Source organism: Oryctolagus cuniculus, chromosome 12 (genome assembly GCF_051225735.1).
Source record: "Oryctolagus cuniculus isolate XC-2025 breed Fujian yellow rabbit chromosome 12, ASM5122573v1, whole genome shotgun sequence".
Lineage (NCBI taxonomy): Eukaryota > Metazoa > Chordata > Mammalia > Lagomorpha > Leporidae > Oryctolagus > Oryctolagus cuniculus.
Genome location: NC_142878.1, coordinates 118,856,069 through 118,928,157, shown reverse-complemented (window position 1 = coordinate 118,928,157; position 72,089 = coordinate 118,856,069). Strand labels below are relative to the sequence as shown.

At 41.9% G+C, this 72,089-nt stretch overlaps 1 protein-coding gene and 1 pseudogene across 4 annotated transcripts; one reads left to right on the top strand and one right to left on the bottom strand.

Annotated features, from left to right (window-relative positions):
* The first annotated feature begins 15,860 nt into the window (after positions 1-15,860).
* LOC127485540 (uncharacterized) lies at positions 15,861-68,043 on the top strand. 4 transcript variants are annotated; one of them, XM_089309600.1, is made up of 5 exons: positions 15,889-16,148; positions 51,611-51,656; positions 59,766-59,892; positions 60,137-60,229; positions 63,515-68,043. In XM_089309600.1, the coding sequence occupies exons 2-5, from the start codon at positions 51,654-51,656 to the stop codon at positions 65,443-65,445; spliced, it is 2,154 nt and encodes a 717-aa protein (XP_089165726.1). In that variant the 5' UTR covers positions 15,889-16,148; positions 51,611-51,653; the 3' UTR covers positions 65,446-68,043. The 4 variants fall into 4 exon arrangements, with proteins under 4 accessions (XP_051684602.2, XP_089165726.1, XP_089165727.1 ...); XM_051828642.3 differs by lacking the exon at positions 51,611-51,656 and having other exon boundaries at positions 15,861-16,148; positions 63,515-67,010; XM_089309601.1 differs by lacking the exon at positions 51,611-51,656 and having other exon boundaries at positions 15,911-16,152; positions 63,515-67,010.
* LOC100343283 (vacuolar protein sorting-associated protein VTA1 homolog pseudogene) lies at positions 41,079-41,718 on the bottom strand (annotated as a pseudogene).
* Positions 68,044-72,089: the final 4,046 nt, after the last annotated feature.

The following is a 72,089-nucleotide window of genomic DNA, read 5'->3' as shown; positions in this document are numbered from 1 at the left end:
CCTTATGATGAAGATCTATTTCTGAAATCACAGCTGATCAATCATGTTCCATCTTCCTCTTGTTGCAAAGTTGTATTTGACCTGGTTTTTCATGCAGACTCATGTCAAGATAGAAACATTTGATGAGAAGATGTCAGTGTAAATATGTTTTTAGTCACATTTGATTAACAATGAAGATTTAGGAGTGGTCTTCAGACTAACTTTATCTGTAGTCCATTGCTAAACTTAGATATATCTGTTCTGTATACAGAAGTCGTCACCCTGAAGTACCTAGCAGGATTATTTTGCTGGGAATTATACTTCTGTAGAAGTATGCCATTCAATAGGCCCAAAGTTCAAAATAAAAGTGTTTAACAAAACCAACAAGATGATAGCAAGTTGAGTTACATCTATGCATATAAGCTATGCAGAAGTTATATGTTAAAACAACAAACAAGGTTACAAGCGAATAGCAGAATACCATAATTAACATCATATAAGTGCACAGGAAATGCTTATTAACCTCAGTGAAAGTTTTCAGGGCCATGAACATGGGCTGGTATTGTGGCCCAGTGGTTCAGCTGTCATCTTTGATGCCTACATCCCATATGAGTGCCAATTTGAGTCACTTCTGATATGACTCCATGTTAATGGACCTGGGAAAGCAGTAGAAGATGATATAAGTGCTTGGACCCCTGTCACCTATGGGGAAGACTCAGATGAAGTTCCTGATTCCTGGCTTCAGCCTTGCCCCATTCCATATATTGCAGCCATTTGTGGAGTATACCATGGATGGAAGACTTCTCTTTCTCTGTCTCTCCCTCTTTGTAATTCTGCCTTTCAAATAAATGAAAAAACAAATCATCAGGGCGCTGGATTCTGTCCCAGTTGCCCCTCTTCCAGGCCAGCTCTCTGCTGTGGCCAGGGAGTGCAGTGGAGGATGGCCCAAGTGCTTGGGCTCTGCACCCCATGGGAGACCAGGAGAAGCACCTGGCTCCTGCCATTGGATCAGCGTAGTGCACCGGCCGCAGTGCGTCGGCTGTGGCAGCCATTGGAGGGTGAACCAACAGCAAAGGAAGACCTTTCTCTCTGTCTCTCTCTCTCCCTGTCCACTCTGCCTGTCAAAAAAAAAAAAAAAAATGAACAGAGATGTGATCTGAAAGAAGGAGTATTACAGTGTGCTAACTACTTACATTAAATATGTATAATGTCTGATCCAAAAAATCTGAAAGTTAAAAATTGAATCCAAGACCGGCTTATATTTTCTAACTGCAATATCTGGTATTTTCAAGTTTTGGGGTTCACTATGAAGTGACAACTCTATTCACTAATTGCAAGGCTAGGAGTTCATGATGCCAGATATTCTGTGCATAATTTTTGTGTCTGCTAATGTTTTCAAGGACATTGTGGTATGATGATAATAGATTCTTCTTTTTTTAAATTTATTCATTTTTACTTGAAAGCCAGAATTACAAAGAGGCAGAGGTAAGAGAGAGAGAAAGATGTCTTCCATCTGCTTGTTCACTCTTCCAAATGGCCACAAAGGTCAGAGCTGGGCTGATCTGAAGCCAGGAGCTTCTTCTGGTTCTCCCACACTGGTGCAGGAGCCCAAGGGCTTGATCCATCTTCCATTGCTTTCCCAGGCCATAGCAGAGAGCCAGATCAGAAGTGGAGCAGTCGGGACCTGAATCATTGCCCATATGGGATGCCAGCACTGCAGGTAGCGACTTTGCTTGCTATGCCACAGTGCCGGCCCTGATAACGGATTCTTACTGAGCTCATACAATAACGTTGCCACAAGAAATCAAAAAAGTTTTGCATTTTAGAGGAATTAAGTAGGTGGAAAGGTAAACATTTCCATCTATTTACAAAACTATGCTAAAGTATAGTAACCGATAGAAATTGTAGAGATCTTCCTGAATCTAGATGAAACACTGAAATGCAGAACCAGAAAAATTTAAATAAAAGCATAGAAATCCATAAATATGATTAATTCAATCTCATGTAACTAATTCTATGTATTTGAAAGGTAGTTACAGAGAGAGACAGAGACACAGAGAGAGAGAGCACTTCCATTTGCTGGTTCACTCCCCAAGTGACTGAAACAGTTGGAGCTGAGCTGATCTGAAGCTAGGATCCAGGAGCTTCTTCTGGGTCTCTCATGTGGATGTAGAGGCCCAAGGACCTGAGCCATCCTCTGTTGCTTTCTCAGGAACATTAATAGGGAGCTGGTTCAACATTGGAGCTCCCAGGACTCAAACTGGTGCCCATAGGGAATGCTGGAGCATCAAGCCAGGGCTTTAACCCACTGTGCCACAGCACTGGCCCCCTACTAGCAGTTTAATGGGGTTTTTAGTTTTTTTCTTTCCCTCAGCATTCTGGAAATTAGTGTCTAAAGTAGCCTAAGATCTGTATTTAAGAATATTTTCTGTTAAACTGATTTCAAGTGTTTTTAGAAGATACAAAATTATGGATGGCACAAGTCTTTAAATATACATGGTTAAAATGAAATTGATTAATTGACATGAGCCATTTACATTCATCCCATAGAGCATGTTACAAAGCAACTAAAGAGGGGGCCAGCATTGTGGCATAGCATGTTAAGCTGCCACCTATGATGCCGGCATCCCATATGGGTTATACTTCAAGTCCTGGTTGCTCCACTCTGATCCAGCTCCCTGCTAATGCACCTGGGAAAGCAGCAGAGGATGGCCAAGTGTTTGGGCTCCTACACCCTTTTGGGAGATATGGGTGATCCTGTCAGACTGCCTGCCTTGCCCATGCAGGAGGTTGAAAGGGCATGGTGCACCATGCCTCCCGGGAGGGACCCCACGGCCTCCCTCCTGGCAGGCAATGGGATCCCTGGGTGCATTTCCCCCAATGACCACCAATCAGCTAAACTGCTCCTGGGTGTGGCCCAGGCCCACCTGGAAATCTACTGTTCAAGCTGAATGGAGAAGCATAGCAGTGCCAATGTCAGCTTCATCCTATAGAATTAGTATTGCCCTGAATTAGTTATGCTCCCGCTGCCTGCCCTTTCAAAAGTATACATGGTTATTAATAAAGAAGATATGATCACCAAAGCCTGGCTCATCCTTGGCCATTGTGTCCCTTTGGGGTGTGAACCAACAGAAGATCTCTCTCCCTCTGTCTTTCCTTCTCTGGAATTCTGCCTCTCAAAGAAATAGATAAATCTTTTTAAAAGGAAAGAAAGAAACGGAATGATTTTACAAACCTATTGTCTCCTTTAGGCCTCTGGGTCTCCTTTTTATCAAGATAACCATCATGACTGATAACAACAAAACAGAACTATCAGATTTTAAGACTTATATAACTTTTAGGAAATTTATATATCAATGGTATATCTATATTAATATAATTTAAAATTGAGCATAATTTCATGACAGTACTTTACATACAATCTAAATTGCATAATCAGCTATTACCTCTACAAGATAGGATATATCCTTTGACACATCAAGGGTTCCTGTTGGAAATCTCAAAATGAAAAAATTTAGAACCTTGATTCTGAAAAATCTGCTAAGGATGACAAAGGGGCTTAAAATATTTGGTAAAAATAAACTCCCTATTAATTTTGAAATAACATCCATCCACTTAGAGTGATCCAACCAGTTATAAACCAGATTTATTCTACCTGATTATTTTATAAATTTGTATAAATTGTAAATCTGATTATTTTTATTTTATAAATTTGATACATCTTAATTAGGTGATCAGTCAGATATTCTGAAATAAGTATACATACAACTCTTTTTTTTAAAGATATATTTATTTGAAAGAGTTACACAGAGAGAGAAGAAAAGACAGAGAGAGAAGTCTTTCACCTGCTGGTTCACTCCCCAATTGACCACAATGACCAGAGCTCTGCTGATTTGAATCCAGGAGCCAAAAGCTTCCTCCCACTTGGATGCAGAGGCCTAAAAACTTGGGCCATCTTCCATTGCTTTCCAAGGCCATTAGCAGGGAGCTGGATCAGAAGTGGAACAGTTGTGACTCAAATCAGCACCATAGGGGATGCTGAGTCACAGATGGCAGTTGTACCTCGTACACCACAACACCATCCCTGTAGGCATTTCTTTAAATAAAGTTCCTAGTCTTGGGTTTAGCTGTTGAGATCCTCTGCATTTTTTTTTCCAGCTGGTACTAAACAATTCAGCTTTTATTAATTTATATCTTGCATCTTAAAAAGGAAACCAACAAAAAACAGATGAGTTAGCAGAGCCAGGAGAGCTCCCTGCACAAATGCAGACAAAGGCAGACAGGATTCAGGAAGCTGGATGAGCACAAGGAGGCAGCACCCTCCGGGAGTGGGCCTGGGTCCAGGGGTGCCTCAGGATCTGGGCCAGGGGCAGCCACTCTGATGGCTGGTATCTCAGAAGCCTGGATATGAAGTCTCGGGCTCCCAAAGACATTGTTACAGGAAACTTCACATCCAGCTTAAGGATGCGTCTGTATGTCTCAGTGTGAGAGACGCTCTCGAAGGGTGGATTTCCCACCAGCAGCTCATAGCAGAGCACCCCAAAGTGTTTTACTGCCATTTTCTGCACAGATTTTTTTTAAAGATTTATTTATTTATGTGAAAGGCAGAGTTATAGAGAGGCAGAAACAGCGAGAGGTCTTCCATCTGCTGGTTCACGCACCAGATGGCTACAATGGCCAAAGCTGAGCTGATTCAAAGCCAAGAGCTTTTGGAGCTTCTTCCAGGTCTCCCATACAGGTGCAGAGGCCCATGTATGTGGGCCATCTTCCTCTACTCTCCCAGGCCATAGCAGAGAGCTGGATAGGAAGTGGAGCACCTGGGACTCAAACCAGTGCCCATATGGGATGCTGGCACTGCAGGTGGCAGCTTTACCCACTATGCCACAGTGCCAGCCTCTCTGCACAGCTTTATTCTGCAGATGCATCACCATTCTATATCAATGAAACCAAGAACACACTACTATTTCTATACCTATAATGAAAGCCAGAGACATTAATAATCTTTCTGCCAGAAAACTTCCAGTCCAAACCAGGAGTAGAGTTATGAATTCAGGCTTAGTGTGGATGGGGCTGGCACTATCGTGTGGAGGGTAAAGCCACCACCTGCTTCACCAGCCTGTGTCCTAGATGGGCACAGGTTCAAGTTTCAGCTGCTCCACATCTGATCCATCTCCATGCTGAGATACCTGGGAAAACAGCAGAGGTTGGCCTAAGTGCTTGGGCCCCTGCACCCACTTGGGAGACTTGGAAGAAACTCCAGGCTCCTGACTTCAGGTCAGCCCAGCTCTGGCTGTTGCAGTCATTTGGGGAATAAACCAGCAGGTGGAAGATATTTTTGCCTCTCTCTCTCTTTGTAACTCTGTTTTGCATGTAAATGAATAAATCTTTATATTAAAAAAAAACCTTAGAGTTGGTCTAGACATAGCATTTTAAGACATGTTGAAAACACTTTGCCAGTGTTTAATGTGCAAAATCACACTCTCCAGTCTTATCTATAGAACAAAGATGAATAGCTAGTTTTCATATGAATGGAACAGAGATATGGACTAGCTACAAAGAAAGTTTGGGTAACACAGATTTCTGTATACCTTTTCCACCTTTCTTGAACCCAGGGAAGGCCCAAAATATGTCTTTAATCAATATTCAGACGATCAACATCCCTCTTTCCTAACTCAAGTCAGTGTGAATTGTGACTCTTAACTTTCTCTTAGACATAGTTATGAGTGAGGGCTTTGAGTTTAGCATTCTGTGCTAAGATACACTGTAGCAATGCTACTCCTTCCAAAGTTTCCTGGGGAGTTACTGCTGCATATTCAGCATGTGATTCTTGTCTGTGAAACTGTTTCCACCCATGATTGTTTCTGGTCTGTAGTTTCTAAAGCAAAGGACGTTTCTTCCAAGGGCCATCTGTATATCTATACCATTATTCACAGGCCATACCAAAGTATCAATGTAAGATATAGCCTGGGGGCCAGCACTGTTGTGTAGTGGGTAAAGCCACTGCCTGAAGTGCTAACATCCCATATGGTCACTGGTTCAAGTCTTGGCTGCTCCACTTCTGACTCAGCTCTCTGCTATGGTCTGGGAAAGCAGTTAAAAGATGATCCAAATCCCTGGGCCCCTACACCTGCTCAGGAGACCCAAAAGAAGCTCTTGGCTTCTGACATTGGATTGGCCCAGCTCCTACCATTGTGGCCATGTGGGGAGTAAAACAGTGGATGGAAGACCTCTCTCTCTCTCTCTCTCTCTCTCTTGCTTTCTCTCCCTCCCTTTGCCTTTCAAATAAATAAATAAATCTTTAAAAAAATTTAGCCTGCTATAGGTTTATTGAATTTCAAATCCCATTTGCAGTTGCCTTAGCACTGTCAGACCAAGTGATTTCATGGGCTTTTTATGGCCTACGCTATGGATGTTCCCTACTCCTGCTAAAGGGACATTTGTGAGATCCAGCCTGCTAGTACACACTTGTTGAATGTCATGATAATTCACATATATGTGTCCCAGAGAGGTCTCATGGCAAGATGAGTGGACCATCTTCTACTGCTTCCCCAGGCAATAGCAGAGAGCTGGATCAGAAGTGGAGCAGCTGGGACTCAAACCTGTGCCCATATGGGATGCTGGCACTGCAGGCAGTGGCTTCACCTGCTATGCCACCGTGCCAGACCACTTTTATATCATTTCTATGACATTTAAATCAATAACATATCCATGTTAATATAACATTTAGCATGATTTTGTATAACAGAACTTTATATAAAATCCAAAGAGACTAAGTAGCTATTACCTCTATAAGATGAGATGCATATCCTTTGACATATCCAAGGGTCCAGCTAGAAATCTCAAGGTCAAAATGCTCAGAACCTTGATCCTGAGAAATCCTATCAAGAATGCAAAAAGGGCTTTCAAATGTTTGGTCAAAACTTCTCTTGTCATGAACTGTATGGAATCCTCTCTGGATTTGGGGGACCAAAAATTGGGAATTTCTTACACCCAGGGGGCTGAAGCTCATGGCTCTAAGGCAATCACCATGCTGAAAAATGACTATATTGACTCCTCAGGTACCCTAGTCTCTACTGTGGACCACATACTGATTGTCAGAGTGCTTTGCTTGCACACTAGAGTTTCTCACCTGATTTCACTCAGATTTAAAAGCTGTAGGAAATCATGGGAGTAGCCATTAGGAGCTTAGGTCTCCAGACATCACCAGTCACTGGGTTCCACATTCCCCTTCCATCCCACAACTAAGTTCAGCTAAGTCAAAGGAAAAGGGTAGCTCTTTGTATTTCCTTTCTGAAAACATCAATGCTGAAAACATTTAAGTGAAGTCTTCTTTAGAAATTTCAAGTTGGATGGGCCAGCTCTGTGGCTCACTTGGTTAATCCTCTGTCTGCGGTGCTGGCAGCCCCTATGGGCACCAGGTTCTAGTCCCAGCTGCTCCCCTTCCAGTCCAGCTCTGCTGTGGCCCAGGAGGGCAGTGGAGGATGGCCCAAGTGCTTGGGCCCCTGAACCCACATGGGAGGCCAGGAAGAAGCACCTGGCTCCTGGCTTCAGATTGGTGCAGCTCCGGCCATTGCAGCCATTTGGGGAGTGAATCAACAGAAGGAAAGCCTTTCTCTCTGTCTATCTCTCTCTCACTGTCTATAACTCTACCTGTCAAATAAAAAAGAAAAGAAAAGAAATTTCAAGTTGGAAAGAACATTTATCCAAGGTCCATGATCTAGATAGCTGATTATTTTTAGCATCTTTGAGCAAGAATTGTTAATGAGGTTTTTTTTTTTTTTTTTTTTTTTTTTTTTTTTTTTTTTTTTTTGACAGGCAGAGTGGATAGTGAGAGAGAGACAGAGAGAAAGGTCTTCCTTTTGCCATTGGTTCACACTCCAATGGCCACCATGGCTGGCGCATTGCGGCCAATGCACCGCACTGATCCAAAGGCAGGAGCCAGGTGCTTCTCCTGGTCTCCCATGGGGTGCAGGGCCCAAGCACTTGGGCCATCCTCCACTGCCTTCCTGGGCCACAGCAGAGAGCTGGCCTGGAAGAGGGGCAACTGGGAAAGAATCCTGCGCCCCTACCGGGACTAGAACCCAGTGTGCCAGCGCCGCTAGGTGGAGGATTAGCCTATTGAGCCATGGCGCTGGCCGTTAATGAGCTTTTAATCTTAAATCACCAAAGTGTTCCAAGTTTCAGTGAAGCACCACAGAATTCAAAGGAAATCTCATCAATCTCTTCCTAGCAGTTTATTTCCTGACAGTCACCTCCCAATAAAAGCAGCCAAAAGAACTTCTAAGATCACAGACACACATTAATGGAGCCACATTCCAAGTCCATGTTTATGGTTGGGGATTGGGGTAGTAATCTTAAATCTCCATGCACAAGTTCACAAAACAAGACAAGCTTTGTGCCAAGAAAGAGGAGACAGAGCATGGAGCCACAGGCAGGCCAGGTTTATTCAGAAGGTTGGTTCACTCCAAGGTGAATGCATGGCAGAGAGTTCCCAGCAAACACAGCAAAGAGAGAACCCCCTGTCTTACAGACTGGTGCTTTATATAGCACAAAGTGGTGGGAAGGAGCTTGGAGGTCTGAGCTAAAGCAGGGCTGCTGAGATAGAGAAGAACTTCGGCTAGATTTAAAGGTCCTTTGAGGTCACAGTGTGAGCTGGGAGGGGTTTGGGCTGAGGCTGGACTCTGAGGCTGAGCGCTGAGATAGCGGGAGACAGCTTGGGAGGAGGGGGGGAGATCTCAGGCTGATAGCAGAGTTTTCACATAGTGTTGTGTCCAAAAGTTGAGGTAGGGCAAGGTTGGTCAAGGTGGGGGTTGGGGGGGGGGAGAGGCTGCATTAGCAAGACAGAGAAACAGGGGACTGCTTGTTGTGTAGGTGAGAGGTCAACATGGACATAAGGATTTTTGTCCTTTCTCCATCACTGTGTATGTGTACGACAAAGTCAGAATAAAGCAGACTTTGGTGGGAAATTTCTGATATAAATTCTGTAATAAAATTTAGCCAATCACAATCTTTTGCAGTTCAGATAGATTTCTGTGGGTGATCCCATGGGACTGCCTGCCCTGCCCATGTGTGAGGTTGAGAGGGCATGGTGGGCTATGCCTCCCAGGAGGGACCCCACAGCCTGGCTGCTGGCAGGTGGCAGGAGCTCCAGGCCCATTTCCTCCATCCCCTTTTCCTGTTGGAAGCCTTGTGGCTGTGCTTTTGTGGTTCATAAACAGAGAGCTGATAAGCAACTCCCAGACGTGGGCTGGTTGCACAAAGGAGCCCAGGGGCCTATGTGTGCTACGTGACCTATAAGTCAATTAGTTAGAGGCCTTTTGGCATGCTGCCCTTCTGCTCTATAGACTTGCTGTTGCCGCCCAAGGTTTTTTCTTCCCCTCTTCCCCTCTAAATTCTGAGCCTGATTGCTAATAAACAGACAGGCTCATCAGGCCTGTCTCCAGTGTTTCTTGTGGAGAGATGCTGTTGCTCTTCCAGCCCAGCAGCTGAGGGTCTCACACAAAGAGACCACAGATGTCAGCCTTTAGATAATGGGATTCATGTTTGGCTGCCTTTCAGCTGGGAACCTGAGGAAATGTCTAGCAAGGGTAAATGCCATAGGAGTTGTCAGAGACCTAGTAGAGAAAATGATGTGCACCACCAAAGGCAAAATCCAGCTCTAATGACAGAACTCCCAATCCCCAATGTGGGGCCACACATTTAGCATCTTTCACATCAGCAAGGAGTACTTACATTTTGCAAGAACTCTCAGTCAAGTCTCAAGCAATGTGCATGCCTATATTTGTTTTAAACAAATATAATTTGTTGGCCATTTGTAGGAAAGACAAGCAGAATATTAGCCACATTAGGCCCTTTATTCACAAGTTCCAACATCATTACTACCACCAATTCAGATTTAAGAAGAGGTCAATTGCTAACCTTGGGTGTGCATCTTGGGGAAGGGGCAAAGGAGATGCTGTGTTTCCTGTCTCTGCTCATTTTCTAGCCTGCAAACCTTTCTTCTTCTCTAGTAGCCCCAGGTAAGAAATCAGCCTGCTTCACTTGCTCATAGGTCGTTCTTGAAAATCCCATGGCCCACTCTCCCTCTGTCAGACCCTCATTCATATCAGACATGTGAGTGAACACATGGGACAGCACCCAACATTGCATATTCGGTTGTCATTATGACCCACAACTTGCATACATTAGCCAGAATCTCATCTGGTGGTCTCTCAGCATCACCCACCCAGGTTGTTGCACTCAACTCAGGCTCATCTACGTTCAGAGGAGCATAACAGGAAGGACATGTAGTCAGGAGGCCACCCTGCCTTGCAGGGCTACCCCTGCCACATCACCTTCTGAAAATATTGTGGCTATGGCAACTTTCCAATCTTGAGGCCAGTACTTCATACTTCCTCTGACTGTAGGTCTATACACATCCCTTGGCCTCATCAGGCACTCCAGGAGCAGACACACTCCATGCATAGTGCAGTGCTGGCCAGGCAGAGGCAGGATTAGCTCAAACCACTGCCACCAGTCATCCCTGATGTGTCAACAGCTGCAGCCAGTACCACGAGGCCACAGCTCACAGCACATCTGTGACCATCCTTCTCTGTGGGCAGATGTGTGATGCGGCAAGCCTCCGAGTCTTCTGCTGGATCCTTTGACCAATGGGCTCTAGAGGGGCAGGGCTTTCCCTCCCCAAATGTTTTCTACACTGTCAAGACAGTGCCTGCCCAACTCTGGTCTTAGGGGATTTGTCATTGTTAGAGCATGCACTCAGGAGGCGGGTGGCTGGGCACTTCTGAAGTGTCAGTAGGATTTCTTTTTCTTTTTTTTTTCTCTTTTTTTTTTCTGCTTTGTAAGGAGGACTCTATGGTTGAGCATGACCAAAGTCCCCTGCCTCAGTTTTCTCACCTTCAAGTACACCCATGACGCGAGAACAGATTCATGAGTCTTCCATTTGCATGATACCTCAAGATTCTGTTCATTCAGCCATTCACATTCACATGTGCCCTGTGATGTGGGGCTATGGGAGGTCTGGTGGCTTGAGAGGTTTATGCTAAGAAGACAAGGCCAGAAAAGAGCCTTCCTATGAAAGAGGGAATCTCAGGGTTAAAAATATTCTGGCTTCAAATGTGGGGAGCTCCCACAGTCCCCTCAGCCAAAGCCAGAGATGATTTTCTCTTCCTTGGTTATGCCTCTCTGCAAAGACATGGGCACTAGGATAGAAGTTGGGAGATCCCAGCCTAGTCCAGGTTAATGATTGGTTTGACAGCTTGCCAGTCAAGATCCATGTGCTGATCCCAGCTTTAGTTACCAAGCTTCTACCTACCATCTGCCTATTTTCATTTCATACAATGTTGTCATTTCTGGGCTCTGCTACCTCTGAGATCTGACTCTTTTTTTTTTAAAAAAAAAGATTTATTTATTTATTTGAAAGTCAGAGTTACACAGAGATAGAAGGAGAGGCAGAGAGAGAAGAGGTCTTCCATACACTGGTTCACTTCACAGTTGGTGGCTGCAATAGGCAGGGCTGCACTGCTTAGAACCCAGGAGTCAGGAGATTCCTCCAGGTCTTCCCATGAGGGTGCAGGGGCCCAAGGGCTTCTGCCATCTGCTTTCCCAGTTTACAGCAGAGAGCTGGATCAGAAGTGGAGCAGCTGGGAATTGAACCAGTGCCCATATGGGATGCTGGCACTGCTGGAGGTGGCTTTACCCTCTACACCACAATGGCAGCCCTGAGATCTGACCTTAACCTGGTGGTTCCTGCCTTATGGGCATGGCATCCACAAATGATGTAGGTGATTGTATTGTGCACCTACAACTTTTGTCACATTGTTTTTAATTATCTATGTCCTTGTCATCCATCTACCAGGACTGAAATTGCCTTTAGGGTAATCATGATATTCACATTATTCATGTTGCATCAATTATACCCCAGGAGAGTACCAGGCATAATGCAGACAAGTCACCCCTGTCTCCATTCATCCTCGGCTCCTCATTCCCACAGTGCTAGGGGCTCTTGCTCTTCTCCTCCTCCTCCACCCTTTCCTCTGCACAGCTACCACCACCATGAGTCCCTCACACACCTTGCTCCTATACTCCCTCTGACCCCATATGCTCTCCAGCTCCAGTGGATCCAAACAGGATGACATATCAAGTGTGGAGGTTTAGTTGTACTCATGAAGCAAAGCTACAGTGCTCCCCTATCACTAAGTGAATTGTGGATGTTGGACTTGAAAGCTCTGATTCTTGTGCTCAGTTCTATGGTCCTAGAACAACTGAGAGTATGGCAGAAATTAAGGAGATGCCTGCCTGCATATCACATTCATTTAGGAGCCACAGAGCTCTGCAGCATTGTTGTTGGAGCCCTTTCCATTTATTCACTGCTCAAACCTGTTGCTTTGTTTTCTGCTTTGTGTCCATCCACTCATATCAGAGTAGCCAGGACAGAGTGAGTTTTTATGAGTCAGGATGGTGAGCCAGTGGCTAGACACCTTACTTGGACTTTATAATGTGCATTTTTGACTATTCCAGGAAATTGGTTTTTTAAAGATTTATTTATTGATTTGAAATAGTTACACAGAGAGAGAAGGAGAGGAAGAAAGAGAGGGAAAAGTCCTCCATCCGTTGGTTCATTCCCAATTGGCTGCAATGGCCAGAGCTGTGTCAATCTGAAGCCAGGAGTCAGGAGCCACTTCCAGGTCTCCCACATGGGTGCAGGGGCCCAAGGCCTTGAGCCATCTTCTACTGCTTTCCCAGGCCATAGCAGAGAGCTGGAACAGAAATGGAGCAGCCAGGACTTGAACTGATGCCCATATGGGATGCTGGCACTGCAGGTGGCAGCTTTACCCAGTATGCCGTAGTGCTGGCCCCTCTCTAGGGAAAATTTTTTTTACTTCTTTCCTGCTTAATTGTGCTTTAGTTACCTAAGGTTGGTGAATATATAAATTGTGAATTAGCGAGGTATTCCAAATTTAGCTTTGAATTATATGATTTTGTGGGTTTTTAACTTAAATTTTTAATAAATATTTACCATTACTACTCTTTTTTAAAAATATTTATTTATTTATTTGAAAATCAGAGTTACACAGAGAGAGGGGAGGCAGAGAGAGTGAGAGAGGGAGAGAGAGAGCTCTTCTATCTGACAGTTCACTCTCCAATTGGCCACAATGGCCAGAGGTGTGCTGATTCAAAACCAGCAGCCAGGAGCTTCCTCCAGGTCTCCCATGTGGGTGCAGGGGACCAAGTATCCTCTACTGCTTTCCCAGGCCATAGTAGAGAGCTGGATTGAAAGTGGAGCAGCCGGGTTTCAAACAGGGGCCAATATGGGATGCTGGCACTTCAGGCCTGGGTGTTAACTTGCTGTGCCAAACTTGCTGCACCACAGCGCATGCTCCTGAATTTTACTTTTTTATTTAGACCTTTCTTATAGACACGGATTATGTCTTCTAGTCTCTAAGTAACTGCATCATAATGAGGACCATTGTAGATTGTAGCAGTTAAAAATATTTGGCTTGATGATCAACATAAGGCTTATAGATAGTAGCTACCCATGAGATTGTGTGCTGGATTTAGGGGAAGTTTATAAGTCAGTTGCAGGTAGCCTTTTATTACTGATGAACATGAATGTACTGAGAACTCCTTGTCCATTAAATAATAAAATCCAAATGAAGATTTACACATGAGTTCCCTCCTGCCTTCATCTACCACTGAAATCCTGTTGTTTCTGCCATTTGGATCTCCCTGTAATCTGTTGCCTCTTCTTCATTCCCACTACCACCATACCTTGGTTCAGGTCCTACTAAATTACCTTTGATATACTTTTTAATTGACATCTCTGCTTTTTGTTTTTCTTACCTTTGTGTCAAAAGCCTCTTAGTTCATCCCAACTTTTTCTGATTGCTCAGGTTCTCTTGCTCCAATATCTAGGAAAATCATGTTGCTGGTAGTTCTTTCAACACACCACACAAAAGAATGCTCAGTAAATGCTTACTAAATAGTGAATGGAATGCCTTACAAAGCTAGGGTGAACATTTAACCTGCTTGGCCCTGGATGGTTTCTGCTTATACATTTCAGCCCTGTGTCATTATTAATATGTCTCTTTTATTATCAAAGTTGTCTCTGAGCAACAAATTATACATTCATCTAATTGTGTCTGTTATCAAATAGATATCTATTTCATTGTCTCTTCAACTAGGTAGTTATTGGGGATCAAAAATTGTATTTGTTTAATTTTTATAGCCTCATTTATTCATTCAACTAACAGAATGACTATCAAGATGCTGAGTTTTAATGTCAAAGCAAACATGTTTCTTGCTCTCCTGAATTTTCAATCTGGCAAGAAAAAGCAGTCTACACAAATAATATTGCCTGATATAATAAACATTAGTGTGAAATGAATGGATACATTTAAGCATTCCTAATCCAGCAATTCTAATCCCATGAATTATAACTGACAGAAGTAATCACAAACAGAACTCCATGTCATCCTGCTTCCATTTATATTTCTACTTAAAATCTTAAAAATCAAACACCACACATATACCTAAGAATGCATAATATTTATGCTATCTTGATATTAAACTTGAGAAAAATAACCATACAGCAATAGCAACTTTGAACCTCCTTTCTTTTTTAGATAAGTTATAATCCTATGTGTTTCTCTACAGTGAGGATTAGGATTGTAGATACTCTTCCTCTCCCTCACTTTTTATTTTAGAGATGAGAAATCTGGGGTTTTAGAAACTGAGCCCCAAGGTAAAATAAATATTTCCTTTTTTAAAGAAGATTTTTTTAATTTGAAAGGCTGAGTTACAGAGAGGCAGAGGCAGAGAGAGAGAGAAGTCTTCCATCCACTTGTTCACTCCCCAAATGGCTGCAATAGCCATAGTTAAGCTGATCCAAAGCCAGGAGCCAGGAAATTCTGGGTCTCTGATGTGGATGCAGGGTCCCAGGCATTTGGGCCATCTTCTACTGCTTTCCCAGGCTAGAGCAGAAAGCTGGATTGGAAGTGGAGCAGCAGGGACTTGAACCAGCCCCTATAAAGAATGTCGGTGCTGAAGGCAGAGGCTTAGCCCACTATGCCACAGTGCTGGTCCTGAAAGATATCTTAAACCAGTATTTCACTTTGGTTGGCCTTTAACCTGGACTTTTTTTACCATAGTTCCATGGGCAAATTTAATTCTAATCTTTTTCCACCTCAGCTTTCTCTTTGTAAATCGAGAATACTGTCTCCAGAATTAACCTGAGGTATAATTGATACAAAGTAAGTCATTTACTCTGTTAATCTGGCCCCTAGAAGATACTTGGCAATGTTAGTCCTGTATCCAGTTCTCTTTTTTTCTTTCTTTTTCTTTTTTTTTTTTTTGTACTTGGTGAATTAGAGGGTGGTGTAAAATACTTTGAAAAGAACCACAAATAAAAGACACAAGTAAAAATTGTATTCTCAAATCTAGATGTTAAACTGTGCCATGTACACCTGTGCTGAGAGTTACATTGAAATCCTTGTCATGGGTTACTTGAGAGAAGCTGTGCAGGAATAAAGCAGCAGGGGATTTTTCTGAGAAACAGCATGTGTGAGGGAACTGGGATTTGGGACTCAACAGCAGTGGCTGTCACTTCTTAAGATTTTGTTCAAGAAAGGAAGAACAGCACCTGACCCTTGAGATCTGGGGTGGGAAGGAAGGGAAGGAGGGATGGAAACAAAAGCAAGTGCCCTCTGGTTCCCAGCCTGTCTCCACCCACCCCACACTGAAGTCCTAGGAGAGGGCCAGTAAGTCTACCCAGGAATGCCCTGACCTGGACTCCATTTCCCAGAGTCACCCGGTGCTCTAACGTTTTCCTGCTCTAAGCGCCTGTGCGTGTGCATGTGGGAGAACGTACGCATGCGCGTGCCTTTCCCTGTGGCCCGGGGGCTGAGAACAGAGGAAGTTCATTTACTGATCAGAGTGTGCCCTGAGAGGCCGCACTGCTCCTTCTCCCACATTCACTGGGGAGTCTTGCTCTGCAAGTGCAATTGCAGGCGGTTCGGGAGCACACACCCCAGACCTGCCGCCCGCTGCTTCTGTGCCTCTGCATCTGCCACCGTGGGCCCCAAGTTCCAGCGACTTCTCCTGTCCCACACTTTCTGCTTTGCTCTCCAGGTGTCCTGAAGAAAGGGGACGTGCTCCCGAGAGTTTCCACGGCAAGTATGGAGAACAGGAAGGGGCATCTATGCGTGTGTGGGAGAGGGTGGGTGCGATGGCAGGTAGCGGCTCCCAGACATTGATCACTTGATTCTCAGTGATCCTGGGAGCTTCTCCAGCAGAGTCAAGGCTGGAACCCAGGTGTTGTGTCTCCCACTGCCGTTTCCCAGTCTCCCGATGCACGGCCAGTCCCACGGGCTGCCTCACTCAAATTCTCCTTAAAGTACACTGGACGAGGAATGGCACAAGCAGGGCAGTTGAGAGCACACTGAAGGAAGGAGTCCCATTCCCTATATTTAAATAAGCCCAGTTCCCACTTTGGGTGGGTCAGAGAATGCCTTGTGGCTGGCCTCCGGCTATATCCCCTGGTAGTTCCAGCTGGGCAGGGCTCAGCGGCCCTCAGCCGGAGCCCAAGGCAGTGGGGAGGTGGAAATGGAAGATCAGAGTAGGATCTGGCTCCTGGCCCCCATGCTGGACCCCGCGGACACATTTGACAGCCAGGGCACTATGTGTTTGGGTGACTTTCCCAGCAACATGTGAAGCTTGTGCAGTAGCTTTGTGGACTGATCTCTCCTCTGTGTTTAATTAACAGACTCTTTTTCAATCTGGAGCTTGAGGCCATGGAAACATAGCTGATTTATTTTCCTGCTTTTCGATTTCTGTCTTCAACCCTTCTTTCTCCTCATGTTATTAGGGATGCTGCCAATCCCTTTCGAAAGTGAGAAGTGAACTGAAATTAATGCAAGTCTACCATGTGAGTTAATAATGAGCTACTTCAATCTGGATTTTCATAGTGGAGAGCTATGAAAACATAAATACAGAAAAGTATCAATTTTTCTTGTCTAGTTCTTTACAGTCACTCAATGCTCCACCAAGCTGATTATCTTACAGTCCATATGGTTTTAATTAAGAGGGCCAGTTACTTTTTTTTTTTTTTAATTTGACAGGCAGAGTTAGAGAGGAAGGTCTTCCTTCCGTTGGTTAACCCCCCAAATGGCCACTATGGTTGGTGTGCTGTGCTGATCCGAAGCCAGGAGCCAGGTGCTTCCTCTTCATCTCCTACGTGGGTGCAGGGGCCCAAGCACTTGGGCCACAGCAGAGAGCTGGACTGGAAGAGGAGCAAATGGGACAGAATCCGGTGCGCATATGGGATGCTGGCGCTGCAGGCAGAGGATTAACCAAGTGAGCCACAGCGCTGGCTGGTTACTTTAAAAAAAAAATATTTATTTATTTAAAAGGCAGAGTTACAGAGAGGCAAAGACAGAGAGAGAGAGAGAGAGAGAGAGAGAGAGAGAGATCTCCCATCTGCTGGTTCACTCCCCAGATGGTCACAATGGCCATAACTACATGGATCTGAAGCCAGAAGCCAGGACCTTCTTCCAGGTCTCCCACACAGGTACAGGGGACCAAGCACTTGGGCCATCTTCCACTGCTTTCCCAGGCCATAGCAGAGAGCTGGATCAAAAGTGGAGCAGCCAGGTCTTGAACCAGCACCCATATGGTTTTACCTGCTCAGCCACAACACCAGCTTCAAGTTACTTTTCTTATTCTGGGTTCTGTGTTTAACCCCATTACATTTTCAACACGGGAGGATATTAGTGATAGATTTTCAAAATGACTGGTCTGTGGAAGCCTTTGTACAAGGTGTTAATGTGAAGATGGGTAAGGAAGAAAAGAGAAAATGTGCCCCTCTCCCCCCACAGAGATGCCCACACAGTACGGTAAAAGATGTGGCTTTGGGCTGGCACTGTGGCTCAGTAGGTTAATCCTCTGCCTGTGGTGCCAGCATCCCATATGGGCACTGGTTCAAGTCTCAGCTGCTCCTCTGATCCAGCTCTCTGCTATGGCCTGGGAAGGAAGTAGAAGATGCCCCAAGTGCTTGGGCCTCTGCACCCATGTGGGAGACCCAGAAGAAGCTCCTGGCTCCTGGCTTTAGATCAGTGCAGCTCTTCTGGCCATTTTGGCCAACTGGGGAGTGAAGCAGCAAAAGGAAGACCTTTCTCTCTGTCTATCCATCTCACTATCTGTGATTCTACCTCTCAAATAAATAAATAAAACATCTTTTAAAGAAAGAGTAATGTGGCCCTGAAAACTATTGCTATAGACTAACTTTCAGTATAATGAAGTTTTCACTTGATTAACTGAGTGATTCATAGATTCTGTTAGAGTCCTGTTGTCACCAGATTAATAATCTGTGAAACTCTTTAGCAGAGTAAGGTTATCTAGGAAGTAAAAATAGAAAGGGAATCCTGGATAGAGGTTGCTAGGGTGACAGCATTCTTCCTCTCAAACCCAGTGTGTTTTTGACCTTTTCTCCCATGTACTCCCTATCACAGTGCTTGCGAGTGGACAAGCAGTTTTGTGTTTCTGCTGAAAAGAGCTGCTTCACACCCAGGAAACAACTGTAAGACACTTTCTCAGCAACTATGTTGTGTGTACATTAATACGAACTTGAAAACAGCCAAGAACAGGATTCCTGGACTACTCAGGCTAACTCACTGTCCTTGGCACATCATTCCCTGCTCTGCAATAAGTTTCAGGCAAGTTCTTTAAAATTTTTAGGAGAGACATATTTCATATGAGAGACATAATCTGGTAATGTAGCAGTGATGTCTTTAAGAAAAGGTGCCATGTAAGGAAGCAGTCTGATGTGTCCATTCATCTTCCCATTAATAACTCTCATTGATGTCTAGCACAGGGTGGCAGAAGCAATCCTGCTTCTGAATTGCATCAATCCAGGAGGATTCATCTACAGTTTATCTGAGCTTTCTTTGTATGAGGGAATAACCAAAATACTACATTGTATAGGGTTTTTTAATTCATTTTATTTACTTGAAAGGCAGATTTACAGAGAGATGGAGAGACAGAGAGAGGTCTTCCATCCATTGGTTCACTCCTCAAATGGCCACAATGACTTGGGCTGGGCCAGGCTAAAATGAGAAGCTAGGAGCTTCTTCTGGTTCTCACACTTGACTTCAGGGGCCCAAACACTTGGGCCATCATCCTTTGCTTTCCCAGGTGAATTAGGGAGCTATATTGGAAATGAAGCAGGCCGGCACCATGGCTCAATAGGCTAATCCCCCACCTTGTGGCACTGGCACACCAGGTTCTAGTCCCGGGGACAGAATCCGGTGCCCCTCTTCCAGTCCAGCTCTCTGCTGTGGCCTGGGAGTGCAGTGGAAGATGGCCCAGGTCCTTGGGCCCTGCACCCACATTGGAGACCAGGAGAAGCACCTGGCTCCTGCCTTTGGATCAGTGCGGTGTGCCAGCTGCAGCGTGCCGGCAGTGGCGGCCATTGGAGGGTGAACCAATGGCAAAAAGGAAGACCTTTCTTTCTGTCTCTCTTTCACTGTCCACTCTGCCTGTCAAAAAAAAAAAAAAAAAAAAAAAAAAGGAAATGAATCAGCCAGGTTTTGAACCAGTGCCCATGTGGGGTACTGGCATTGCCAGGGTCTGATTAACCTACTACACCAGTCCCATGTGCATTTTCAAAGGGGGGGGAAGGGTTAAATTTTTTCTAATATGACTCTCAAAATAAACATTATAATTTGTGGTAGATGATGATTTTGGTTATATTTTGAGTTTCATTAAATTTCTGTATTTTTGAAGTTAATGAGTACTAGTAGTTATCTTATTTTTTAAAAGATTTATTTATTTTACTTGAAAGTGAGAGTTACACACAGAGAGGAGGAGAGGCAGAGAGAGATAAGTCTTCATCTGCTGGTTCACTCCCCAATTGGCTTCAGTGGTCAGAGCTGTGCCGATCCAAAGCCAGGAGCCAGGAGCTTCTTCTGTGTAGTAGTTATCTTATGTTATCCTTGCTTTGGCTAAATGAACTCTCTCCCATCCCTCAGTTAAAATGCTTTTTAAAATAGGTTTATTTTGAGGGCATGGCAGGTGAGGCTGCCACCTACAGTGCTGGCATCCTGTATGGGTGCTGGTTTGAGATCCAGCTTCCTGCTGTCACCTGGGAAAGCAGTGGAAGATAGCCCAAGTTCTTGAGTTCTGCCCTGCATGGGAGATCTGACAGAAGCTTCTGGCTCCTGGCTTCAGATAGATCCAGCTCTGGCCATTGCAGCCATTTTCAGAGTGAATCAGTGCATGGAAGACTTCTCTCTGTGCCCTGCCTCTCTGTAACTGCCTTTTAAATAAATAAATAAATTTTTACATGCTACACCATGGAGCTGGCCCCAAGACCTAACAGGTTTTCTGGGTGCTTATCCTGGGGTTGGTTCACTTTGAGCACTAAGCACAGTTATTCTGTGTGACTGAATATTTCATGTTCCTTCTTATGGAAAAGTTTTTCTCATGTTCTGAGTGATTGGGCTACATGCGCCCATAGTGGAAACTAAAACTTAATTTGGCATTTGAACACCCAGAGTGCTGTTTCCTATACTCTTCTGAATTTAATCAGAAAATGTGTTTTGAAACATTTGGTTTATGGGTAGGCAGGGCAGTTTTCCTGGATCCCTGTGAGAATTGATGAACTGATGGTGTTTTTCTACCCCACATTATATTCTGAAATTTACTTCCTTTTATTTTCTTAAAATAACTATATTTGTAATTTGCTCCCCCCTTCTGAAATGTTTGTGCTTCTGTCCTCCTTATAACCACGGACATGAGTAGCCCTTTTCCTTCTCTTTATGATACTAGAAGAACAATGGAACATTGCAGCTCTCTCCCCTGGCAGCACATCTCCCTCAGTACATCTCTTTGAGTTAGACCCTGGGTTAACTTGGCTGCACAAAAGGCATATATCTAAACCCAGTGTACCTATTGAATTAAAGTCATCATAAAGTCAATATGCCTTGTAAACCTCTCATCTCTTGTTTTGAAATGCGTTGTGAATGTGTCTTTTATGTCAGTGTCTGTAAGCCAAAGACTTCCCACTTAAGGCAGAAGGCTGCTGAGGGACAGCACAACTGTAGCTTTGCTCTGTTACTTTACTGTGGACACTCTCTCACCCTTTCTCTTTATTTTATTAAGATTTAAAAATTTTATTTTAAAGGCAGAGTTACAGAGAAAGAGGCAGAGACAGAAGGATGGGGATCTTGCATCTGCTGGTTCACTCAAGAGACTGCAATGAATAATGCTGGCCCAGCCTGGAAGTCCAACCCAGTGTCCCACATTGGTGCAAGGACCCAAGTACTTGTGCCATCTTTTTCTGCTTCCCCAATTGTGTTAGCAGGGAGCTGGATCAGAAGTGCAACAGCTGTGACTCAAACTGGCACTCATGGGGCTGGCATTGTGGCACAATGGGGAAAGCCACCATCTGCAATGCCAGCTTCCCACATGGACAGTAGTTCATGTCCCAGTTGCTCCACTTCTAAACTAGCTCCCTGCTGATGGCCTGAGAAAAACAGCAGAGGATGAGTCAAGTGTTTGGGCCATTGTAACCCATGTGTGAGACCCAGATGAAGTGCCTGGCTCCTGGTTTCTGTGTGGCTCAGCCCTGGCCATTGCAGCCATGTCAGATGGCAGATCTCTCTCTCTTTTAGCATTTATTTATTTATTTGCAAGGCAGAGATAGAGAAAGGAAGAGAATGAGAAAGATTTTCCATCTGCTTATCTACTCCCTAGATGGCTACAATGACCAGAACTGGGCCAGGCCCAAGCCAGGCACCAAAAGCTTCATTCAAGTCTCCCACTTGGGTGGCAAGGACCCAGGTATTGGGCCATCTTCTACTTTTCCAGAGACATTAGAAGAGAGCTGGATCAGAAGTGGAGCAGCCAGGACATGAACTGGTGCCTATATGGGATACCAGCATTGCAGGCAGCAGCTTTACCTGCTAATCCACAATGCCATCCCATCTGACTCTCCCTCCTCTCTATAACTCTGACATTTTTTTAAGATTTATTTTATTTATTTGACAGAGTTACTGATAGAGATAGAGACAGATAGAGAGGTCTTCAGTCTGCTGGTTCACTTCCCAAATGGCCGCAGTGGCCAGATCTGAGCTGATCTGAAGCCAGGAGCCAGTAGCTCCTTCCAGATCTCCATGTAGATATATGGCCAGGGACTTGGGCCATACTGTGCCACTTTCCCAAGCACATTAGCAGGCAGCTGGATTGGAAGTGGAGCAGCCAAGACCTGAACCAGGGACCATATGGGATGCAGCCCAGGGCCTCAATCAGCTGTGCCACAGCGCTGGTCCCCAAAACTCTGAGTTTCAAATAAATCAATCTTTTTTAAAGGGTGGACACACATATTGGATCCCAGCATTTTATTTTGTGGTGGCTTAATCCACTGTGCAACAAAGCCAGCCCCACCCTTTATCCTTCTGATGACTTCTGTGTCAAGATCCTGGTGATATCTGCTGAACAACTGTTGGTATTATGTTAGCCTCTTCTGTTTTATTTTGGTTCTTGTTTGTTGAGTTTATTTTGGCTGCCACTTTCGGGTAGCAAGCTGTGATGTCATCAGTGGCTAAAGCTGCCATGTGTTAAGCTGGCGCTGATTCTACCTTTCCATTTCTTCAAGTAGAAGTGGAAAATGAAATCCTCTCAAAACTAACATGCTACAAAGTAACAACTGGAAATCAAGCTTCCTTTCTTCTCACGTAACTGACCCAACTGGTCTCTGTGTTTCTCATTTTAGCCCTAAACTATACCAGATTCCTAGAGCAGAAGGAAGCTTATTTTTCAAGGCAGAATTCATAGATGTGGTTGTCCATTCACCTCTGAGAATTAAAGCCATCACTCTGCTTTTTGACTGGTTTTCAGTCTGTGGTGGTGCCATCTCTCACAGGAAGACAGATTCCTCACATAAGAATACACCTAGGTGGAGAAAACTTCAAGGAGTGGGTTTTCGAAAGTGAAATGGAATTCTGGCCTGGACATCCTTGAGATCGTGATCAGCAGAGTGGGGAAAATCTTTGCTATGTCCATTCACATCCTTTCCTTTTTGTTCATTGTATTCCTCCCTTACATAGTGCTCTGTGCTCTCCTTCTGTTGCACACACACAAGGTGTGTCTGTGATTGAGGCTGTTTGTGTACTGCTGCAGTATCTGGAGTTGCCTTTGTCTCCCTCTCTAACCAGAAACTCAGATGCAGAGTGAGAAGGGGACTGTCACCCTGCCACACAGGGTTTGGGCACGTTGCTCCTTTACTTTTCTTCAGTGCAGGAGCAGCCTTAAACAGAGCTGTACTGGGTAGTATTATTTCTTTTGGATTTGAGTGCTTGGATAGAAAAAGAAATACATATTTATTTCTTATAGAACAGATTGAGGAGGCACTACATAAAGTCAGCAGCAACTTTCTTGTCTCCTGTTACAAGTCAAGATGAATCAGAATATTTAGGGCCATTTGTTAAATTTTTTAAAAAATTAAAAATATTTATTTATTTTTTGACAGGCAAAATGGACAGTGAGAGAGAGAGAGAGAGACAGAGAGAAAGGTCTTCCTTTTTCTGCTGGTTCACCCCACAATGGCTACTGTAGCCAGCGCACCTCGCTGATCCAAAGCCAGGAGCCAGGTGCTTCTCCTGGTCTCCCATGCAGGTGCAGGGCCCAAGGACTTGGGCCATCCTCCACTGCACTCCTGGACCACAGCAGAGAGCTGGACTGGAAGAGGAGCAACCAGGACAGAATCTAGTGTCCTGACTGGGACTAGAACCTGGGGTGCCAGCACCGCAGGCAGAGGATTAGCCTATTGAGCCACGGTGCCAGCCAATATTTATTTGAAAGGCAGAGTTACAAAGAGAGAGAGATATGTAAATCATTTATCCACTGTTTCACACCCCTAATGGCCACAGCAGCTGGGGTTGGAACTGGATTAAAGTCAGGAGCCAGTATCTTCTTCCACATTTCCCATGTGGGAGTAGGAGCACAAGCACCATTCTTTGCAGCTTTCCTAGGCACAAGAAGGAGCTGGATCAGAAGTAGAGCTGCTGTGGCCTGGGAATACAGTGGAGGATGGCCCAAGTCCTTAGGCCCTGCACCTGCATGGGAGACCAGGAGAAGAACTTGGCTCCTGCCTTCGGATCAGCATGGTGTGCCAGCTGCAGCAACCATTGGGAGGGTGAACCAACCGAAAAGGAGGACCTTTCTCTCTGTCTCTCTCTCACTGTCCACTCTGCCTGTCAAAAAAAAAAAAAAAAAAAAAAAAAAAAAGAAGAAAAAGAAAAAGAAGTAGAGCAGGTGGGACATGAACTCATGCACAATATAGAATACCAACATCACAGGCAACAGCTTTCCCACTATGCTATACCATCTATTTTTAAAATTTTTATTTATTTGATTTGATTTGATTTGATTTAGAGAGATGCAGAGGCAGGGAGAGAGGGAGAAAGGTCTTCCATCTTCTGGTTTACTCCCCAGATGGCTGCAATGGCTGGAGCTACCCCGAACTGAAGCCAAGAGCTTGGAGCCTCTTCTAGTTATTCCACATGTGTGCACAGGCCCAAGGACTTGGGTCATCTTCTACTGCTTCCCCAGTAGAAGAGCGCTGGATCAGAAATGGAGCAGCCGAGACTCAAAGCAGTGCCCATAAGGGATGTCAGCAATGCAGGCAGCTGCTTTTCCTGCTAGGGCACAGTACCAGTGCCTCTATTGTCTGTTTTATGGAAATATATATTTATGGGATATTAGAAGGCCATTCAGGCACTCCCTACAAAACATTTTGAAATAATGATTGACAGTCTACAAGACTGTTTCCAAAGGGAGAGAGCTGCAGGGACAGAGAGGCAGTGATAATGAAATGGTTTGAGGAACAAGGGAAAATGGGAAGGCCAGAAGAAATCTTGAAAATTATTGCAAAGGATAAATAGGACACAAGTCATTTGTGCAGATTGCCAAAATTAACCATTTCTATTTTAGGGTTTTCCTTTTTTTAATTTAAATTAGAGATAATTTCTAACATAATTTGTGATATACTTGACTCCCTTTTCAGTTTTTTTCTTACACATAAGATGTGCTTATAAGATGAAGAGGAGCTGGTACCTATATGGGCAGCAGTTCTAGCCTCAGCTGCTCCTCTTCTGATCTGGCTCTCAGCTATGGCCTGGGAAAACAGTAGAAGATGGCACAAATGCTTAGGCCCTTGTACCCAAGGGGGGACAGAAAAGAAGCTCTTGGCTTCAGATCAGTGCAGCTTCATCTGTTATAGCCATTTGCGGAGTGAACCAGCAGATAGAAGACCTTTATCTCTGTCTCTTCCTCTCACTGTCTATAATTTGACCTCTCAAATAAATAAATAAAATCTTAAAAAATAAGATATAGAGAAGCACTGTAATTAAATGCAATAGTACACTCCTAAATATGCAGTTAACATTAATTTTCTTTTAACATTTATTTAATGAATATAAATTTCCAAAGTACAGCTTATGGATTACATGGCTTCCCCCCCATAACTTCCCTCCCAACTGCAACCTTCCCCTCTGCCGCTGCCTCTACCCTTCCATTCACATCAAGATTCGTTTTCAATTCTCTTTATATACAGAAGATCAATTTAGTATATATTAACTAAAGATTTCATCAGTTTGCACCCACACAGAAACACAAAGTGAAATATACTGTTTGAGTACTAGTTACAGCATTAAATCACAATGTACAGCACATTAAAGACAGAGATCCTACATGAGGAGTTAAGTGCACAGTGACTCCTGTTGTTGACTTAACAAATTGACACTCTTGTTTATGGCATCAGTAATCACCCTAGGCTCTTGTCATGAGTTGTCAAGGCTATGGAAGCCTTTTGAGTTCGCCAACTTTGATCATATTTAGATAAGGTCGTAGTCAAAGTGGAAGTTCTCTCCTCCCTTCAGAGAAAGGTAACTACTTCTTTGATGATCTGTTCTTTCCACTGGGATCTCACTCGCAGAGATCTTTCATTTAGGTTGTTGTTTTTTTTTTTTTTTTTTTTTTGCCAGAGTGTCTTGGCTTTCCATGCCTGAAATACTCTCATGGGCTTTTTAGCCAGATCTGAATGCCTTAAGGGCTGATTCTGAGGCCAGAATGCTGTTTAGGACATCTGCCATTCTATGAGTCTGCTGTGTATCCCGCTTCTCATGTTGAATCATTCTCTCCCTTTTTTTTATTCTATCAGTTAGTATTTTCAGACACTAGTCTTGTTTATGTGATCCCTTTGACTCTTAGTCCTATCATTATGATCCATTGTGAACAGAAATTGATCACTTGGACTAGTGAGAAGGCATTGGTATATGCCACCTTGATTGGATTGAATTGGAATCCCCTGTTATGTTTCTAACTCTACCATTTGGGGCAAGTCCAATTGAGCATGTCCCAAATTGTACATCTCTTCCCTCTCTTATTCCCACTCTTACATTTAACAGGAATCACTTTTCAATAAGTTTCAACACTTAAGAATAACTGTGTATTAATTATAGAATTCAACCAATAGTGTTAAATAGAACAAAAAAAAACTAAAAGGGATAAAGTATTAAGTTGTTCATCAACAGTCAGGGAAAAGGCTGATGAAGTCACTGTTTCTCATAGTGTCCATTTCACTTCAACAGGTTTCCTTTTTGGTGCTCAGTTACTTGTCACTGATCAGGGAGAACCTATGGTATTTGTCCCTTTGGGACTGGCTTATATCACTCAGCATGATGTTTTCCAGATTCCTCCATTTTGTTGCAAATGACCAGATTTCATTGTTTTTTTTTTTTTTTATTTGGTGAATATAAATTTCGAAAGTACAGTTTATGGATTACAATGGCTCCCCCCCATAATTTCCCTCCCACTCACACCCCTCCCATCTCCCACTCCCTCTACCATTCCATTCACATCAAGATTCATTTTCAATTATCTTTATATACAGATCGATTTAGTATATATTAAGTAAAGATTTCATCAGTTTGCACCCACACAGAAAGACAAAGTGTCAAATACTGTTTCAGTACTAGTTATAGCATTACTTCATATTGGACAACACACTAAGGACAGATCCCACATGAGAAGTAAGTACACAGTGACTCCTGTTGTTGACTTAACAAATTTTACACTCTTGTTTATAGCATCAGTAATCTCCCTAGGCTCTAGTCATGAGTTGCCAAGGCTATGGAAGCCTTTTGAGTTCGCCGACTTCAATATTATTCTGCCAGGGTCATAGTCATACCTTCAGAGAAAGGTACCTCCTTCTTTGATGGCCCCGTTCTTTCCATTGGGATCTCACTCACAGAGATCTTTCATTTAGGTCTTTTTTTTTTTTTTTCCAGGGTGTCTTGGCTTTCCATGCCTGAAATACTCTCATGGGCTCTTCAGCCAGATCCAAATGCCTTTAGGGCTGATTCTGAGGCCAGAGTGCTGTTTAGGACATCTGCCAGTCTATGAGTCTGCTGTGTATCCCGCTTCCCATGATGGATCGTTCTCTCCCTTTTTGATTATATCAGCTAGTATTAGCAGACACTAGTCTTGTTTGTGTGATCCCTTTGAATCTTAGACCTATCAGTGTGATCAATTGTGAACCAAAATTGATCACTTGGACTAGTGAGATGGCATTGGTACATGCCACCTTGATGGGATTGTATTGGGATCCTCTGGCACGATTCTAACTCCACCATTTGGGGCAAGTCAGATTAAGCATGTCTCAAATTGTACATCTCCACCTCTCTTATTCCCACTGTTATATTTAACAGGGGTTGCTTTTCAGTTAAAATTTAAACACCTAAGAAAAATTGTGTGTTAATCACAGAGTTCAACCAATGGTACTAGAACAAAACAAAGAGAAAATGTTAAAATGGATAAAGTATTACATTGTACATCAACACTCAGGACAAGAGCTGATCAAGTCACTGTTTCTCATAGTGTCCACTTCACTTCAACAAGTTTCCCCTTTGGTGCTCAGTTAGTTGTCACCGATAAGGGAGAACATATGATATTTGTTACATTGGGACTGGCTTAATTCACTCAGCATAATGTTTTCCAGATTCCTCCATCTTGTTGTAAATGACCGGATTTCATTGTTTTTGACTTCTGTATAGTATTCTATAGAGAACATGTCCCATAATTTCTTTATCCAGTCTACTGGTGATGGACATTTGGGTTGATTCCAGGTCTTAGCTATTGTGAATTGAGCTGCAATAAACATTAATGTGCAGACAGCTTGTTTGTTTGCCAATTTCATTTCCTTTGGGTAAATTCCAAGGAGTGGTATGGCTGGGTTGAATGGTAGGGTTTTATTCAGGTTTCTGAGGAAACCTGACTGACTTCCATAGTGGCTTGACCAGTTTGTATTCCCACCAACAGTGGGTTAGTGTCCCTTTTTCCCTACATCCTCTCCAGCATTTATTGTTGGTAGATTTCTGAATGTGAGCCATTCTCACCAGAGTGAGGTGAAATATCATTGTGGTTTTGATTTGCATTTCCCTGATTGCCAGTGATCTTGAACATTTTTTCATGTGTCTGTTGGCCATTTGGTTTTCCTCTTTTGAAAAATGTCTATTGAGGTCCTTGTCCCATCTCTTAAGTGGGTTGTTTGTTTTGATTTTGTGGAGTTTCTTGATTTCTTTGTAGATTCTGTTATCAACCCTTTATCTGTTGCATAGTTTGCAAATATGTTTTCCCATTCAGTTGGTTGTCTCTTTACTCTCCTGTCTGTTTCTTTTGCAGTACAGAAACTTCTCAATTTGATGCAATCCCAAATGTTACCTTTCGCTTTGACTGCCTGTGCTTCTGGGGTATTTTCCAAGAAGTCTTTGCCAGTACCTATAGCTTGCAGAGTTTCTCCAATGCTGTGTAATAATTTGATGGTGTCGGGTCATAGATTTAAGTCTTTAATCCATGTTGAGTGGATTTTTGTGTAAGGTGAAAGGTAGGGGTCTTGCTTCATGATTCTGCACATGGAAATCCATTTTTCCCAGCACCATCTATTGAATAGACAGTCCTTACTCCAAGGATTGTTTTTGGAATCTTGATCAAATATAAATTGGCTGTAGATGTTTGGATTGATTTCTGGTGTTTCTATTCTTTTCCATGGTCTATCCATCTGTTTCTGTACCAGTACCATGATGTTTTGATAACAACTGCCCTGTAGTATGTCCTGAAATCTGGTATTGAGATGCCTCCGGTTTTGTTTTTGTTGTACAAGATTGCTTTAGCTATTCGAGGTCTCTTTTGCCTCCATATGAATTTCAGCATCATTCTTTCTAGATCTGCGAAGAATGTCTTTGGTATCTTGATTGGTATTGCATTGAATCTATAAATTGCTTTTGAGAGAATGGACATTTTGATGATATTGATTCTTCCAATCCATGAGCATGGAAGATTTTTCCATTTTTTGGTATCCTCTTCTATTTCTTTCTTTAAGGTTTTGTAATTACATCGTTAAGATCCTTAACATCTTTGGTTAAGTTTATTCCAAGGTATTTGATTGTTTTTGTAGCTATTGTGAATGGGATTGATCTTAGAAGTTCTTCTCAGCCATGGCATTGTCTGTGTATACAAAGGCTGTTGATTTTTGTGCATTGATTTTGTATCCTGCTACTTTGCCAAGCTCTTTTGTGAGTTCTAATAGTCTCTTAGTAGAGTTCTTGGGATCCCCTAAATAAAGAATCATATCATACACAAAGAGGATAGTTTGAGTTCTTCCTTCCCAATTTGTATCCCTTTAATTTCTTTTTCTTGGCTAATAGCTCTGGCTAAAACTTCCAGAACTATAGTGAATAGCAGTGATGAGAGTGGGCCTCCCTGTCTGGTACCAGATCTCAATGGAAATGCTTCCAACTTTTCCCCATTCAATAGGATGTTGGCCGTGGGTTTTTCAAAAATTGCTTGGATTGTATTGAGGAATGTTCCTTCTATACCCAATTTGCTTAGAGTTTTCATCATGAAAGGGTGTTGTATTTTATCAAATGCTTTCTCTGCGTCTATTGAGATAATCATATGGTTTTTCTTCTGCAGTCTGTTAATGTGGTGTATCACATTGATTGTTTTGCGCACATTGAACCGTCCCTGCATACCAGGGATAAATCCCACTTGGTCAGGGTGGATGATCTTTCTGATGTGTTGTTGTATTCTATTGGCCAGAATTTTATTGAGTATTTTTGCATCTATGTTCATCAGGGATATTGGTCTGTAATTCTCTTTCAGTGCTGCATCTTTTTCCAGCTTAGGAATTAAGGTGATGCTGGCTTCATAGAAAGAATTTGGGAGGACTCCCTCTTTTTCGATTGTTCTGAATATTTTGAGAAGAATTGGAGTCAGTTCTTCTTTAAATGTCTGGTAGAATTCAGCAGTGAATCCATCTGGTCCTGGGCTTTTCTTTGTTGGGAGGGCCTTTATTACTGTTTCAATTTCTGTCTCAGTTATGGGTCTGGTTAGGTTTTCGATGTCTTCCTGGTTCAGTTTAGGTAGATTGCATGTGTCCAGGAATCTATCCATTTCTGATAGGTTGCTGGCATACAAGTCCTTGTAGTAATTTCTGATGATTCTTTTTATTTCTGTGGTGTCTGTTATCACGTTTCCTTTTTCATCTCTGATTTTATTGATTTGGGTCTTTTCTCTTCTTTTTTTAGTTAGTTGGGCCATTGGGGCATCAATTTTATTTTTTCAAAAAACCAGCTCCTCGTTTGGCTAGTTTTTTGTAATTTTTTTTATTCAATCCTGTTGATTTCTTCTCTCATTTTAATTATTTCTCTTCTACTAGATTTGGGTCTGGTTTGCTGCAGATTTTCTAGATGCTTGAGATGAATTGAAAGCTCCTCTATTTGGTGCCTTTCCAATTTCTTGATGTAGGCACCTATTGATATAATCTTTCCTCGTAACACTGCTTTTGCTGCATCCCATAAGTTTTGGTATGTTGTGCTGTTATCCTCATCTACTTCCAGAAAATTTTTGATTTCTCTTTTGATTTCTTCTATGTCCCATGGTTCATTCAGGAGCATGTTGTTCAATCTCCATGTGTTTGCGTATGCTCTAGGGATTCCTGAGTTGCTAATTTCCAACTTCATTCCATTGTGGTCTGAGAAGCTGCATGGTATGATTCTAATTCTTTTGAATTTGCTGAGACTTGTTTTATGGCCTAGTATGTGGTCAATCCTAGAGAAGCTTCCATGTATTGCTGAGAAGAATGTAAATGCTTTTTTTGTAGGATGAAAAGTTCTGTAGATATTTGTTAGATCCATTTGGGCTATAGTGCCGTTTAAATCTACTGTCTCCTTGTTGATTCTGTCCTGTTGATCTGTCTATTTCTGAGTGGAGTGTTGAAGTCCCCCAGTACTATTGTATTGGGGTCTAAGTCTCCCTTTAAGTACCTTAACAAATCTTTTAAATAAACTGATGCCCTGTAATTAGGTGCATATACATTGATAATCATTATATCTTCCTGTTGAATTGATCCCTTAATCATTATATAGTGTCCCTCTTTGTCTCTCCTAACAGTTTTTTGGTAAAGTTTATGTTGTCCGATATTAAGATGGCTATGCCTGCTCTTTTTTCATTTCTGTTGGCATGGTATATCTGTTTCCAGCCTTTCTCTTTCAGTCTGTATGCATCTTTGTTGGAAAGATGTGTTTCTTGTAAGCAGCAAATAGATGGGTTTTATTCCTTAACCCAATTAGCTAATTGGTGTCTTTTAACTGGACAGTTCAGGCTATTAACGTTCAACGTGACTATTGATAAGTGGTAACTTTGCCCTGCCATTTTCCCGAAGATATTTTCTAATATATGCTTTGATTTCCCTGTGATCTTTTGCTGTGAGGTTTCCTTCCTTTACCTTCTTTCATATTGATGTCCATGTTTCTGTGTTTCTGTGTGCAACACATCTTTAAGCATCTTTTGCAGGGCCGGACGAGTGGTGGCAAAGTCTTTCAATGTCTGTTTGCTGTGAAAGGTCTTTATTTCACCTTCATTCACAAATGAGAGCTTTGCAGGGTATAATAATCTGGGCTGGCAGTTTTTCTCTCTTAGTACCTTGGCTATGTCTCGCCATTCCCTTCTAGCTTGTAGGGTTTCTGATGAGAAGTCTGCTGTGAGTCTAATTGGAGATCCTCTGAAAGTAATCTGACGTTTCTCTCTTGCACATTTTAGGATCTTTTCTTTATGTTTCACTGTGGAGAGTTTAATTACAACGTGTCGTGGTGAGGATATCTTTGGTCATGTTTATTAGGGGTTCTATGAGCTTCCTGTACTAGGATGTCTCTGTCCTTCTCCAAACCTGGGAAATTTTCTGCTAGTATCTCACTAAAAAGGCATTCTAATCCCTTCTCCCTCTCCATGCCTTCAGGAACTCCTAGAACCCAAATGTTGGGTTTTTTAATAGTATCCTGAAGATTCCCCACAATATTTTTTAGGTTTCTAATTTCCTCTTCTTTTCTTTGGTTTGACTGTCTACTTTCCTGTTCTCTGTCTTCTAAGTCTGATATTCTCTCTTCTGCTTCACCCATTCTGTTTTTAAGGCTCTCTAATGCATTTGTCATTTGATCTATTGAATTCTTCATTTCATTTTGATTTCTCTTCACTATCACAAGTTCATGTTCTACTAATTGCTTCATTTCATTTTGATTTTTCCTTAAGATTTCATTTTCATGAGAGAGATTTTCTACCCTGTCCAGTAAGGATTTCTGTAGTTCAAGAATTTGTTTTTGAGAACTTCTAAGTGTTCTTATCATATATTTTTGGAAATCCGTATCTTGCATTTCTTCTATCTCATCACCTTTATAATCTTGGCTTGGGGTGTCTTGTTCATTTGGGGGCATCATAGTGTCTTCCTTGTTCTTGTTACCTCAGTTTTTGCATTTGTTGTTTGGCATATTGGAGATATTATTTGGTTTCTTCACTGTGGTGTTTTTTCTTGTTATACTATGACTCTAGATTAAGTGGATTGTCTGCTTTTGATGGATCCTTAGAGGCTTGTGATGGGTGTGGCCTGAGAGCTCTGTTTGGTTCCTCATGGTTAAGGGTGTGCCAAAGGTGACACTCCCAGGTTAGGCATAGTAAATCTCTCTCTCTTTTTTCTTTCTTTTTTGTTGATTCAAAAGGGAAGTAATTCTGCACAGCTGAATGGAATGGAGGTGGTTAGCAGGCAAATGATATACCCACAGGAGCCAGAGATCAGAATCTCTTTCCCAAGGACCACATAGGGAATCTGTCCTGCCCTCAGTGTGTGCTCAAACTCTCCTGCAATCTCCCACTGGGTTGCCAAGGTTACCAAACTGCAGCATCTCTGGAGAGCACTCACGTGAACTCCACGAGTTCTCTCCCCCACCTTCTCTTCCCTCACAGTTTCATTTCAGTAGCACCACACATTCACCAGGTTCTAATCTCCTGTTATTTCACTACCCCCAGAGTCAGGTTTTTCTGCTAGGCTCAGGGCCAGTGCAGACCTGAGGTTGCCCTGCTTATGACGTATGTCCAAGATGGCACCTGCTCTTTGTCTTGCTCACCTTTGAGAGCTGAGCGGAGAGAGAGAAACTCGTGTCCGTATTGGTCACTTTTTTTTCTCTCTCTCTCTCTCATTTCCCCATGGGGTTTCAGGCCTCATTCCCTCTAGTCTCTACTTTCTGCTTGCCTGCCGGTGTCTCGGGCTATTGAGGTTGGGCTCACCACGTGTTCCAGCACTGGTGTGTTGACTCTGCTGCTGGTGTCCTGAACTGTGGACTCCAATGCTCTCCACACAGGTCCACTGTGAATCACTAGTTCCGGAAGAGTTTCCTCTGCTGTTTCTTCCCCTATTCTTCCTTGAACCTGCAGTATCTCCACTTTTATGAAACTGTCTCTCCCCGGACTATCAGTGTGCTCCCTTCCTATTCCACCATCTTGCCGCTCTCCCCTATTTTTATTTTTGACAGGCAGAGTGGACAGTGAGAGAGAGAGACAGAGAGAAAGGTCTTCCTTTTGCCGTTGGTTCACCCTCCAATGGCTGCCAAGGCCGGCGCCCTGTGGCTGGCACACTGTGCTGATCCAAAGGCAGGAGCCAAGTGCTTCCCCTGGTCTCCCATGGGGTGCAGGGCCCAAGCACTTGGGCCATCCTCCACTGCACTCCCGGGCCATAGCAGAGAGCTGGCCTGGAAGAGGAGCAACCGGGACAGAATCTGGCACCCCAAACGGGACTAGAACCCAGTGTGCCGGTGCCCCAAGGCAGAGGGTTAGCCTATTGAGCCATGGCGCCTGACTGGATTTCATTGTTTTTGACTGCTGTATAGTATTCTATAGAGTACATATCCCATAATTTCTTTAGTCTACTGTTGATGGGTATGTGGGTTGATTCCAGGTCTTAGCTATTGTGAATTGAGCTGCAATAAACATTAAGGTACAGACCACTTTTTTGTTTGCCAATTTAATTTCCTTTGGGTAAATTCCAAGGAGTGGGATGGCTGGGTTGAATGGTAGGGTTATATTCAGGTTTCTGAGGAATCTCCAGACTGACTTCCATAGTGGCTTGACCAGTTTGCATTCCCACCAACAGTGGGTTAGTGTCCCTTTTTCCCTACATCCTCTCCAGCATCTATTGTTGGTAGATTTCTGTATGTGAGCCATTCTAACCAGGGTGAAGTGAAACCTCATTGTGATTTTGATTTGCATTTCCCTGATTGCTAGTGAGCTTGAAAATTTTTTCATCTGTTTGTTTGCCATTTGGTTTTCCTCTTTTGAAAAAATGTCTATTGAGGTCCTTGGCCCATCTCCTAAGTGGGTTGTTTGTGTAGTTGTTGTGGAGTTTCTTGATCTCTTTGTAGATTCTGTTATTAACCCTTTATCTGTTGCATAGTTTGCAAATATTTTTTCCCATTCTGTCAGTTGCCTCTTCACTTTCCTGTCTGTTTCTTTTGCAGTACAGAAACTTCTCAATTTGATGCAATCCCAAGTTTTAATTTTGGTTTTGACTGCCTGTGCTTCTGGGGTATTTTCCAAGAAGTCCTTGCCTGCGCTTATATCTTGCAGGGTTTCTCCAATGCTCTCTAATAATTTGATGGTGTCAGGTCATAGATTTAGGTCTTTAATCCATGTTGAGTGGATTTTTGTGTAAGGTGTAAGGTAGGGGTCTTGCTTCATGCTTCTGCACGTGGAAATCCATTTATCCCAGCACCATTTATTGAATAGACTGTTCTTGCTCCAGGAATTGGTTTTAGATCCTTGATCAAATATAAGTTGGCTGTAGATGTTTGGGCTGATTTCAGATATTTCTATTCTGTTCCATTGGTCTATCCATCTGTTTCTGTACCAGTACCATGCTGTTTTGATAACAACTGCCCTGTAGTATGTCCTGAATTGGATTAATGTGTCTCTTGCTTAGAGCAGAATTTTTATGACTGAATTTGAGATAATTAAAAATAAGTTTCATAATTGAAACATTGACCATTTTTACTGCTGCAGCCTCCCCCTCACTCTGTATCTGCAGATAGTCCACATGAAGGTACACAGAAAGAGAGGCCTGCATATCTGGAGTAATGCAAATATGCCCTTTGCTGAAACCAGTGGATCAATCCACTGGAGTTTTTTGTGATTCAGTTTGCATTTTTCTGTAGAGTGAAATATAGTGATTTGGGTAAAGTATCTTGTCTTATAGTAGATGATTCCAGTTGTCTTTCTTATCCATCTACCTGGATCACAGGTGATTCCCAAGACAGGTGTTGGGCTCTATGGAAAAAAAAAAAAAAAAAAAAGTAGCCTCTTCAGAGTTGATGTATTTCTCCTGGAAAATTGGAGAAATGTTTTGTAAGAAGCAGTTCATGGAGGATGTATATTTCCTTAGAAATGAGATTGAAGTAATTCCCTTTACTTGCCCCTCCCTGAGCTAGCTCCTGAGGTTGATTGATCAGGGCAAGAATGCTAATATTTATAGGCCAATTATGAATGATGCATGTTTGTCTTACACATGAGATGTCTACAGATCTGTTTCTCAAGGCCTTTAAGATAAAATAAGAAAATTTTGCAACAAAAGAGAAGGTTTTCATTGCCTGTTGCCTTGGTCTAGGATCTGTGCATTTATTACCCACTTAGTTCTCTGACTCCTATTGTGAGCACCTCCTAATGGTACTTTTTTGGCCATTCCTGTGTCCAGATTGCTTAATGGGTGGCAATCTTTGACCAGACTTCCAGTCTGATAACTCAGCCCAAATTGGAGTTGACTAGTTTGTGTAGCCACTTCAGGATTAAGGCGGTCCAAAACTGCCAGTGCCCAATGACTGGGCTGCCTTTAGGCTCACTCAAGAGATAAGACTCTGGGCACAGGTCCCAAATGGCTTTGCTTGATCCTCTTCCCTTGATCTCTCTGGTGACCAGGCTGATTCTCAGGTAGGCAGGGAACTTGTTGGCTCACAGAAGTCTCCAGATTTCTGTTTTGCATTTATCTGCAAAATATTTGAAAGTTTTCTCTTGGATCTCTAAAGTCCTGAGTAGAGAGTTTTATTTTGTATTGAGATGTGTCTTTGTAAAGACAGGTGTCACTGAAGACTGTGTATCCTCAGAATTAACTGAACTCTCCCAGGCCTGCATGGAGTTCCAGGATCCTGGCTTCAGGCTGAACATTGCCTGCTGTTGTGAGCATTTGGCGATGTACCAGAAAGTGGAAGAAATGTCTCTCGCTCTCCCTCTCCCTCTGCCTTTCAAATAAAATGAAAAACAGATAAAAATTGAAAAAAATGTGTTTTGCCTTGTGTCCTAAGGAAAAAGTAATTACTGTTGTTATAGGTAGAACTCATTTGTACACTTCACAAATACTCATCAATCTCAGGTTAATGGCTTGGTGATCACTGCTGGCTGTGCTGCCTACTCAGCTCCCATTCTGTAATGCATCCCCTTCTTCATCTGCAGTTCACTTTGGGTGCTCATAAAACACCAAACTGCCTCCTGACTTTGCATTCCTGTGTTCTTTATACATAGCTTGGCCATAATCTCATTTTCTTTAGCAGCATGCTAATTTTTATGAGTGCTTCACAGGCAAAGAATAATGTGGACATTGATTTTCTCTGAGCTTTTTCCCTAAGTTGTTTATTTTATGCAATTGATTCTGGGTGATGTGTAGAACTTTGCTGGATTAGAAGTTGTGGTGCAGAATTTGATATTAGAGAAAGAAGTCTGTCACTGCCACTTGCACTGTGCCCCACCCTGCAACCTATGCCTGCCTTTGGATTCTGTTTTTATAGAGTGTTGGAATGAGGCAGTAGTGATTCAATAAAGGAATAAATTTTCAATTGTTAAACATTTCTATTTTTATTAATACAAAGAGATCAGATTGCATAAGAATGTAATTCCATAAGAACATAACCATACTTCTCTATTTCCTCCTCCTTTCTTCCTTTCTCTTTTTAAGGATTTAATAAGCTGGGTTTTTTCCCTAACCTAGTCTTTACCCCTTCATCTCCAGCCTTCCTATTTGTTCCTACTTTACAATCTAGTGCTTTAAGCTTTTTCCCCCTTCTTTCATGCATGTTTTTGCCTACTCCTACCCCAATTCCAAAGAAGGAAAAATGAATAAAAATCATGACATATTGATTCAAAGACAGGAATCCTATCCAGAAATACAGAAAAAAAGTTACCTCCTTTTCTTTTTATTAATAGTTTATTTACTGATTTACCTTTCTGGAAGAGGCAGCTAGAAGTTCTCCGAGGTCTGTCCTTAGAATGTGAGGAGAGCCAGAGATATTGGATAGACTCTTTACAGTCTGTTTGTTTTATTGTGAGAGATATTGTTCCACTTGCCTGTGGCAGAAAAAAATGAAATTTCAATGATTTTTTTCTGTATTACTAATTTTTATGATGAGTCTCTTCTTTGTCAATGGATAGAGACCTGTCAAGTTTACCATGAACAAAAAATTTCACAGACACAACTGCTTCCAGAGAAGGTGCATGCCCCTCCATTCCCACGTGGCCTTCTCTGAGATCTCCAGGTGGCTTCTCTTGGTCTCCTGAAAGCAAAGAGAAGATTCAACCACAGAAAATGTTCACTACAACTGTGGTGTTGTTTCTTGGAAGTTCCTGTCCAAAAAGTAATCATTTAAGAACACCAGGGGCATTTTATTAGTTTCACAGGATTCTCGTCTTCCTGGATTCAGTGAAGAGGAAAAATAACCAAAGTTGAAGCATGATTCTAGGCAAAGCACAATTATTTATCTGCATAACAAAAATCCTCATATTTTTTCTGCACATGGTTAGTCTTACATGGATTAGAAAGAAAAAATACTATTTAATGTCTTAGAACTCTCTAATGTTAAAAAGTACAAGAATTAAAAATTGATATTTTGTGCTCTTATAAAGCTCCAAAAGCATTAACATTGTGCATTTCTGGGTGATTTGAAAATTCTAAATTTGAAATCAATTGCATTGACTGGCTTTGCAGAGTAGGAAGAAAATAATTGGCTTATTAATTATTTATATAGAGAGACTATGAAAGAAGCTATTCATTGGTACCAATTGTCTATGATAAGCTTTAATGTTTATGAAACCATGACTCATTTTATTTTATGAGCTATGTCCACTTGAAGTTGTGAAAGAAAACATGCAGTAGTGTTTGCAATTCACTTTAAAAGATTTTTTGAAAGACTTTATTTATTGATTTGAGAGGTAGAGTTATAGACAGTGAGAGGTAGGACAGAGAGAAAGGTCTTCCATCCATTGGTTCACTCCCCAAATGGCTGCAACAGCCAGAGCTGCTCAATCCAAAGCCAGGAGCCAGGTGCTTTTTTCCAGTCTCCCATGGGTGCAGGGGCCCAAGCACTTGGGCCATCTTATACTGCTTTTCCAGGCCATAGCAGAGAGCTGGATTGAAAGAGGTGTGGCTGGGACTGGGACTGGGGCCTATATGGGATGCCGGTGCTGCAGGTGGAGGATTAACCTCCTGCGCCATGGCACCAGCCCCACCATTCTCTTGAAAACAGAAACATTTATTCCTGAGTATTTTACTTTTCATATATTTAGGAGAAGATGATGTCTAATTTCTTTTGGAGTTCTCTTTTATCCTTTGATTATTTTCTATGACTAGTTTCTTAAAAGGACCTGCATTGTTAACATCTACAGTTAGGCCAATGAAGTCCTGACAGGGCACATATGTCCCTAGCATTAGAGGAGTGCTCATCATTCTCATATTGTGTTCTGTTGCTGTTCAGCCTGTGACAATGAGACACGTAAAGGAAAAACCAGAAATTCAGCATGAGGTTACCCCACAAGGAATCTTATTTGTGTCTGAATAAATTTTCTAGCCAGGTGTTTTTAATTTGCTAAATATTCTCCTAATTTGTATTTACTTAAAGACTATTAACTTAGTACCACAATTTTTGTTAAAATAAGGTGATTGCAGATAAGGAATTATCTTCTAGATAAAACTAGAAGTTTTACTTTGTAACAATCACAGACTAGCAGAAGTCATAAACCATTAACCCTCATTTTTCTAAAATAGGAGGTTGTAATTAATATGAGTATATAAAGAATATATTTTTTAAGATTTTATTTAGTTGAGAGGTAGAATTACAGACAGAGAGAAAGGTCTTCCTTCTGTTGATTAACTCCCCAGATGGCTGCAATGGCCAGAGCTGCACGGATCTAAAGCCAGGAGCCAGCTGCTTCTTCCTGGTCTCCCATGCAGGTGCAGGGGCCCAAGCACTTGGACCATCTTCCACTGCTTCCCCAGGCCATAGCAGAGAACTGGACTGGAAGAGGGGCTGCCGGGACTAGAACCAGTACTCATACTGGATGCTGCACCACAGGCAGAGGATTAACCTCTGCACCGCATCACCAGCCCCAAGTACATGAAGAATTTGAACAGAAAATCTACCAACCTCATGGAGTTTATCTCCCTTTCAAAACTTTTAATAACCTTTGGGATGGAGAATGCTAATTTAAGGTACTGTAATTAAGTTCACACAAACAAAAGATGTTTTAGGATGTTTTCCTTCATTATTTAAGTTAGATACTGTTAAGAAATTTTAGATTATTTTGGGGATAAATTGCAATTTCTTTTCACAAGTGTATTTGAGTAGAAACACAAGCTTTTATAATCAATTATTTATGTTTAAAACATTTGCTTATGTATGTTTTGTATTAAAATAACAGCATTTTATGAAGTTTAAATACATCTTGTTCAATACAATCCTATACTTTTTTTAAAGTTTTATTTAAAAAGAATCTTTGTATTTATTTTTTTAACACAGCAAACTCAGGTGACACAGTAAGTCCATAATTTCCCACAAAATTCATAAAGTTAACAACTGAGTATCTTAAGTCTCATAAATCTTCTGAATCATTCATAGTTATGCACTCAATGGAACATACTCCTCAGCAGCTGAGAAGAATCTTAACTTAAAAGCACCAACTCTTCACGCATCTCTACAGACCGACCTCTATTTTTCATTCTCTAAGACATGCAGTCAGACTGCTGATGCAGCAAATACCAATTCACCTTAAGCTTAATGGATAAGAAAAAGCATTTGGGAAACAAACATTATTAATATTAAGTCTGAAAGCACTTCTACCTCTTTACTGAATGACTTTTCCTTCTGTCAACTATAAACTCTAATGAATAAAAATTGTGTTTTGAACATAATTTTTTCAGGTTAATCTAACACTTTAGGACATTTGTATTTGTTTTATAAGTCTTAAGGAAAACAAAAAGGTAATCTCTAATCTAGACAATTCTGGAATCTTTTATTAGATTTACAATTTTACTGCAAAGTAATATGATCTGTTTGTCCAAATATTATGGCTTTTAAAAAATTCTCTTAATGTATGTAAATTAATAAAGCTTATTTCCAATATATATTTTCTGTGTTTTCACTTGCTAAAGCAGGGTTCAAAGGGTGTTTTTAGGATCTTGCCAACATCAGCCCTATGTGCCCATAAATTATTGGAGCCATTAAATGGACAATAAAAACTGGTTGAGGCTACTGATGAATGCTTCAAAAGGAATCTGATAATCACAGATTTTATCATCATATTCAATTCAACTGAAGTCTTTCTTAAAGCTGTCCTCTTGATAGGCTGAAGATAGGGTAATGGAGTTAGTTCTTTATGCCAAAGATTCGTGGATCTGTTGTACAAAGTCTTCATTCTCTGTCAGTCATCAGTAACTTGAGGGCTTTCTGTAGATTCTGAATGGCAGTGCTTACATCTTCATATTGAAAAGCACTGCCAGCATATTTGCAGTATCTCTAAGCTCTCAACAAACTCCTCAGGGGTGAGGTGGGTATCGCCTTGGGAAACCGTACTGGAAAGTGCAGGATCAATGGCTGGCATAGTCTATAGAGTAGGTTGGATGGTATTCCTTGTTACACCCATGCTATGAGGCACTTTCGTTGGTGTGTTGGCTGGGGCATGTGCACCCAGAGGAATCTGTATTCAACTATAGCTGTCTGATGGCATGCTGCCTGGGTCAACTGCTGAAGATGATGATGGCTGAGGTGTGTTGAATGGGCAGAGATGCTACTACACCATCTTCATTTTCTTCACCATCAGTATCTTCCTCAATTGCAATAGGGCCTGCTTGAGGAGTCTCCTCATTCTTTAAGCAATTATGGATATATGTTGCCTTCCACCTTGCATACTTTCTGTGTTTCACATTTTCATCAGTGTTATGTCAAACACGGTTATGACATCTATTAAAAGACTTGCAGTATAGAAGAACTTGATCATGTTTTTTTTATGAAATTGCCCAGCACAATGTTCCTTGTCTGCATATATAAACATTTTCCAAGAATAAATCCCCAAATGGGCAGAACCAACTGCTCCTTAGGTAACAGCTTCATTATCACTCAACTGTTTCTTTTTGTTGTTGTGAAGAACCTGAGCCTGGATCAATGTGCAGCTATTTTAGACTAGGCCTCCATCTTGTAACTCGGGCATGACCAGGCCCTGAATCCTAAGCCAAAAGCTCTGGAAGAAGAAAAATAAACTCCCCTTGTGATAAACTCTCCTAGCAACAGCCAATCAGCAGATAGCAGGGAAATACCTAAAGTTCCAGGTATCTTTTCAGGCAGTTAAGGTGATTGATAACATCCCAAAACCCTGCAGTTTGGAACATACACCCCAGCGGCTCATACCCTATACTTTAGCCAATCATTTTAAAAAGCATCAACCCCAAAGCCATCCAACCACCTTTACTAGTCTATTCCCACCACTGGATTTACTAAGCAATTTTAAGAGATGTTCTTTAAATTTCCCACAGAATGAGATGATTTGCTGAATGGTGCTATAATGTATAGAATGTCTCTGAAAACCCTATATAAACCCCACAAAAGAAATGGGATGGATTCTCATCAGAAGACTGCTGTGATGATTGGAGGAGTGGACCCTAGCTTGAGCTAGAACAATAAACCTCTTTGCTTTTGTATCATTGAAGTCTCTCATTGGGATACTTGAGTCCCATCCAAGTCCAGTCTAACAGTTGTTGTTAAGATTTATTTATTTATTTGAAAGGCAGAGTTACAGAAAATCAGAAAGACAGAGAGAGAGTCGGTCTCTGCCATCTGCTAATTCACTCCCCAAATGGCTGCAATAGCTGGAGCTGTGCTGATCTGAAGCCAAGAGCCGGGAGATTCTTCCAGGTCTCCTACATGGGTGCAGGGGCCCAAGGAATTGGGCCATCTTCATTTTTTTTTTTTTTTGACAGAGTGGACAGTGAGAGAGACAGAGAGAAAGGTCTTCCTTTTCCGTTGGTTCACCCTGCAATGGCCACTGCAGCCGGTGCACTGCACTGATCCAAAGCCAGGGGCCAGGCGCTTCTCCTGGTCTCCCATGCAGGTGCAGGGCCCAAGGACTTGGGCCATCCTCCACTGCACTCCCTGGCCACAGCAGAGAGCTGGCCTGGAAGAGGGGCAACTGGGACAGAATCCAGTGCCCCAAATGGGATTAGAACCCGGTGTGCCGGCACCGCAAGGTGGAGGATTAGCGTAGTGAGCCATGGCGCTGGCTCAAGCCTATACTTTTTTCAAGTACATATTTTTTTTTTTTTTTGACAGGCAGAGTGGATAGTGAGAGAGAAGACAGAGAGAAAGGTCTTCCTTTTGCCGTTGGTTCACCCTCCAATGGCCGCCGCAGCCGGCGCGCTGCGGCCGGCGCACCGCGCTGATCTGATGGCAGGAGCCAGGAGCCAGGTGCTTTTCCTGGTCTCCCATGGGGTGCAGGGCCCAAGCACTTGGGCCATCCTCCACTGCACTCCCTGGCCACAGCAGAGAGCTGGCCTGGAAGAGGGGCAACCGGGAGAGGATCCGGCGCCCCGACCGGGACTAGAACCCGGTGTGCCGGCGCCGCTAGGCGGAGGATTAGCCTAGTGAGCCGCGGCGCCGGCCCTCAAGTACATATTCTTAAATTCACAGAAAAGCAGTTTAAACCAGACTGACTATTGTAAAAATAATTCAATGGTTGTAGATGTCTGCTCATACAACATTTAAAATTGTTCAGTAAAATACTTGGTGATTTTTTAAAAATGATTTATTTATTTATTTGAATTGCAGATTTACAGAGAAAGAGAGAGAGAGATCTCTGCTGGTTCACTCCCCAAATGACCACAATGGCCAAGGCAGGGCTAGATTGAAGCCAGGAGCCAGGAACTTCATCCAGGTCTGCCACGTGGGTACAGGGATCCAAGCACATGAGCCATCATCCACTGCTTTCTCAGGTTCATTAGCAGAAAGCTGGATCAAAAGTGGAACAGCCAGGACTCAAACCAGCACTCATATGGGATGCCAGTACTGCAGACAGTGGCTTAACCCACTAGGCCACAGTGTCTGTCCCAAAATGATTTTTGGTTTCTGTATGATAGCCATACTAACTGGGGTGAGGAGAAATCTCACTGTGGTTTCTATTAGCATTTCCCTGATGGCTAGTGATCCTGAACATTTTTTCATGTGTCTGTTGGCCATTTGAATTTCTTCCTTGGAAAAATGCTTGTTAAAACTGCCTGTTAATATAACAGGAAAAATGCCTGTTGCCCATTTCTTGAACTGGATTCTTTGTTTTGTTGTTGAGCTCATAGAGATTTTGGAGATTTTTGCTAATAGTTTGTGAATATTTTCTTGTATTCTGTCAGTTGCTTCCTTAGTTGCAGTTCAGAAGTGTCTTAGCTTGATATAATCTCCTTTGGCTATTTTTCCTTTTATTGTCTGTGCTTCATGGAGTCTTTTTCCAAAAGTCTTTGACTATGACAATGTCTTGCAGAGTTTCCCTGATATTTTCCCCTAGATTTAGATGATTGATCCAATTACAGTTAATTTTTGTACAAGTTGCAATGTGGGGATCTTGTTTCCTACTACATTGTGAAGAACAAATTTTCCCAGCACTATTTTTGAAGAGATTGTCCTTTCTCCAGAGATTGCTTTAAATTTGTTTGTCACAAACTAACTGGTTTTAGACATGCAGATTAATTTTCAGAGGTTCTATTCTTTTCATAGGTCTACATGTCTTTTGGCATGCCAATAACAAGCTATTTTTATTATAACTGCCCTGTAGTAGATCTTGAATTCTGGAAGTGTGATGCCTTCCTCTTTGCTTTTTATTAAGATTGCCTTGGTATTTCATCCCAATTTTAACATCATTTTTTTCCTAACTGTTGTTGATATTTTGATTGAGATCACATTGAATCTGTAAATTGCTTTTGGGGGACTGGCACTGTGGAATAGTAAGTTGAGCCTCTGTGGCATTGGCATCTCATGGATGCCAGTTTGGGTCCCAGCTGGTTCTCTGATCCAGCTCTCTGCTCATGGCCTGGGAAGGCAGAGGAAGATGGCCCAAGTGCTTGGGCTCCTGTATCCACATAGAAGATGAGGAGGAAGCTCCTAGCTCCTGGGTTCAGATCAGCCCAGCACCAGCCATTACAGCCATTACAGCCATTTGGAGAATTAACCAGCAGTTAGAAGACATCGCTTTCTGTCTCTCCCTCTCTTTGTCTATAACTGCCACTCAAATAAAATGATTGTAAAAATAAAATTAAAAACAATTTATTTTGGTAGTATGGGAATTTTGATGATATTCCAATTTATGAACATGTATTTCTTTAATGTTTTGTAATTTTTCTTGTAAAGATCTTTCACACCCTTGACTAAATTTATTCCAAGGTAATAAAAAATTTTTATGGTTATTGTGAATGGCACTGATCTGATAAGTTATTTTTCAGCAATGGCATATTTGTGTATATAATGGTTATTGATTTTTGTGTGTTGATTTTATATCTTACAACTTTACCAAACTCTCTTATGAGTTTCAATAATCTTTTGCTGGAGTCTTTTGGTTTCCCAATATATAGGATCATGTCATCTGCAAACAGATTATTGGACTTTCTCCTTTCTAATTTTTTTTTTAATTTCTTTTGTTTGAATTATTGCCATGGCTAAAACTGTTAGTAGTGATGGAGAGCAACCGTGGTTTCAGATCTTAATGGAAATGCTTCCAAGATTTCCCATTCAATATGATGTTGTTGAAGATTTGTCATATATTGCCTTGAATGTGTTAAGGAATGTTCTTTCTATACCCAACTTGCTTAAGGTTTTTATAATGAAAGGCTGTTTTTTATCAAATACTTTCTCTTCATCTATTGAGATTCTTTAGTTTTTGAGTGTCACGTATTGCATTTATTGATTTACATATGTTGAATGATCCCTGCATACCAGGGGTACATTCCACTTGGTCCAGGTAAATTATCTATATGATCTGTTGTTGGATTTTTATTATTTAGTATTTTGTTAAGAATTTTTGCATCCGTGCTTCAGAGATATTGTTCTTTAATTCTCTTTCTCTATTGTATCATTTTCTGGTTTAGAAAATAAGGTGACACTGGCCAAATAGAAGGAGTTTGGGAATACTCTTCTCTTTCAATTGTTTTGAATAGCTTAAAGAAGAATTGGAATTGGTTCTGTTTTGAAAGTCTGGTAGAATTTAGCACTGAAGCTATCTGGTCTTGGGCTTTTCTTTTTTTTTTTTAATTTTTTTTTTTATTTTTTTGACAGGCAGAGTGGACAGTGAGAAAGAGAGACAGAGAGAAAGGTCTTCCTTTGCCGTTGGTTCACCCTCCAATGGCTGCCGCGGCCGGCGCGTTGCGGCCGGCGCGTTGCGGCCGGCGCACTGCGCTGATCCGATGGCAGGAGCCAGGAGCCAGGTGCTTTTCCTGGTCTCCCATGGGGTACAGGGCCCAAGCACTTGGGCCATCCTCCACTGCACTCCCTGGCCACAGCAGAGAGCTGGCCTGGAAGAGGGGCAACCGGGACAGAATCCGGTGCCCCAACCGGGACTAGAACCCGGTGTGCTGGTGCTGCTAGGCGGAGGATTAGCCTAGTGAGCCGTGGCGCCAGCCCTTGGGCTTTTCTTTGGAGAGTTTTTGTTACTGATTCAATATCTGTCTTGGTTTTTGGTTCGTTTAGGTTTTCCATATGTCTTCATGACTCAATTTTGTTATCTAGCATGTGTTTTGATTTCTTCTAGGTTTTCTAATTTGTTGGCCATTGCATGTGATGCCCACATTCTATATTGCAGTGCTAATCTAAGTTTTCAGTGCTCTACTTCCAAACCAGTTTCCTGCTTAATATCTCTGGGAATCATGGGGTAGTGGCTCAAATTCTTCAGTTCCTTTCACCTAAGTGCAAGATCTACTACTTATTAGGGGACTTGAGAGCCTGGTTCAGCCACAGCTTTTGCAGACATTTAGAGAGTGAACTAACATATGGAAGACCTCTTTGCCTCTCTCTCCTCAACCACTTTGTGTGTGTTTCTCTGTCCTTTTTAAAATAATTTTAAAAGTTATTTAATTCTTTATTTGGAAGTCACAGAGAGAGAGAGACAGACAGACAGACAGACATAGAGAGATCTTCCATCATCTCGTTCACTCCCCTGGTGGCTCCAATGGCCAGTGTTAGGCCTTGTTGAAACCAGGAGCTTCTTCTGAGTCACCCATTGGGGTGGCAGGAGTCCAAGTGCTTGGGCCATCTTCCACTCTTTATCAGACTATTAGCATGAAGCTAAATCAGAAGTGGAACAAGTGGGACTTGAACCGGTGACTATATGGGATGCCAGTATAACAGATGGCAGCTTGGCATACTGCAGCACAACACCAGCCCCCTCTCTACCTTTCAAATAAACAGATCTTTAAAAAATAAATGAAAATGTTCTTAAGGAGGCAAAAGTCATCATGATTGAGCACTGAGGAATCTATTAAAATGATTACACTTAAAAGATTTATTTATATATTTGAAAGGCAGTGTTAGAGTGAGAAAGGGAGAGACTGATCTTCCTTTTGGTTTGTTCTCCTCCAAAATGGCTGCAATGACTGGGGCTAGACCAGGCTGATCTCGTAAGATAGGAGCTTCTTCTAGATATCACATGGGTTCAGGGGCCCAAGCATTTGGGCAAGCCTTTGCTGCTTTCCCAGACACATTAGTAGGGAGCTGGATAAGTTTGGAGCATCAATATCTGTGACATCCTCCTTGCAGTACAAGGATATAGAGCCCATCTGGCACAATTAATGTCCTATTTATGGGTGAGCCAAGTATAACAGCTTCAAGGTTTGGACTAGATGGGTTCTGAGGAATTGTGATATAACAGATACTAATTCATAACTCTTGGTTTAAGCTTTTGTTAGCAGATAATGGCTGTGACTACTTTGGGTCTCTGGATTGTCACCAGTGAAGGCATCCAGATTAATAGTAATGAGATCAACAGTCAGCAGAATGGTGTCCAGCTGAACTTAAATGGTTTTTCTTTTTTAATGCTAGAATAGTGACTTCCTGCTGTACTCTGGCATCTGGACATAGACAGCAGACATTGGAAGCCATCCCCTTTGCCAAACGGAGTATGTCAAGTTTGGGTCCATCATCTATTAAGGAGGCCTTAGTAGCCATTCTCATGTTTCACTGTTCTATATCCATGGCCAAAGTCCTACTAGATAACAAGGTTTGGAGAATCACAGGCTCAAGGCATGTAGGTGACTGTTTTTCCAGTTTAGCACAATTAATAGCCATCTAATTTAATTTTACTGGCACATAGCAAGGTTCCAAGAGAGGTTATTCCTTGCATCACAGCCCTTGAGAAGTAATGGATATCACAAATGATCCAGAGAATTTAGAAGGCATATGAGCTCCACGAGTGAAGAAGTCACTGAGAGCACTAAGGATAGTGCCTACAGAATTCAATTTGACTGATTTTAGCACTTTTCATTGGAAGGGAGGCCATATAAGCTGGGCTGATTTGTAGCATCCATGACAATTAATTTTTTAAATGAGGCATGCATTACACCAAAACCCAGGAAGGACTAAAAGGTATTAGCATTGTATGTTCTTCACAAGTGTGTTAAATAGTCTCATGAAGGCAGGAAGTCATCAATGTGATATATTCTTGTGCTCCTGATAAAAGCTGGGTACAGTTAAATTCTTTGCAAAAATTATGTTTGATGGCCAAGTCAATGAAATGCTCATGTATACCCTAGAAAAAGTGTCTTTTCAAAGTGAAGGCAAACTAGACTGAGGAGCTATTGGAAAAGCTTTGAGCAAAAACACATTTGCCACTTTTGTAATAGTTAAGACAGGTCATTTATCTATTAAGAGGCATCAGATATGTTAATATTAGATATAAAGTGTGGTGGACATAATCGATGGCATATAGCATTAAGATTTTAGCAATCTACCGTGAGATGCCATTTACTTTTTTCCAGATTCAACAGGTAAAATTGGGCTGCTAAGTGGGAAACAGCTGGAATAATCACCTTTTTGTTTATTAAGTTTAATGTAATACATTTTAATGCATGAAGACATTGAGTTTCCTTTTATTATGTCATCTTAATTATTTTAGTTTGGGACCTGTGGAGTGTTATTTTCCCTAGTTGTAGCTTAAAATTTTTATTTTAATAATTACTTTCTGTGTTAGGCCATCTCTCCCACCTGTGGGATTTTTTGAGTACATCTGACTATTGGAAATTTAGGTAATACTATAGTTAAAATGAGATGTACCAAATAAATTATTTTTTTCTTCTGATACATATTTTGAAACTTTTCTAACATGGTATTGAGCACCCTGTTTAAATTTAGGGGGATTCCCTGGGTAAGACTGTTATTTGAGCCACATTACTGATTACTTCTATGAAACTCTGTGAATAAGTGCATCTAGAACCTGGAAAAGTTGATGTCTTATGCTGAAGAGACATAAGAATCAATGTCTTTTTATCTTTTTTAATTATATAATTTACAAATAAGTTTTAGATGTCAAAAAGGATGAAATTATGTACTTTTCAGAAATTTATACCTATATACAACTATAATTGATATATTTTACATTTTCATTCTTTAGGTTTTTAAGACTTATTAGGGCTGGCACTATGGTGTGGGCAGAGGCCCACACACTTGGGCCATCTTTTGCTGCTATTTTCCCAGGTTCAATAGCAGGGAGCTGGATCAGGAGTGGAGAGACTGGGACACAAACTGGCACAAATATGGGATACCATTCCCATCTAGTAAAACTTGATCAGATAACACTGGTTGCTTCTATTAGTGATAAGTAGCTCAAGCTTGACCTCAAATTTAGTCCTTGTAGGATCCTGAATTAGTTTCAGTCTGTGATCCTCACTCTCTTTATATCTTAGGGACTATATTTTTCAGTATTGATTCAGTAAAATCAAGTGTTAGAGCTCCTATTTCTAAGTGCTTGAAATTATAAATGCTAGTCAGAAGGTGTATTTAGGGCTTGGCGCCATGGCTCACTTGGTTAATCCTCCACCTGTGGCACCAGCGTCCCATATGGGCACCAGGTTCTAGACCTGGTTACTCCTCTTCCAGTCCAGCTCTGTGCTGTGGCCAGGGAAGGCAGTGGAGGATGGCCCAAGTGCATGGGCCCCTGCACCCACATGGGAGACCAGGAAGATGCACCTGGCTCCTAGCTTTGGATCAATGCAGCACTGGCAACAGCAGCCATTTGGGGAGTGAACCAGCACAAGGAAGACCTTTCTGTCTCTCTCTTACTGTCTATAACTCTACCTGTCAAATAAAAACAAAGGTGTATTTAAAATCAGTGAGAGAAAATGAATTGTAAAAGATCAATCAACAACAATTGAGTGTTGCATGCTGCCCTCCCACTTTCTTCTCAGGAATCCCCACAGAATTTTCAACCATAATTCTAAAATCAGCAACTCCTGCTGTCAGAAGTGTGTGACTACCACTATGGGGAGCAATAATTTTTAGAAAGGACAAGGGAATTCATTATTTCATGATACTATTCTTGTTTGATGCCTACAACTTCATTTTCTGTTTACATTGTATGATGCTGGGAATTAAGTAATAATTTTATTCTGGGTCTGAGGTGAAGTTATGTAAGATTGAAGTTCAAGACTGAGGTCCTTCAATTTGCAGAATGAAGTCACTGAAAGGCAATTACCAGATAAGTGCTGATACAGGCATTTGCAAGGCACAATTCATACACTATACATAGAAAAAAATGACCAATAGCTGTGGGCCAACAGTCAATGGCCCATGAGACCATCACTCAAATCCTCAAGAGTTTGTCTATAATTTCATGGCAATTCTCATTTAGACTAGAAGAGGAGTAAAAGCAGGAGCTCAATGACACCCTAATATTTGTCTCTTGTCTAATTTGTGTCAGAAACCACTACTTAAGTGCAGTTTTTTTTTTTTAAATATAGCTTTGTTAAAAATATACAGATAATTGGATGTGATGGATAGATGAATTTCAGGATGTTCCAGGTAAAGAATTTCTAGATAGTACAGTTTTAAATATTCACAAAGATTTTACAAGGCATTCACCCTGTTTTCCAGCCATATTAATGCACCAAATTATTACTATTTTACTGTAAAATATGATCCATTGATGGTCCACAAATTATTTTAGTAAGTAAGATCAAGCATCATTTTAAAGGATTAAAAATGATTTATTCAGGATATTATTTTCTTCTTTAAACACTAAAGTTAAAGAGAGTCCTTGGAGGTTTTTTCTAAGTATCTGTAGAAGTCTTTGAGGTTTTAGAACCACAATTTAATTATGAGAATTGAAAAAATATTAATATATATAATGACAATTTCCAAAAATTCTTTCCACATTTTAATTTCTCCACTTATACTATGTTTCTTTTCTTTTTTTTTTTTATTTTTGACAGGCAGAGTTAGACAGTGAGAGAGTGAGAGAAAGAGAGAGACAGAGAGAAGGGTCTTCCTTTTTCCATTGGTTCACACCCCAAGTGGCCGCCACGGCCGGCACGCTGTGCTGATCCAAAGCCAGGAGCCAGGTGCTTCCTCCTGGTCTCTGATGCAGGTGCAGGGCCCAAGGACCTGGGCCATCCTCCACTGCATTCCTGGGCAACAGCAGAGAGCTGGACTGGAAGAGGAGCAACTGGGACAGAATCCAGCACCCCGACTGGGACTAGAACCCAGGGTGCTGGTGCCACAGGTGGGGGATTAGCCGTGTGAGCCATGGTGCCAGCCAACTTATAGTATGTTTCTTTCAAATGTATTTGCCAAGCCAGGAATTAATGAGGAATTATAATATTATGTGAGCACTTCGTGTGGTTAGACAAGTTTTATGTATCCTCACTGTATCCTAAGAGGTTGATTTTCCAGCAAATTTCTTCCTAACGGAGGTGTGCACTGCTTTACAGGGAAAGTAGCTCCATCAGCCTGTGATGTCAACAGGGAAAGATCATGGTAAGTCTCCTTTGTTTTCCTTCTCAGCATATGCCATTGCGACCACGCCCACCATCTTTAGAGAATTTCTGGTCCTGAAGCTGTCCTCATATTGCTCAAGGACTGTGTGATTGGTTTCTATGTCTGTGAATGTTAGTGTAGGGGTAAAAGGAACTTTGGAGAGCAGGGCAGGTTCCTGTCTCTTGATGGCATAGGTGCAGTTGTAGATTGGAGGCATTATAATCTCTCTTTCAGGTACACCCTATAGACCTTGGCTGGTTCAGGAAGGGATACCAGTGGTAGATCCTCAGTTCCAAAGCCATGGAAGGAATGAATAATGTTGGATTTTCAAGGATTTTTTTTTTTTTTTTTTTTTTTTGTCAGAAGATGAGGGGCTAGCGCTGTGGCTCAGTGGGTTAGTGCCCTGGGCTGAAGTGCCAGCATCCCATATGGGTGCCAGTTCTAATCCTGGCGGCTCCTCTTCTGATCCAGCTCTCTGCTGTGGCCTGGGAAAGCAGTAGAAGATAGCCCAAGTCCTTGGACCCCTGCACCCATGTGGGAGACCCAGAAAAAGCTCCTGGCTCCTCTTCGGATTGGCACAGCCCCGTTGTGGCCATCTGGGGAGTGAACCAGCGGATGGAAGACCTCTCTCTCTGTCTCTACCCCTTTTTGTAACTCTGCCTGTCAAATAAATAAAAATAAATCTTTTTTTAAAAAAAGAAGATGATGTGTCTGACAGAAGACCAGTGGGTCTCCAGGTATACAGAAAGGGGTTCTAAAATTTCTGTAGATAACTAGTCTCATACAAGATGGCCGTGGGATGGAGATGGGTGTTCAGACCACTTGAGCCGAATTGTATATGAGCTGAATGTAGGTTGCACCTGTCACTGTTTACTCATCTTTAAGATGAGTATAGCAACAAAACTAGTGAAATGTCTTTACTGTGAGATGTGTGCATGCTGACTTACACTGTGTTGCAATTGCATTTATGGGGTTTCTGGTGTATCTTCTTTAAATGAAGTTTCTCATTTCCTGCACTGTATAGTCTTCCCAGTGCTACTCATTTGAGGTTACAGAACTTATACAATACATAGTTTCTGGGAACATGGAAGTTTGGATACTGGGGGACAGTCCCATTTCCTTTGGAAGTGAGAAGTTTTTATGGCATTTGAAGAAGGGAGCTCAGTAAATAGGAATCTTTTCTAACAGAATACAACTTAATGCTGAGATAACACCTTAAGGCTCAGAGCAGAGACAAGAGTCATTAAAAAGTAAAGATCCTAGTTGCATGGTCCAAGCAGTTATGGATCATATTGACCAGAGTGAACAAGATATACTTGATAATACCTTGCCTCATTCATTAGTTTTCAAGACTTGGTGGTAATAGAAGTTCTGGACCAGCATTCAAAAGAGAGTTGTGAGTGGATTAGAAAGACAGTGGTCTTAAGGGTGCAGCCTGGGGTGGAGGGATAACCTCTCCAATCTGAGAGTCACTATTTGCATTGCTTCCTACCACATGCCCATTACATCATTCCACTATCAGCATCTCTAGAAATGGAGGTCTGTAAAATCTAGTCTGTTATATACTTGGTACCTGGGCTATGCTTCTGCCCCCTGTTTTCTTTTTCTCTTTAACTTTTATTTAATAAATATAAATTTCCAAAGTACAGCTTTTGGATTACAATGGCTTCCCCGCCCCGTAACTCCCCTCCCACCTGCAACCCTCTCATCTCCAGCTCCTTCTCCCATTCCAACACATCAAGATTCATTTTCAATTATCTTTATATACAGAAGATCAATTTAGCATATATTAAGTAAAGATTTAAACAGTTTTCACCCACACAAACACAAAGTGTAAAGTACGGTTTGAGTACTCGTTATAGCATTACTTCACATTGGACAACATATTAAGTACAGAAATCATACATGGGGAGTAAGTGCACAGTGACTCCTGTTGTTGATTTAACTATTGACAGTCTTGTTTATGACATCAGTAATCACCCTAGGCTCTTGTCATGTGTTGCCAAGGCTGTGGAAGCCTTTTGAGTTCACCGACTCTGATCTTATTTAGACAAGGTCATAGTCAAAGTGGAATGTCGCTCCCCCTCTTCGCGGAGGAACGACACTAAACCCTGCCTAGGCTTCATATCCGAGTCACAGCACCATTATGTCGCTCCCCCTCTTCATGGAGGAACGATACTAAACCCTGCCTAGGCTTCATATCCAAGTCACAGCGCCATTATGTTGCTCCCTGTCTTTGTGGAGGAACGACACAGGACCCTGCGTTGTTCTTTCATCTGCTCGGCCCTCCCCGGGTTTGCTGCTGGTTCTTCCCGGGTTGGCTACCGACCCTTCCACCTCCATGGAAGGGCGGTTCCCCCTAGCCACTTTCCCCAGTTCCGCGGGGGAGCGGCACACCGCCGGCCGGCTCTCTCGGGGGCTGCACAGGTGTTCCTTCAGATAGATGTTCCTCTTAGATGTTCCTGGTGCATGTTGTCTCTCTCCTCCTTTATAGTCCTCTTCCACCAATCCCAACTCTGCTACCCAGACACCGAGTACGCTGCTCTCCTGCAATCAGGAGCAGGTCCTGCTGTTTATTGGTTGAACTGGAGGCAGCTGTGTAGAAGCTGGTTCCTCCTCTCCCAGCGCCATATTGTGGGAGAGCAGATGCATAGAATAAGTCTTAATTCCAGTAACTTAGTCTAGTCCGAGTTGCTCCCAGTTGCTCCCCACAGTGGAAGTTCTTTCCTCCCTTCAGAGAAAGGTAGCTCCTTCTTTGAAGGCCTGTTCTATCCATTGAGATATCACTCACAGGGATCTTTCATTTAGGTTTTTATTTTTTATTTTTTTATTTATTCCAGTGTGTCTTGGTTTTCCATGCCTAAAATACTCTCATGGACTCTTCAGCCAGATCCCAATGCCCTAAGGGCTGATTCTGAGGCCAGAGTGCTGTTTAGGACATCTGCCATTCTAAGAGTCTTCTGTGTATCCCACTTCCCATGTTGGATCGTTCTCTCCTTTTTAATTCTGTCAGTTAGTATTAGCAGATACTAGTCTTGCTTCCAACTTTTCCCCATTCAATAGGATGTTGGCCGTGGGTTTTTCAAAAATTGCTTGGATTGTATTGAGGAATGTTCCTTCTATACCCAATTTGCTTAGAGTTTTCATCATGAAAGGGTGTTGTATTTTATCAAATGCTTTCTCTGCGTCTATTGAGATAATCATATGGTTTTTCTTCTGCAGTCTGTTAATGTGGTGTATCACGTTGATTATTTTGTGCACATATGGGGTGCTTGTATTGCAGACAGCATGTTTACTTGCTATGTGACAATGCTGGCCCTGTTTTATGGGAACTTCCAAATGAAATTTTGAAGTTGTATGCATTGTAGTTTGCATGTAATTCAACTTTCTGCCATACTTACTGATATATATCAGCATTTGATGCAGGACAAATCAGAAAACACAATGGCTTAACAAATAGCCATTTGATTTGCAGTTCTGACTCTGTGTTATAGGCTGTACTCAGCTGGGCAGTTCCTATGATCAGTCCAGGAGCAGAAATGAGAGTTTAGCCATTTGTGGAACTGATTGAGGCTTCTCTTAAGTGTCTGGGGTTTGTGGTGAATCTTGGCTACATATTATATCTTTTTCTCTTTTTTTGACAGGCAGAATTAGTGAGAGAGAGAGACAGAGAGAAATGTCTTCATTCCATTGGTTCACCCCCCAAATGGCCGCTATGGCCAGCATGCTGTGCTGATCCAAAGCTAAGAGACAGGCACTTCCTCCTGGTCTCCATCCTCCACTGCCTTCCCAGGCCACAGCTGAGAGCTGGACTGGAATAGGAGCAACTGGGTCAGAACCGGCACCCCAACTGGGACTAGCACCTGGAGTACCAGTGCTGCGGGTGGAGGATTACCCTAGTGAGCCACGGTGCCAGCTTACATACTATCTCCTCAACAGGCAGGCCCCAGGGTTTTTCAGAAGATAACTGTCAGAAAAAGAAAATCTGAGAAGGTAAATACTTTACAAATTGTCTTTGCTGGGGCTGGTTCTGTGACATAGCAGGTAGACACCACCTGCAGTGCCAGCATCCCATATGGGTGTCAGTTCATGACTTGGCTGCTCCACTTCTGATCCAGCTCTTTGCTACAGCCTGGGAAAACAGTACAAGATGGTCCAAGTCCTTTGGCCCCTGCTCCCTTGTGGGAGACCTGAAAGAAGCTCCTGGTTCATATCTTTGGATCTACACAGCTCCAGCCATTGCAGCCATCTGGGGAGTGAACCTGCAGTTTGAAGACCTCCCTTTCTCCCTCCTTCTCTCCCTCCCTCCCTCCCTCTCTCTCTCTCTTTCTCTCTCTCTCTTCTCTGCCTCTCCTTCTCTCTGTGTGTAACTCTTTCATATAAATAAATATTTTAACAAATTGTCTATTTCTATAACTTTTACTGGTGAAATTCAGGGTCTTCTTTAAAAAGATTTATTTATTTATTTGAAAGAGTTACACACAGAGAGAGGGAGAGGCAGAGAGAGAGAGCTCTCCATCTGCTGGTTCACTCCCCAGTTGGCTGCAATGGCCAGAGCTGTGCCAATCCAAAGCCAGGATCCAGGAGCTTCTTCTGGGTCTCCCAGATGGGTACAGGGGCCCAAGGACTTGGGCCATCTTCTACTGCTTTCCCAGGCCATAGCAGAAAGTTGGATCAGAAGTGGAGCAGCTGGGAATCAAACCAGTGCCTATATGGGATGCCAGTCTGCAGGTGGCAGTTTTACCCTCTAGGCCACAGTGCCAGCCCCAATCCAGGGTTTTGTGAAGGGATGAATACAGGGAAAGGTGCTACTTGGAATCATTACTGGTAAAGTGCACTGCATTAAATATACATTGTGTGTATTTGTTAACTTTCTTTAGTATAAACTTTAATAACATAATGTTTATCTCTGAAAACCTCATTCATTTGAACACTCAACTTTTTACTTTTACATTGTTATTTTACAAAATTTGTAGATGATGCTTTCATTAAACCAATGATAACTTCTGTTTAATCTCTGCCACTTAATATAGGTGGGTGCATTTTCCTATGTATTTCTATTTTTACAGGTTTATTCCTCAACAGTGGAGCTGATGTTTTCTTGGTTAATGTATTTATTATTCTTTATTCATTCTATTGTATCCTTTTTTCACACTGTTCAGTGCAGAAGGAAACCAGAAGGTTTTTTTTTTTTTTAAGGTTTCATTTATTTGTTGAAAGAGTTGCAGAGAGAGAAAGTCTTCTATCTGCTGGCTCACCCTCCAAATTACTGCAAAGGCCAGAGCTCAGCCAATCCAAAGCCAAGACCCAAGAGCTTCTGGGTCTCCCATGCAGGTGCAGTGGCCCAAGGACTTGGACCATGTTCCACTGCTTTCTCAGGAGATAGCAGAAAGCTAGATTGTTGTTGAGCAGGCAGGACTCGAACCAGAACCCATATGGAAAGCTGGCACTGCAGGCAGCAGCTTTACCCATTATGCCACAGCGTTGGCCTCCAGAGTTTTCTTTGAACTCCTGCCATTCACCTTCTCTCCGAGGTATGATTCTGGGTCCTCCACATGTTTCTAAGAGGAAAGAAAATTAATATATCACCTGTAAGTGTTTTTTTTCTAAATTATTCCCCAGCTTGTCAGTACTCATTTTAGGTGTTTAATGCTAGTTTATATATTTATTTTTTTAGATTTTTTTTATTTATTTGAATGTCAGAGTTACAGAGAGGCAGAGGAAGAGAGAGAGAGAGTCTTCCATCTGCTGGTTCACTCCCCAGTTTGCCACAATGGCCGGAGTTGCACTGGTCCAAAGCTAGAAGTGAAGAGCTTCTTCTGGGTCTCCCACATGGGTTCAGGGGCCCAAGGACTTAGGCCATCTCCTACTGAATCCTCAGGCCATAGCAGAGAGCTGGATTGGAAGTGAAGCCACTGGGACTTGAACTGGCACCAATATGGGATGCCAGCACTGAAGGCAGTGGCTTTACCTGCTAGCCACAGTGCCAGTCCCAGTATACTAGTTAATTAAATTGGAAAATATGGGGCTGGCTCTGTGGCTCAGTGGGTTAATGCCCTGGTCTAAAGCATCGACATCCCATAAGGGCACCGGTTTGAGACCCAGCTGCTCCACTTCTGCTCCAGCTCTCTACTATAGCCTGGGAAAGCAGTAGAAGATGGCCCATGTCCTTGGGCCCCTGAACCCATGTGGGAGACCCAGAAGAAGCTCCTGGTTCCTGGCTTCAGATTGGTGCAGTTCCAGCCATTGCAGCCAACTGGGGACTGAACCAGCAGATGGAAGACCTCTCTCTCTCGCTGCCTTTCCTCTCTATGTGTAACTCTGACTTTCAAATAAATAAATAAATCTTTAAAAAATTTTAAAATAGAAAAATAAACATAAAATTTGTTCTCACAGAATATACAGAAATGAATTATGAATTTGGCATGATTATGAAACATTACTGTCATCTATAATAATGCAGTTTGGTCTCTTGTCTTTCTGTTGCTATAGCAAAATATATATTTGTTACATGAATTGAGTTGAAACTAAGCACAATGTGCTACATTTTTGGGGTCATGTCTGAAACATTCTACACATAGATGATGTACTGAACAGTGTTTTAGTGCTACCCATGAAGCATTCTGCAAGAGGAAGAGTTCCCTAGTGCTGGAAACAAATCAGTTAAGTTTGTTTTCAAATTGTTAGAGTAACGGAGTTCTTAATACCTTTGAGAAGCTGAATTGGATTCTGGAATAGGATAAGGAATGTGTGGAGAAAAGAATCTACTGGAGGCTCATTTATGTTTTTAAGATTATTTATTTGAAAGGTGGACTTGCAGAGATTGGGAGAGACAGGGAGACAAAAGGAGATATCTTCTTTCTAGTGTTCATTCCCCAAATGCCCACAATGGCTGAGACTGGGCCAGGCCAAAGCCAGGAGCCTGGGACTCCATGGGTCTCCCACATTGGTGGAAGGATCCAAATACTCAGGCCATTTTCACTGCTCTTTCAATCAGATTAGCAGGGAACTAGATTGGAAGTGGAGCAGCAAGGAGTCAAGTCCTGTTTACATGGGATGCCAGCATTGATGGTGGAGGCTTAGCCTGCTGGATCACAATTCTGGTGACTATTGCAGGTTCTGAAATAAATCTCTAAGCATTTTTCTCAGTGAGTCACAAATGCAGATTGTACTGCAGACATTCCCAGGTTCTCTTTTTGGGCAAATAATTCTATTGCTTTCACTTTAATTATGTATAATGTTATTTCAAATGTTTATCATTTGAATGTTTTGGGCAAGTATTTCCATTGCTTTCACTTTAATTAGGTATAATGTTATTTCAATTGTTTATCAGTAGAATAATCATAGACAAGGGCAAAAGCTAATTTGTAATCTTTGTCTTACCTGTATTTTCTCTCTTACTTAAAAATATTTATTAGCTTGATAGAGAAAAAAGTTGATGGACTGAGAGATAGAGAGCTTCAACACATTAATTCACTTCCTAGATAACCATACCAAATAGGTGGGGTAGGACTGAAGCCAGGATTGAGGAATGGAATCTAGGCCTCCTTCATTGGTGACATCACCATTGCTTCCCCAGGTCTGCATTATCTGGGAGCTAGAAACTAGAGCTGGCATCGGAAATCATAGACACTCTGAGGTGGCATCATAAACAACACTAAGCTAAATGTCTGCCCTGTCTTTTAATATATTTTTTCTCTGACATATTGGAAATGATATGCATGGTGTTTTCCTGGAAATTGTTTTCTGTTCATTCCCATTGTAGTTTCACTGATGGTTTCTTGCCTTTTTTTCTCAATGCTTCTACATACTTCTCCTTAACATTGCCCAGTCAAGAGTCAGTATTGCCCCTCTTCTAGCCTGCTGTGCAATTTCCCTTGACAGATGCGGCCTTTGTGATTTGAACCTCCTGTTTCCCTCTAGGTTGGGCATGTTTCACAGCCTGTAGATCATCGGTTGGACTCTGTTGAATGCTCTGTGTGGCTTTCTAAACACCCAACAAGTCTAATGTGAAACCATATCCTTCTTTTTTCCTTCATATCCATACACAACTGTCAGTGTTTGTTTTGTGACAGAGTTAACATGTTGACTGGAAGTGTATTATTATAGGTGATGACAGCATTTGAAGATGTGGCTGTGTACTTTACATGGGAGGAATGGCAGAACATGAACAATGCTCAGAAAATCCTGTACAGAGATGTGATGCTGGAGACCTACAGCAGCCTCTTCTCCTTGGGTGAGTGACACCCTTCACATGCCCAGTGATAACATTTTCTTGCTATTTGATAAATAAGGGAACAGTTTATAATGTTTAATATTGGGCAGGATTAGAATTTGAGTCCATGAATAATCTGAACATCTACCACCTAACAAAAGATTCAAATTGGAACATTTGTTGCATAGCTCCTGAACCAAGCTGTAGTCCTTTAAATAACCCAAGATAGTGATTTCACAAAGTCTTACTTTGTTTCCGTTAATAGGGCACTGCATTACCAAACCTGACTTGATCTTCAAGTTGGAGCAAGGAGAAGAGCCATGGATGGTGGATGAATGCTTGAATCAGAGCCTTTCAGGTCAGTCTGCACATAAGATACAGGGAGGCCAAGGCAGAGTGTGTAGATGTTGACTGGTGTTCTTTCCATGAATTTTTCTCAAGCCTTACTCCTGATGAAAGCTGGTTTTGTGCCTCAGACACAGGCATTTAGAGATACCAGTATCTTTCTAACTTTTGTTCTTAGTGAAGATGTTCTTTGATTAAAAAAAAAAATCCAGTCATTTTCTGATGTTACTAAGGCTTTTATTTAGGTTTGATACATTCCCCTGATTCTAACTTGTCCTTCTCTATACGTTCATACCTTTTCCTTCATGCACTTATTAGTTCCTTCAGTGCTTGTTACATACAGAAACTTTTTTTTTAAGATTAATTTTTTTTTTTGACAGGCAGAGTGCACAGTGAGAGAGAGACAGAGAGAAAGGTCTTCCTTTTGCCCTTGGTTCACCCTCCAGTGGCCACCATGGCTGATGTGCTGTGGCTGGCACACCGCACTGATCCAAAGCCAGGAGCCAGGTGCTTCTCCTGGTCTCCCATGTGGGTGCAGGGCCCAAGGACCTGGGCCATCCTACACTGCACTCCTGGACCACAGCAGAGAGCTGGCCTGGAAGAGGGGCAACCGGGACAAAATCTGGCACCCCGACCGGGACTAGAACCCGGTGTGCCAGTGCCACAGGTAGAGGATTAGCCTATTGAGCCGCTATTTCAGCCTGTTTCTGTTTTTTTTAAACATATATTTATTTATTTGAAAGTCAGAGAGAGAGAAGAAGTAGAGGCAGAGAGAGAAAGAGAGGTTTTCCATCCACTGGTTCACTTCCCAATTGGCTGTTGTGGCTGGAGCTGTACTGATCTGAAGCTAGGAGCCAGGAGCTTCTTCCAGGTCTCCCACATGGGTACAGGGGTCCAAGGACTTGGGCCATCTTCTACTGCTTTCCCAGGCCATAGCAGAGTGCTGGATCAGAAGTGGAGCAGCTAGGACTTAAACTGGTGCCCATAAGCGATGTTGGCACTGCAGGTGGTGGCTTTACCTGCTATGCCACAATGTCAGCCCCCAGAAACTTATTTCTGACTCATTGCTCAGATCAGCACAGTTCTGGCCATTGTGGCCAATTGAGGGGTGAACCATTGGATCAAGACCTTATTCTCTCTTTGCCTCTCCTCTCTGTGTAACTCTGATTTTCAAATAAATAAATAAATCTTTAAAAATCAAAGATGGTCATGAGTAAGCCTCTGTGCTGTGACATCAGAAATTATGAAGCTAGGAATGACACTGTGGTGCAGTGTGTTAAAGCTCCAGCCTGCAACACTAGCATTGCATATTGGTGCCAGTTCAAGTCCCAGCTAGTCCTCTTCTAATCCAGCTCTCTGTTAATGCACCTGAGAAAAGAGAAGAGGTTGGCCCAAGTCCTTGGCCCCCTGTACCCATGTGGGAGACAAAAAAGACACTCCTGGCTCCTAACTTCATTTTGGCCCAGCATTGGTTGTTGTGCCTATATGGGGAGTGAACCAGCAGATGGAAGACTTCTCTCTGTCTCTCTCTCTATAATTCTAACTTTCAAATAAATAAAGTAAATCTTTGAAAAAAAGAAATCATAAACTAAGCATGAACTTATATGAAACATGAAAATAAGTGATCCTAGACTCACCAAGGAAGTAATGAGATTTTGAGGCCCAAGGTCAAGTAGCCTTGTGGGTTTATGTAGAGTGGCTCAGATTTCTTTTTTCTTTCTTTCTTTTTTTTTTTTTTTTTTGACAGGCAGAGTGGACAGTGAGAGAGACAGAGAGAAAGGTCTTCCTTTGCCGTTGGTTCACCCTCCAATGGCTGCCACGGCCAGCGCGCTGTGGCCGGCGCACTGCGCTGATCCAATGGCAGGAGCCAGGCGCTTCTCCTGGTCTCCCATGGGGTGCAGTGCCCAAGCACCTGGGCCATCCTCCACTGCACTCCCTGGCCACAGCAGAGAGCTGGCCTGGAAGAGGGGCAACCGGGACAGAATCCGTCGCCCCGACCGGGACTAGAACCCGGTGTGCTGGTGCCGCAAGGTGGAGGATTAGCCTAGTGAGCCACAGCGCCAGCCGAAAGGGTGGAGTTTGAAGTATGATTTCTCTCTTATTTTTCAGAATCATTGAAAAATAACCAAATAAAAAGATAAGAAAAGCATAGGAAATGGAGCTTTCAGTGAAAATAGGAGGCAACTGATCAGAAACCTCCAGAAATTCAAATTATCACACAGGAATGTTTCTAGAAAGAATTTAGAGGAGATAACCAGCACTGATGATTTCAGAATGAGCTAGAAAACACTTTTCAAAGAAGATGAGCACATCCCGGTTTGCAGAAACAAATTCTTCAAACTGATAGGGAGTGTTTAACTAAAGTGGTATACTGGGAATTTTCTGTACCTGTTGTACTTCTGAGAAGCTGAAGGTGTTGGGTGTCCTTAAGAATTTGGGAAGCTGTCATAGAGACAAAGTACTTTTTCATTTGAAAAATCCCACAAATGATGTTTACCTAGGAAGACTGAGCATGAGACAGTCATAGATTCAAATCATACTCCTTAAATGTCCTGCTTAAATTACAGGCACATTTCACTCTTCTCCACGTGAAGTAAATGATCAGTAAAATTTTCATGTTTATGGTGGAGATATCAGAGAAGCAAAATCACACAATTTTTATAAAAATAAACTGGGGAAAAAGGACAGGGAAAAAAAATGATTGCTAGGTAGTGGGTGAATATTTTTATTAAATATTTGTCCATTCTTTAAAATACTTTATAGTTATTTCATCTTTGTGAAAGGCAGAGTGACAGTGAGAGGAGAAAGAGAAAGAGGTCCTCTATTAGCTCACTTCCCAAATGCCTGCAACACTTAGGTCTAACAAGTCTGAAGCCAAAACTCTAGAATCCCTCTAGTCTTCCCTGGTTTCTCACAGGTTCCCAGGCACATGAACCATTATCTGCTTCCTTCCAGTTTACATAGGCAGAGAGCTGTACTGAAAGCAGAGTAGCCAGGGCTCAAGCTGACACTGTTTTGAGATGCAGGCATCCCACACATCATAGCACAAATGTCATTCTACCATCCTTGACAAATTCCCATAGTAAAAAGGATCATGTTTGAACATTGGGAAACCTCATGGTATATTAATGTATTAAGGAGAAACACCATATAATGGTCACAAATAAGTACTTCATACTGATTTTGTGAAAATCTTATGCCACTTGGATAACAAGTAACTCCATTCCCTTTACATGAGTATGCCAGGAGAAACAGTTACATGTGATTCAGTGACATGATTGCTTTTTTCTCATTTCAGTGGGCATGAAAAGGGATGACCTGATTAGGATCAACCAGGAAAGTCAGGACAACAATCTGAATCAGGATTTTATGAAAAATAAGAAGACATCAGCTCTCAAGAGAATTGAATTAAGAAAAACCCTTAGTTTAAATTCAAGCCATATTCCAACACTGATTATTAAAAAGGGAATCTATTCAGGATTGAAGCCAGAGGAATGCAATAAATGTCACACTGTGTATCCCCCCAGTGGGTCTGATCAACTACAGGGTGAAGAGAAATTTGATAACACTATGATACCTGGAAAATCTCTCCAGTTCCGTGAGCCTTTTAGTCAGCATGACAAGATTCACATCATGAAGCATCCATTTGGACCCACTGGACAAGCAAAAGTCTTCACAAGAAAGATGTTCTGTAAATCTGAGAGGGTTCATATGGCAGAAAACTGTAATAAATCAACTGTCACTTTTGGAAAAGCAACTCAAATAGAAAAGGCTATCTATGGAAATTCTAGCCTCAATATGCATCAACAAACTCACACAAGAAAGAAATTTTATAAGTACATCATGTATGTTGAACCTGTCATTCACCAGTCACATCTTACAATAAACCAGAGAATAAATACAAGGGAAAAACTTTACACATGTAAGCCTTGTGGAAAATCACTCAGTTTTAATTCACCTTCTGAATGTAATGACTGTGGAAAGGCCTTTGGACAAAAGTCAGTCCTCAGGAAACATCAGCAAATTCACACAGGGGAGAAACCTCATGAATGTAGTGACTGTGGAAAAGCCTTTACACAAAAGTCATACCTCATAAACCATGAGCAAATTCACACAGGAGAGAAACTTTATAAATGCCTTCATTGTGGAAAAGGCTTTCTGTGGAAGTCAGACCTCATAGTACACCAGAGAATTCACACAGGGGAGAAACCTCATAAATGTAATGATTGTGGAAAAGCCTTTGGAACAAAGTTACACCTCAAGAAACATCATCGAATTCATACAGGAGAGAAACTTCATAAATGTAATGACTGTGGAAAAGCCTTTGGACACAAGTCAGCCTTCCTCATACACCAGCGAACTCACACAGGAGAGAAACCTCATAAATGTAATGACTGTGGAAAAGCCTTTGGACAAAAGTCACACCTCATCGTACACCAGCAAATTCACACAGGGGAGAAACCTCATAAACGTAATGACTTTGGAAAAGCCTTTGGAAGAAAGTCACACCTCATCATATACCAGCGAATTCACACAGGGGAGAAACCTCATAAATGTAATGACTGTGGAAAAGCCTTTGGACAAAAGTCACACCTCATCGTACACCAGCGAATTCACACAGGGGTGAAACCTCATAAATGTAATGATTGTGGAAAAGCCTTTGGACGAAAGTCATGCCTCATTATACACCAGCGAATTCACACAGGGGTGAAACCTCATACATGTAATGTTTGTGGAAAAGCCTTTGGACGAAAGTCATGCCTCATCGTACACCAGCGAATTCACACAGGGGAGAAACCTCATATATGTAATGATTGTGGAAAAGCCTTTGGACGAAAGTCATGCCTCATCATACACCAGCGAATTCACACAGGGGAGAAACCTCATAAATGTAATGACTGTGGAAAAGCCTTTGGACAAAAGTCAAACCTTGTAATGCACCAGAGAATTCACACAGGGGAGAAACCTCATGAATGTAATGACTGTGGAAAAGCCTTTGGACAAAAGTCACACCTTATCGTACACCAGCGAATTCACACAGGGGAGAAACCTCATAAATGTAATGCTTGTGGAAAAGCCTTTGGAACAAAGTCAAACCTCAAGAAACATCAGCGAATTCACACAGGGGAGAAACCTCATAAATGTAATGACTGTGGTAAAGCCTTTGGAAGAAAGTCACACCTCATCATACACCAGCGAATTCACACAGGGGAGAAACCTCATAAATGAAATGACTGTGGAAAAGCCTTTGAACAAAAGTCACACCTCATCATACATCAGAAAATTCACACAGGGGAGAAACCTCATAAATGTAATGACTGTGGAAAAGCCTTTGGACAAAAATCACACCTCATATCACACTGGAGAATTCACACAGGGGAGAAACCCCATGAATGTAATGACCAAGGGAAAGCCTCTGGATAAAAGTCAATCCTTTGGAAACATCAGAGAATTCCCACAGGGAAGAAACCTCATAAATGTAATGACTTTGGAAAAGCCTTTGGACAAAAGACAAACCTCATATCACAGCAGAGAATTCACACAGGGTAGAAAACTCATGATTGTAATAACTGTGGAAAGCATTTAGCCATAAGTCAACCTTCATCATGCATCAGAGAATTCACACAGGGCAGAAACCTTATGAATGTAATCACTGGAAAAGCCTTTGGACAAAAGTCAAACATAATGCACCAGAGAATGCACACAGTGTTAAAACTTCATGAGTGTAATGACTGTGGAAAAACTTGATTTGAAGTTCCAACTCCAAATGCATCAGAGGATTCACACAGGGAAATAACCTCATAAATGTAATGACCGTGGAAAAGCATTTTTCTATAAGTTATACTCATATCAAAACAATTCACACAGGGCAGAAACCTTATGAATCTAATGAGTGTGGAAAAGCCTTTATAAATCATATGTTATAAATCATAGCTCATATCACACCAGAGAATTCACACCGGGGAGAAACTTCATGAATGCAATGACTGTAGAAAAGCCCTTGGCAATAAGTCACATCTCAGAATGCATCAGAAAATTCACATGAACAGAAACCTTTTGGACATAATGACTTGGAAAGCTTTTTCCCATAATTCAGCCCTCATTGCACATCATCTAATTCATATGGGGGAAAACACTTTGGATATAATGCATATGGAAAAGCCTTTGTCCATAAGTAACACCTCATAAAACATCACATGTGGGAGAAACCTTATGAATGGAGTGAATGTTGGAAAACTCTGCCAAAATCACACAATATAACATCAGAGAATTTATTACATGGTGGAAATCTTATAATAAATGCGGGAAAGCCTTTTGTCATAAGGAATACCTCATAACACATGTAGATCAAACAAGGGAGAGAACTTAAGAATATAATGCATGTGAAGGACTTTTTCCAAAATCAAAATAACCATGTGACAGAGCCTTTTGCTGGAAATTACATCCCATACAATAGGCACTCCCATAAGGAAGAAAGGTTGGGACCATCACTGTGGCACAGTAGGTTAAAGCCCTGGCCTGAAATGCCAGCATACCATGTGGGCACTGGTTCTAGTCCCAGTTGCTCCTCTTCTGATCCAGCTCTCTGCTATGGCCTGGGAAAGCAGTAGAAGATGGCCCTGCACCCACATGGGAGACCCAGAAGAAGCTCCTGACTCCTGGCTTTGGATTGCTGCAGCTGCAGCCATTGCATCCATCTGGGGAGTGAACTAGCAGATGGAAGACCTATTTCTGCTTCTCTGTCTCTGTAACTCTGTCTTTCAAATAAATAAAGTAAATTGTTAAAAAAAAAATGAAGTTCAGAAATATTATTAGTGTGACAAAAAGCCATTTGTCAGAAATTGCATTATACATCAGAAAATTCACACAAGGGGTTTCTTAGGAGTGTAATGAATGTGGAAGTATATTTTCATAGAATTCAGGCTTGCATAAATATGCAACTCAAAAAAGGTGATATCCTTTAAGTGCAATAGACCTCAAAAAGCCATAGCCAGAAATTAAACATCAGGCCAGCGCCATGGAGCAGTAGGTTAATGCTCCACCTGCTATGCTGGCATCCCATATGGGTGCCAGTTCTAGTCCCAGCTGCCCCTCTTCAATCCAGCTCTCTACTGTGGCCTGGGAAAGCAGTAGAAGACAGCCCAAGTGCTTTGGCCTCTGCACCCACTTGAAAGACCAGGAAGAAGCACCTGGCTCCTGGCTTCAGATCAGTGCAGCTCTGGCCATTGTGGCCATTTGAGGAGTGAACCAACAGAAGGAAGACCTTTATCTCTGTCTCTCTCACTGTCTGTAACTCTACCTGTCAAATAAATAAAAATCTTAAAAAACAAGAAATTAAACATCAACCAACACCAGAGAATTCATATAGTAAAATGTCAATTTAATGAATGTGAAAAAATTCTTCTGCCATTAATCAATTCACATGAAGAGACTCCGAAATGAGAAAACATACATGCATAGAAAAGTCGTGTACCATATGTCACCTCTCAATGGTTACCTGACAACTCACAGAAAGAAAAAATCCTGTGACTGTATTGTAATGTGAAATACCTTTATTATTAGGCAAACTTCCACAGAACATAGCAAGATTACAGAGAGAAGTCCCTGAAATATAATTTGTTTGGAAGAATTCTTTGGTGGAATCACACCTTAGTGATTATTGGGCAGTTTTCATGATGAATTGTGACAGAGAGTGGTTAACCGTTCTTCAGAAATTTTTCTCTTATTCAACCTGAACTTTTGGTTTCTCATTATTGTGAGTGGGATCAAGTATATGAACTGAACTGTGCTCTAGTGTAAATTTTGTTAAATAAATATTTAAAAGTTGAGTAACAGTTATTTGGAATACCATCTTCATCAATTACAAAGTTATTTGTTTTATAGCTGCTCTTTTGGCCACCCAGGATTCTTTCCCCACATTATTGTAGTGCAAACCAGTGATGTGACCATAGGCATATCAAGTGACACATGTTCCAGCCATAATAGTGTACCCTGGCTCTGGATAATAAGTGTTGTGTGCAACACAAGGGAATGAGTTTGTGGTGACCTATATACCCATGAGAAATTTCAACTTATCTGTGTGCACATCTGGATTAGACTCCACTACCCAAGGTCTATTTGAATATGCAAGTAAATGTTGCCACACACATTACCCTCATTCTTTAAAGGGACAACCTCAAACCCTATAAGTTGCAACACTCATCTGAATTTTCCTGTATTACTGAGTGCATAATGCCTTTTTCATTCATGATGCCCCTTTTCTACCCTTTTTAATTCTTTCCTAATTGCCTTGTGACAAGAACATGGAATGAAGTCTATCCATGTGGTACCCATTGCAATAGAGAAGCAGGAGCATAGGGGCGGAGCCAAGATGGCAGAATAGTGAGGGCGCGCACCGATAGTCCGGGAAAATTTAGTTTAATAAAAGGGGAGTTACGGTAGCCGCAGAAAAAAGAACCAGGAAAAAATTGCACGGGAATCGTGAATCGGAGGACCTACTGGGAGAACAAGGTCGCCCACCGCGCGGAAGCCAAGTCGTGGGACCGAGCCGCATGCCACACAGACAACAGCGGGGAGCCTTGGGACGCTCAGGGCTCCGAGTCCACACATCGGCGCTGGAAGGGGAGGTGAGCTCAATAACCCGAGACATTGGTGGGGAAACGGGGGTCAGAATCTAGAGGGGGGCCGGAAAGTGCAGCAAACTCACTACCGGAAAGAAGGAAAAAAAAAGCTTCGGGGTTTCTCTTCCCCCTAACCTTGCAAAGGTTACAAGGCTGCAAGGCTTGAAGAATTCCCAAGAGACAAAGAGCAGGCCTCCTCTCTGGATTTACATATCAATGGGGGAGAGCTAAGGAACTGAGTCACTACAATTCAGTAGCCTAGGCAACACAGTGGGAGTCCAGAGGAGCCAAAGACTGGAAGCTAAATACCATCAATTCTGCACAGCCGTGCCCTGCGGTGTTACTTACCCCCTGAATAAATAAAATAAATAAATAAATAAAAAGAGAGAGATTTACCACGCATAACCTGAGGGTGTCACCTTTGCACACCCTTAACCAGGAAGAACCAGGCAGAGCTCTCAGGCCGCACCCATCTCAAGCCTCCAAGGCACCTCCAACAGCAGGCAGTCCACTTAACACGGACACAGTATAAAAAAAAAAAAAAGAAAAAAAAACGCACAGTGACGCAAGAAGAATTAACTATGCCGAGTAACAAACACAGAAATAGAGGGAGCAAGATCAACGATGACACTATGATGCCTCCAAATAAGCAAAACACCCCAAGCCAAGAGTATGAAGATGATGAGATAGAAGAAATGCAAGATACGGATTTCAAAAAATTTATGATAAGAACATTTAGAAGTTTTCAAAAGCAAATCCTTGAACTACAGAAATCCTTAATGGACAAGATTGAAAATCTCTCTCATGAAAACGAAATTTTAAGGAAGAGTCAAAATGAAACTCAGAAACTAGTAGAACAGGAAAGTGTTATAGTGAAGAGAAATCAAAATGAAATGAAGAGCTCAATAGATCAAATGACAAACACATTAGAAAGCCTTAAAAACAGAATGGGTGAAGCAGAAGAGAGAATATCGGACTTAGAAGATAGAGCACAGGAAAACATGCAGTCAAACCAAAGAAAAGAAGAGGAAATTAGAAACCTAAAAAATATTGTTGGGAATCTACAGGATACTATTAAAAAAACCAACATTCGAGTTCTAGGAGTTCCTGAAGGCATGGAGAGAGAGAAAGGATTGGAAGGCCTTTTTAGTGAGATACTAGCAGAGAACTTTCCAGGTTTGGAGAAGGACAGAGATATCCTAGTACAGGAAGCTCATAGAACCCCCAATAAACATGACCAAAAGAGATCCTCACCACGACACGTGGTAATTAAACTTACCACAGTGAAACATAAAGAAAAGATCCTAAAATGTGCAAGAGAGAAACGTCAGATTACTCTCAGAGGATCTCCAATCAGACTCACAGCTGACTTCTCATCAGAAACCCTACAAGCTAGGAGGGAATGGCGAGACATAGCACAGGTGCTAAGAGAGAAAAATTGCCAGCCCAGAATATTATATCCTGCCAAGCTCTCATTTGTGAATGAAGGTGAAATAAAGACCTTTCATAGCAAACAGAAATTGAAAGACTTTGTGGCCACTCGTCCGGCCCTGCAAAAGATACTTAAAGATGTGCTACACTCAGAAACACAGAAACACGGCCATCAATATGAAAGAAGGGAAAGGAAGAACACCTACCAGTAAAAGAGCATGGGAAGCTCAAAGCATATACTAGAAAATATTTCCGGGAAAATGGCAGGGCAAAGTCACTATGTATCAATAGTCACATTGAACATTAATGGTCTGAATTCTTCAGTTAAAAGACACCGTTTGGCTAACTGGCTCACAGAACACAACCCAACTATTTGTTGCCTACAAGAAACACATCTCTCTAACAAAGAGGCATGCAGACTGAAAGTGAAAGGTTGGAAAAAGATATTCCATGCCAACAGAAACCAAAAAAAAAGCAGGTGTAGCCATATTAATATCAGACAAAATAAACTTTAATACAAAAACTGTTAAGAGAGACAAAGAGGGACACTATATAATGATTAAGGGTTCAATTCAACAGGAAGATGTAACTATTATAAATGTATATGCACCTAATTACAGGGCACCGGTCTATTTAAAAGATATGTTAAGGGACTTAAAGGGAGATTTAGATTCCAATACAATAGTACTGGGGGACTTCAATACTCCACTCTCAGAAATAGATCATCCGGACAGAAGATCAACAAGGAAACAGCAGATTTAATTGACACTATTGCCCAAATGGATCTAACAGATATCTACAGAACTTTCAACCCTACATCTACAGACTTCACATTCTTCTCAGCAGCGCATGGAACCTTCTCTAGGATTGATCACATACTAGGCCATAAAGCAAGTCTCAGCAAATTTAAAAGAATTAGAATCATACCATGCAGCTTCTCAGACCACAGCGGGATGAAGCTGGAAATTAGCAACTCAGGAAACCCCAGAAAGTATGCAAACACATGGAGACTGAACAACATGCTCCTGAATGAACACTGGGTCATTCAAGAAATCAAAAGAGAAATCAAAAACTTTCTGGAAGTAAATGAAGACAACAACACAACATATCAAAACTTATGGGATACAGCAAAAGCAGTATTGAGAGGCAAATTTATAGCAATAGGTGCCTATACCAAGAAATTGGAAAGGTACCAAATAAATGAGCTTTCAGCGCACCTCAAGGACCTAGAAAAACTGCAGCAAACCAAACCCAAATCTAGTAGGAGAAGAGAAATAATTAAAACCAGAGAAGAAATTAACAGGATTGAATCCAAAAAAACATTACAAAAAATCAGCCAGGCGAGAAGCTGGTTTTTTGAAAAAATAAACAAAATCGACACCCCATTGGCCCAACTAACTAAAAAAAGAAAAGACCCAAATCAATAAAATCAGAGATGAAAAAGGAAACGTAACAACAGACACCACAGAAATAAAAAGAATCATCAGAAATTACTACAAGGACCTGTATGCCAGCAAACAGGAAAACCTATCAGAAATGGATAGATTCCTGGACACATGCAATCTACCAAAATTGAACCATGAAGACATAGAAAACCTAAATAGACCCATAACTGAAACAGAAATTGAAACAGTAATAAAGGACCTCCCAACAAAGAAAAGCCCAGGACCAGATGGATTCACTGCTGAATTCTACCAGACATTTAAAGAAGAACTAATCCCATTTCTTCTCAAACTATTCAGAACAATCGAAAAAGAGGGAATCCTCCCAAATTCTTTCTATGAAGCCAGCATCACCTTAATCCCTAAGCCAGAGAAAGAT

Bases quoted from the DNA above. Each gene is read 5' to 3' on its own strand.
- LOC127485540 (XM_089309600.1), top strand. The intron at 59,893-60,136 runs GTGAGTGACACC...TTCCGTTAATAG, and splicing joins CAGCAGCCTCTTCTCCTTGG to GGCACTGCATTACCAAACCT. The intron at 60,230-63,514 runs GTCAGTCTGCAC...TTCTCATTTCAG, and splicing joins CTTGAATCAGAGCCTTTCAG to TGGGCATGAAAAGGGATGAC.